Raw genomic sequence first — 72,089 nt, forward strand, 5'->3', positions numbered from 1 at the left:
CACTTGCACAATAAATTTAAATTTTTCTTTAGATTTTCAATTATTGAATCAAACATAATTGTTCATTTCGAAATAACTGTTTCCGCATTTATTAAAGCTCTGAGTTTTAAAATCTTTATTATTTTTGTTATTAAATTCAGCATATTAGCTAGGTTGTTGGCAGACCTTACGAATCTTTGCAGTTTGGTGTATGAAAATGGACGAACCTAACCCTTAGCGGTTTGGGGGCGTTACAGTTTTGGTATCAGAGCAAAGGTTATAAGGTTCTGTAGACTTTGGAGCCAGATCATTAAGATAGACTTAGTGGGGTAATGGGGAATCACATTCCGGCCTAGCAGAGTCAATCCCTTTTGTCTTGTATTCAGTGCTAGGGAATTATTCCCTATTTTTTTTAACACTAACGTTTATAACATCAATTGTCTAGATGGCACCCCACACTCGCAACCAAGGAAATCTCCCTGAGAACGAGAATAGCGGAAATGTGGGAAACCAGGCGCCGAACGGAAACCCCGAGACTTTGACCGCATTGGCTGCTCAACTGGTGGACCTACTGAAGATGGGTGCAAATGCTAACTGAGAGGTGAGACAGAATGAAGAAGAACAACGGGGTTGTACTTTCGAACAATTCAATAAGCAACACCCCCCTAGTTTTGAAGGACTTCCGGATGCGGTGGCTGCAGAGAACTGGGTATTGCAGATGGAGAAGCTAATGGAGGTTATGTGTTGTACGGATGAACAGATGGTCAACTATGCTACTTTCAAATTAACAGCTGAAGCAGAACGTTGGTGGACATCAAAGAAGGACCACTTGCAACAACAGGTAGGCGTAGGCGTACCAATCACCTGGAAGAACTTCAAAGATGCATTCCTGGAACGCTTCTTTCCTCAGTCAGTTCGACTGGCTAAGGCACAAGAATTTACAGACCTGGTGCAAGGGTCGTCGACAGTGGCGCAATATGCAGCAAGGTTCATAGAACTATCAAGGTTCGCGCCGTACTTAGTACCCACGGAAGACCTAAAGGCAAGAAAGTTCGAAAGGGGTTTACAGCCAAGGATCATGAACCAGGTGGTTGCATTCGAAATTGGAAATCTAACGGAACTTGTCAACAAAGCGGCGGTGGTGGAGCGGACACTGAATATCAATGCAGAGCACTTCAACCATAGAAAGAGGAGTGCTCCACAAGGGAGTCGTTATGGTGGAAATTCCCATGATCACAACAAAAGAAGATTCAACCCAACGGGTGGAAGAAACACGGCCCATCAGCAGCCTCATCATCAGGGAGGAGGTGGACAACACCCTATGTGCCAGACTTGTGGGAAAATGCATTATGGGAGATGCCGACTCGGACAGCCGGGTTGTTATCGGTGTGGTGGACCAGGACACCTCGCTAAGGATTGCAGGGCCCCTGCCAATAATCCAACCAATCAGAATCGCCCAGGGGAACAACGGAATACTGCGCCTGCACGTGTATATGCCCTGACTCCAGGTGATGCAGCAGCGTCAAACGAAATAGTGACAGGTACACTTTTGATTTCATCCCACCAGGCTACTGTGCTCTTTGACTTTGGTGCAACGCATTCATTTGTGTCATACTCTTTTTCCCGAGACTGTAACTTGATGTCTGAATAGTTAGATATAAACCTAGCAGTAGCTACCCCTGTAGGGAAAACTGTAGTATGTACCTCCGTAGTTAGAAACTGCCCTATTTCCATACAAGGTCATGTCATGCCGGCTAACCTTGTTATTTTTGAGATGAGCGGGTTTGACGTGATCCTAGGTATGGATTGGTTATCCATGTACCATGCTTGTGTCGATTGTTTTTGCAAGGAAGTAGTGTTCAGACCACCAAGAGCAGCAGAATTCAAAGTTCAGGGGAATAGAAGTTTCAACTTACCCAAGCTAGTATCAGCAATGCAAGCGACTCGGCTTTTGAAGCAAGGGTGTTCGGGATTCTTGGCGTGTGTGACAAAAGAAGCACCAGAAGCAATGCTCGAGGAGATTCCTATCGTGCGGGATTTTGTGGATGTGTTTCCGGAGGAACTACCTGGGTTACCTCCCGACAGAGAGATCGAGTTTACCATAGACTTATTACCGGGCACAGGACTTATATCCAAGGCACCGTACCGGATGGCACCACTCGAACTGAGAGAGTTGAAAGAGCAATTGCAAGAACTCCTAGACAGAGGATTCATTCGCCCAAGTGTATCTCCTTGGGGAGCGCCCGTTTTATTTGTAAAGAAAAAGGATGGATCGATGAGGTTGTGTATCGACTATAGGGAATTGAACAAGGTAACCATCAAGAACAAATACCCACTACCAAGAATTGATGACCTTTTTGATCAATTACACGGTTCCCAAGTATTCTCTAAGATCGACCTAAGGTCCGGATACCATCAACTCAAGATTAAGGAAGAAGATATCCAAAAGACAGCATTTAGAACACGTTATGGGCACTACGAGTTCCTAGTGATGCCGTTCGGACTAACCAATGCGCCGGCCGCATTCATGGGCATGATGAATCGAACCTTTCGAGAACTCGTTGATAGGTGTGTGGTGGTATTTATTGATGATATATTAATTTATTCGAAGAGTCGAGAAGAGCACGAGGAGCATTTGTCTATGGTATTGAGTATCTTGAGGAAACATAAACTTTTTGCAAAATTCAAGAAGTGTGAATTCTGGTTGGGAGAAGTAACATTCTTGGGGCATGTTATATCAAAGGAAGGAATTTCGGTGGATCCCAATAAGGTGGAGGCCGTGGTTAATTGGGCAAGGCCTACGAGTGTCCATGAGATACGAAGCTTCTTGGGCCTCGCAAGTTATTATAGAAGATTCGTTGAAGGGTTTTCCAAGCTAGCTGCACCCTTAACCAAACTTACCAAGAAGAATGAGGCGTTCATTTGGTCAGAGGATTGTGAAAGGAGTTTTCAAGAGCTGAAACACCGATTGGTCACAGCACCTGTTCTCACTCTCCCATCTGGGACTGGTGGATTCGTAATTTACAACGACGCTTCCTACAAGGGATTAGGTTGTGTTTTGATGCAAAACGGGAAAGTGATTGCCTATGCCTCAAGGCAACTAAAAGTGCATGAACGTAATTATCCGACTCATGATCTTGAGCTTGCTGCAGTGGTTTTCGCCTTGAAGATTTGGCGACACTATCTTTACGGGGAGCATTGCGAAATTTACACAGATCACAAGAGCTTAAAGTATTTCTTTACCCAGAAGGAACTCAACATGCGCCAAAGACGGTGGCTAGAACTCCTCAATGATTATGATTGCTCCATCAACTATCACCCTGGGAAAGCAAACGTGGTGGCCGACGCCCTCAGCAGGAAGACTACAGTGGGAAGGGTAGCAGCAATGTTTACAACTCAAAAGGAGTTACTTCTGGATATGGATAGAGCGGGCATTGAACTGGCAGTGGAAGAAGTGCAATCTTACCTCGGAAAGTTAACTTTGGAACCAACTTTACTAGAACAGATTAGAGTGGCCCAGCTAGCAGATGATGAACTAGTGAAAATCCGGGCGGAAGTCGGTAAAAGTGGACGAGAAGATTTTAGTATTTCTGAAGACGGGGCGCTAAGATACCGAAACCGTTTATGTGTACCGAAGGAAGACAATCTAAAAAGGGTGATCTTAGCAGAAGCTCACCAATCACTGTATACAGTGCATCCGGGAAGCACTAAAATGTATCGGGACTTAAATGAGCACTATTGGTGGAACGGCATGAAGAGGGAAGTTGCACAGTTTGTAGAACGTTGCCTTACCTGTCAGCGGATCAAAGCAGAACATCAGAAACCAGCAGGGATGCTCAAACCATTAACCATTCCAGAATGGAAGTGGGAACATATAGCCATGGACTTCGTCACAAGTTTACCGAAGACGGTGACTGGACTGGATGCAGTATGGGTAGTGGTCGATCGTTTGACGAAGTCGGCACATTTTCTGGCCATTAAAACAACATATGACATGAGTCGTTTGGCGAAGGAGTATGTGAGTGAGATTGTACGACTACACGGTGTGCTAGTGTCAATCATTTCAGATCGTGACCCACGCTTTACTTCTCTATTTTGGCAGAGCCTACAAGCCGCAATGGGAACGAAGCTAAACTTTAGTACCGCATTCCACCCTCAAACGGACGGGCAATCGGAAAGAACAATCCAGACATTGGAAGACATGTTGAGAGCGTGTGTTCTGGATTTCAAAGGTAGCTGGAGTCAGTATATTCCTTTAATAGAATTTGCATACAATAATAGCTACCAAGCAAGCATCAAGATGGCACCATATGAAGCCCTCTACGGAAGAAGGTGCCGATCACCACTCTATTGGGACGAGGTTGGAGAACGACAATTGACGGGACCAGAACTAATCCAAGAAACAACAGAGAAGGTTACACTAATCCAGCAGAGATTGACTGAGGCTCAAAACCGGCAAAAGAGCTACGCGGATCACCGACGGAGAGATCTGGAGTTCGCAAATGGAGATAAAGTATTTCTTAAGGTAGCACCGATGAAAGGAGTGACCCGTTTTGGGAAGTTCTGGTATGGGGAGCCAAAAGCGGACAATATTGTGTCATTGGGGGTGGGTCGTTACATACCATCTCCGTCTTTAACCATAACCAATGTACTATCTATGATATGAAATGCACCATTAGGAGCATAAAATAAAATTGTTAAACCACAGTAGGGTCAGACGTATTTAACCCTAATATATATATTTGCAACGGACCTATCTTGGTCCATTCTTTATTTGTATACCTCCATAAAGCCTCTTATCCTTGTTAATGCCACAAGGAGGAAATTTGCAGCTTGATCATTTACGCTGACTTGAATTGGTATTATATATGTAATGTATTTATCGTTTTTCAGTTGCTAGAATTCTTTTTTGACATGTCCACACAAGAAGGTGGAAGGGAGCAGATTCGAATTTGTGACTTCTGCTTTATGAGGCGTGGTTTCCAACCGATTGAACTACCCCTTGGGGACCAGTTGCTGGAATTCTGGTGACGAAAGTTGAATACTGTTTTGGTTCAGAAAAGATGTAAATTAAAGCTGGTGGGGCTTTCTCTTATATTAATATTATTATTATTATTTTCAATTATAAGAATCAAATGGATTAGTTAGAAATATTATTTTAGTAAAAAGTGAAGATATATCTATATCCTTAATCTTGGAATTATGGTGATAATTTTGAAGAACTTTTGATTTTTAAGATAAAATCTTCTATCATTTTTAAGGCCCTTGACTTTTATCATTTTTGCACACGATGCCTTTGAATTTCCAATTCCTCTTTTTCGATCATGTAAGGGCTTAAGGTTCGTCCTCTGCCATAAATTGTAAGCATGAGAAAGATTGATTATGGATGATTGAATAAGATAAATGCTACATACACTTTCAATGTCTTCCTGATATGGCAATGCAAATTATTATTGAATTTTATCATTAAATTTTTGATTTAATGGTAATTTTTATTGTCACGTCAGGAAACGTACCATTGAGAATGTATGTAGGATTTGTTATTGAATAAACTTGGTATATTATAGATCAAACAATTTTTATGTTTGGGTGTCATTGATATGGTCATATTACTAGGGCTTACGTGGCAATACCGTAGCCACCAAGCAACGCCAAGCTGACTAGAATAAGGAGTATAATTCTCCATATTTTATTTCCTCAAGTATTTTAACTAATAAGGAATGTATTTTTCATTAAGTTATTTCCTTCCTAGTTTATTTTCTGCATGATTTAATGACGACTAGACTTAATGAGAATGTCTTATGACCTAGCCGTTTTCTATATAAGTGTAAACCTTATTCAATAAAGAGCATGCTGAATTAATATCAAACCTAGACCTTTTGGTTGTTTTAGAGATCAAGGTTTTATCGAAGTAGTCATTGGAGATCACGGCTTTCTAGAAGTAGCCTTTATCCCTTTGCCTTTGTTCTTTTACTATTTGATTGCATTCAGTGGTATCAGAGCTAGGGTTCCTCTCTTTTTAATAACAACCTTGAGGCCTGGTTTCCCTCAAAAGAAGCCAGAAAAATATATATATATTAGAAGAAGCAGGTTATTCACCATAGGTTGTTCCCGAAACAAGAGCAGGGCCTACCAAGACTTTTCAGTGGAAGCAAGGCCTGTTACACGTTCATTCACTTGGCAAAACCAGCAGCAAGCCATGGAAGGACGTTGGGGTAGCTAGGAGCAACCGGTGCAAGGCTTGATAGCGGAAAACCAGCAGCTTATGGCTCGGATTACTGAAGCTTTCGAGATGATGGCAGCCCGTGACCAATGTGACGCAAGGGGAGAACTGGCATAGGAGACCACGTGGGGGAGATGAAGAAGATTTCTAGGGAGGAGAAAGGCCTCATGCCTTCGATCACCGCCACGTCAAGTTCGATTTCCCTCGGTTCAATGGGGAAGAAGACCCGACCAACTGGGTTTGCTGGGGTAAGCAGTTTTTCAGGTTCATGAAGAGGACAAGGCTCAGTTGGCTTCTTTCCATCGAAAAGGTGATGCCCAATTTTGGTTCCAAATTCTGCTACGGGAAGGGAGGGAGATAGGCTGGCCAGAATTCAAAGGGGGGGGGGGGTATTTGCACGTTTCGGGCCTACCCAATTCTATGATTCCTTTGGAGAGAGCTAACCAAACTGCAGCAAGAATGAAGTAAAAGGGATTACCAAGCCCAATTCGAATCCCTACTCTCAAAAATAGGAAATTTATCACAAAGCCAGCAGGTTAGTTGTTTTGTAAGTGGCCTAAAGGAGGAAATCAAGGTGGACGTCACTGCTAGACGACCTTTTACTCTCACTTCAATAATTGGCCTAGCAAGAGTCTATGAGGCCTGTAACATGGCTCTTGGAAAAAAGTTCATCCGGACGCGCGGAGACCACCATTAATCCCCTGGAGTACCATGGGCCAGCCATCGCTTCCCATCAAGAGGTTAACACCTGAAGAACTTAAGGAGAGGCATGAGAATGATCTTTGTTTCAAGTGCAATGACAAGTTTGGTCCTGGGCATCATTGCAAGAAGTTGTTCATGATTGAGGCATACTTGAGAGAAGATACAGATGGGGATGGGATAGCACAAGATGTAGAGGAGGAGGACACTCCAGAGATTTCCTTGCATGCCAATACTGGTAAGGACCCCACCGAAACCATGAAGACTTATGGGAAGATTGGGTTGTCAAAGTTTTTAGTACTCATTGATTCGGGCAGCACTCATAATTTCATGAGTTTATTATCCCTTGCTCGCGTGTTAAACTTACAACTTGTAGAGGAGGGAGGGATGGACGTGACCATCGCCTCAGGGGAAAAGATCCACAGTCCCGGTAAGTGTGTTCAAGTTCCCGTAAAATTGCAAGGCATGACTTTTACCATAGATTTTTATATTTTGCAATTGGAAGATTATGAAGTTGTGTTAGGCACTCAATGGTTGTGAATTTTGGGGCCCATTCCCTAGAATTAATTTTGAGACCTTAGAGATGATGCAGCTTGTGTGGGATAAGGTGCCAATAATATTACATGGCATTAAGGGTGATTCGGGAAGGTCAAAAGAATTCGTGTTCCTCTATCCAGAAGCAGCTGAAAACAGCAAGGAGAGGCTGGAGCAGAATGTGAAGGAGAAAGAAGAAGAGAGGAAGCACGGGTTGGAAAAGCAGGGAGTGACTTTTACAAAACTAGAACTGAACCCAAATAGGAAGAAAATGGAAGAAGAGATGAAACCAAGGTTGGGTGGGTAGGGAGTGAATTGTGCAAAATTGGAGCTCTTCCTTGAGGATAAGGAAGTTGTTAGGGGGGAGGGATGATACAGTCATATTACTAGGGCTTATATGGTAATACTGTAGCCACCAAGTAACCCCAAGCTGACTGGAATAAGGAGTATAATTCTCCATATTTTATTTCCTCAAGTATTTTAACTAATAAGGAATGTATTTTTCCTTAGGTTATTTCCTTCCTAGTTTATTTTCTACATGACGTAATGACGGCTAGACCTAATAGTTATGTCTTATGACCTAGCCGTCTTCTATATAAGTGTAAACCTTATTCAATAAAGAGCATGCTGATTTATTATCAAACCTAGACCTTTTGGTTGTTTTGGAGATCAAGGCTCTCTCGAAGTAGCCATTGGAGATTATGACTCTCTGAAATAATGAAATAACCTTTATCCCTTTGCCTTTATTTTTTTACTATTTGATTGCATCAATCCTTAAGTGACACAACAAATTAAAAGCAACTATTTAGGGGAAATTAAGTCAACTTCTTGTGTTTTTCGTCATACTTTAAAACCCCAGTTCCCAATTTAATAGATTTAAAACTTGAGTTTATTATCATTCTAAATTCAAGACCTCTATTAGATTATTTGTCAAATATGTATGAAAATACTATCATGCGCCCCCCTCCCCCCCCCAAAAAAAAAAAAACCAATGCAAGGTGGCTCGTGGCCAGCCCCAAACTCAGGGGTGGCTGCGAGCAACCTGCTTATTGAAGGGTGGCTCCTAGTCACCCCCAAAATTGGGCGTGGCTCGTGGCTACGTAGCCCCAAACTCAGCACTTGTTGCTAGCCCCCCAACCATGTGCTATTTTTTTTAGGAAAAAAAAATTATTAGATGGGTATAATTGTAATTTTACACATTTTGTGTCACTTATTTGATTAAAAACCAAACATAGGTCATGAATTTAAATAATGGCTTCACAATGTTCACATTCAATTTAGAGTTGATTTTACTCTAAATTTAGAAATCTCTATGCATGGATATGAGTAATGATTACTATAGCTGATTCAGAACTTTAATTTCATCTTTGATTCCAATTAATTAGGTGTTGGATGTTGTTTCCACATGAAAAAATTACCTTTAATTATTTGTGCAGATTAGACTTGAGCATTTGTTTTCAAGATTCTAATTTCTTCTTCCACTCTCATAGATTATGGGTGAATCTAATTGCTAAGATCATCAAAATCTACAATGTTTTTGTTTTGTATGATAAAACAATTAAATCGAAGCAATCATGTGAAATTTTCTAAATTGACATGCAAATTCTACGCAGTGCAGATATTCAAGCATAAAATGCTGAAGATCAATGTCAAAACTCAAAAGATAACAGAATTAAGAGGATATAAAGCTGATTTGTCCCCAAAGAAAAGAAAATAAAGCTGAGAAAGGAAAAGGCAGGAGCTTGTCACAATGTCCAGCAGAAACACCTAAGGCCCTCAATACCTAAGAGAGAACATATCATATCATCAGAAAAAAATAAAAGACCCAATTATATAAATAATACGAATGGACAAGGGCATGATATTTGTAGAATTGGATGATACAAAAGAAATTCAATTGCCAAGGAAAACTACAATAAATAATACAGAAGAAATTCAATTGGATGATACACAAGAAACATATATAACAGGTCGCACTAAAAAAAAACATGCAATTAGCCATGTAGCTACAGTACCCGTTAGCAGCCACGTGGCCAGCTAACCACGTGTATTTATTACATGTGGCTAGATGTAAGAGAAAATATAAAAAAGTCAATTAGCCACGTGTATTAATTTCACGTGGCCAATTGGCGACGTGTAAATAATACACGTTGCGAATTGGCCAATTAGCCACGTGTTTATAACACGCACGTGATTACCGATAACCTTTTTGATATGTAGCATGTTGTTACCTATAATATCATGTTAGAATAGTAATCCCAAAAGGTTTCTCACTTTTACGTACATTTCAATAATAATAAAAATACTAGGGATTGACGCCGTCGATATGGCTATAGAAAGAGTATGCGAGTTCTCTCCTAAGCTCTAATAGCAAGCCTTTCAATCTGAAAGGAATGGATCTCACAGTTTCCGGGTGAAAGACAGGAAATTAATTTCAACTGTTAAACATTAAGCGATCTAAATGGGGGGAACCTTTACCCAATATTCATAATATGAATACTACGAATATTATTTTTTAAATTTGAGCTTTCCTTCTTAAAGCGCTGGAGTTCGCTAGACCCCACCAAACCTTTGCTAGAAGTCATAGACCATTTTTCGCCGTACTAGCCAATTCTTGCACTAGCCAAACACCGAAAAATATCTGACGAAAAACATTTTATGCGTCGAAACAACTGACCGACTCCAAAGTAGAGCCATTATAAAGAAAAAGACATGCATGCATTATGCATATATATTATTATTCCAGGACTAAGCTTGGCGCTTAATCCACAGAAAAGTACATATATATACATACTCTGGTATATTGTCTACCTAAATCATATAACTTTCAACCGGTTAGAGGGCATTTTTTTTTTCCTAAATCATTCTACTGTATGGAAAGAATTTATAGCAGGAATGTAGGCTGAAATCCAGGAAATTTTAATATTATTCATAATCATATATATATATATATATATATATATATATATTATGCATACAAATTCAGGAATCATAAGATCGAATTAGAATGTGGAAGTACCTGCTTTTCTCTAGCTACGTACCAGCAGACGAATTACGTACGTACCGTCGCCCCGGAAATCGGTCAGCTACATTGAGTAGAACAAGGCTCTCCACAAAAGTATCCAAATAAATCTCCACAACTGGTCCGAAAGAAAACAAGCTTTGAGCCTTTTGCTCATAACAAGAAAAAAGTTAGTATAAAATATTGTAAAAAAATGGGTAAATCGGTTTCGATATTGACATAACTAGATTAATTACAAAAATAAAAAATAAAAAATAAAGGCAAAAGAAAGAAATTGTGAGGGAAGGCATTGAAGGCATGTTATGTTATAACTTTTATATATATATATATATATATATATATATACACGAGTAGTACTGTTAATAAGCACGTCAAGTCTTAGATCGATCCTTATTTTATATATATATATATATATATATATATATATATATATATATATATATATATATATTCAATGGTTAGTTGAAACTGTCGTATCATTATTGTGGAATAAAAATATACATGTAGCATTACTTCTCAACTTTTTTCTTTATACTTATATCTCTTGAAATTTTTAGAAATTAATTTTTATATTTTTATATTAAATATAAAAACTAACACCAAAACGACGCAAAGACTAAATATATATATTAAGGGTAGTAGCAAACATTTTTTATCTTTCAGGTTAATTATTTTCGAAGAACTAATTATTATTATAAGATCTTTTTATACCCAAGATTAATTATCTCTGCTTCCAGTCTTCTACTATATCATTATCTGTTGTTAAAATTTTGTTCAGATTTGTTGTCTTGTTCGTCACTCCGTAGCAAATAGATAAAAAGTCCAACACACCCATCCGAAATATTGAATATCTCCTTGAATTCTACCTGTTACAGATTGCATAATTTGTTTGAATTCTTGAGATTTTTTTTCTTAAAATAAAACCATAATTATTTAAATTGGCCCAAAACTCACATTAAAAAAGCGGGATTCAAACAGCCGGTTATATATAGGTTTTATAATTGCTAACCGGCGGTTATAAAAATAACTGCTAACCACGTAAAAGGAGCGATTACGGTTGTTAAAATCCAATAACTACTTTAAGCGGTTGCGGTTAGCAGTTATAGCCAATTACTGCTAATCGTAATTGGCTATAACCGCTTGTACACTTCTATGCGTGGCCAAGGAAATTAGGGAATTTTCTCTTTAAAAAGGGGTAGCGGGAAGGGAAGGAGAGCCAAAAGAGTTCTATACTGATTTATTCAGCCACTGGTTTAGATTTGTCTTATTTCTTATTTTATTATATCTTTATTGCTAAGTCTAATGTTTAGCACTTTAATTATGAGTTTAATTCTCTAATTACGGCCGTAAGCGAAGTGTAGCAATTCTATTATGTGTTCTTTGAGACTATGATGAATCTTCCATATAATTAATTAATGATTGAATGTTGGAATGATTTTAATATGAGAAAAAGTTAATGTTGACATGCTTTTTTTTTTTTTTTTTTAGAGATGCTACACTTACGCATACTCTCCGGTCCCATCTTCTTACTTCCTTAGGTGGCATCAACCACATCAGATTTTAACTACCTTTTTTTTTTTTTTTTCTAAAGGCATAAATGTTATTTTACCCATTTTGTCGTTTGAACGATTAAGGGGATAAAATTGAAAGTTTTTAAACTTTGGAAAGTAGTTTCAAATAGAGTGGAATTTCAAGGAGATTTTGCGAAGTTTCCCCTCTTTTTATTTTTTATTTTATTTTTTTACTATGTTTTATGAGTTGAGTTGAAAAAACTTGTTGTTGGCTAAAAAAAACATTTGAGTTGGTTAAAAAAAATGAGTTGGGTTGAAATAACACCCAATCATATTCTAAAAAAAGTAGTAAAAAAATAAAATGGAACCAAAACTGTCTTGGGATTACATGCTGGCAGAGCCAATCCCCTTCCAGCAGTTTTTAGTTTTTAGTTTTTTATTTTTTATTTTTTATCTTTTTTAAATTTTTTCTAACTTTTTTTTGTAGCATGCTTGCTAGGCTTAGGGCTGAAAATACGGGTGGTTATTAATTGTCCGTTATCCACTAATCATCTATAACTGTTAACCAAATTTAAAAGCAATTGGAAAAAATCGCTAACCGCTTGCCGTCTTTATATTTATATAATTTTTGATATATATATTTTTATACATAAAAACGAAGTCGTGTGTACAGAATCTGCAAACAAGAGATGTAATGTAACCCTTTTTGTACTTTTAAAATAAATTAATAATAATTTATAAAAAAAAAAAAAAAAAAAAAAAAAGAAAAAGAAAAAAGAAAAAAGAAAAAGGGAAATGGGCGAACATGTCCCTTGTTCAGAATGTGCTAGCCGGTTGGCTTGTCGAAAAGGCAACAGCAAATTGGGAACTGATTACTGCACTACAAGAGTGCACACTAAGTACACAGTGGGCTCCACCCTCATGTGAGGGTGAGGAGTGCACAAGTTATGCGCATGTCGTAAAAGTATCATTACCTTAGCAAATTTCACCATGAGTTATCTATAAAAGGGCATGCACGTAAGTGTGTAGATGCAAAGTATTGCACTCTCTATCTTTTAGCGTAAATGGTTAATAAATTTTTAAGTCGATGCCTAGTTTGAAATCAGTAATTTATTTAAAAAAAATTAATTTTTACTCTATCATTTTTTTCAGATTTTTTTTTTTTAGAACAAAAAAAAAAAAAATTATTTCGTTTGTTCGTGGGTTTTTCGTTCAAATTTTTGACATTTGTTATTGCTACATCAACTTTTTTGTCATATATCTTAACATATTATATTTTTAATAATGTTATTTAAAAACAAAAAACAAAATATTATATTTTGTCCAAAGGTGGGGCCGCGCCACCTCTGGCCCTCAATTTATATCAGCCCCACCAACTTTCAATCCAAATGGTATAACTAAAATGGAGTATGAATTTTTTAATGCCGTATAAATTAGTAGAGTTGACAATTTTTAACACGATCTGTAAACTCGACATAAATTCAACAAGAAATTAAAGGGTTAAAGTTGAAGAGTCTAACTCGTTTAATTAAATAGGTCGGGTTAGAATTGACCTATATAGTCTTATACCCATGTTTTTATACGACCCGAACACGGCCAACACGCGACATCATGACAGATAATTTTTGACATGACCCATAAACCCAACACGAACAAAATACAAAATTAGAAAGTTAGAATTAAGGGAATAATTAAATTGATTGGGTTTGGGATGATTTATATATAGTCAAGGGCGGATCTATTCAGGGGCTAGAGAGCCTAGGCCCCACCAAGCCCCAGATTTTTCACACAAAAAAAAAAATTTCTTAAAAAAAAAAAATTCTTTAAAATTCTTTAAAAAAAATTCTTAAAAAAATAAAATAAAATTAAAATTGTACCCCTAATTTTATTTTATTTTTTTTATATTTTTAGTTTTGCCCCTCCGATTTTTTTTTTTTTCAATTTGGCCCCCCCAAATTGTCAATGCTGGCTCCGTTAGTGTATATAGTCTCATACTTATACCTCGACACGAGAACACGAATTATCACCGTTAAAATTAGAATGAGCTAAATTTGTTTTCTAACACAAAATTCTATGTAATATATTATGGAATTCAAGAAAATCTTGAAACTAGTTTATACTAATGAAAATTAGTAACAAATGAAAACCTCATATTTTTATTGGTGATTCAAATTGATCATTTCAAACCGCATATGGCTGCATTTATGAAATGCTAAGCTTCCCACAATCAAAATCAGCCATCTTCATCCTTGAAACTCTCTCGAACTCTCTAGAAGAATTTCTTCTCTACTACCTTTACAGTGCTGCCCGCCATGGGAGAGGAGCTCCCCTCCCTCTTCCCCCCCACCCCCCTGCCCCCTCCCTTTCTGTTCTCATTTCCTCCTCTTTCCCTCCATTTACTTACTTCTCACGCCTCTTTTAAGGCATCTCTCCAACTAGAGTTTTCTCTAGCTTTATCACCATCTTGTTGCAATATTATTGTAGGCGGTTTCCCTACAATCGGACCGGACTCCTCTTCCTCCTACCGCTCATGGCCATGGATCCACCAATATCTTGAAGTTCTTAGATCTGATTTTTTACAAATTAGATCTACTAACTTCAGGAGGCCTCTTCATCATAGGCTCCGTTCCATCGGATTCCCGGCTCTCTCCCCTTCGATCCACCGTCAACCGCTTCACCGTTCGGTCCTCACGCGCCGTAGCGTGCACTACACACGCCAGAGCGTGCACTGCACGTGTCGACGAGTGGTAAGCCTGACGCCATGCGAGCTACTCTTCACCACCATCCTCCATCTTCGCCGGTCTCCAGCAGTGATCCTGTCGCCACTGATGATTTGTAATAAGTTTTATACTTTCTGTATTTATGTTTTCTGCGGTTGGGTTTTGGTCTTTGTAGGAGACACATTCTCTAGAGATTTTGGTCTGATATTGGTTGTGTATGTTCTTTTTCAACCCCTGCAAAGGGATTGTTTTTTCCTTTTTCAACTCAGTGCCCACCTCTCAACCCCTGCACAGGGGTTGTTATTTTGGACGGGGTTGAAGACTCTTACATATGAACACGTGGTGGGCAGACGCTACCTTTGGGGTGGCTCACCACCTTCCCCATGGGCCGAGGGTGGCTGCGCGCCACCTCTGGCCCTAATACAAATTATAATGAGCTAAATTTGTTTTCTGACACAATTCTATGTAATATATTATGGGATTCAAGAAAATCTTGAAACTAGTTTATACTATGAAAATTAGTAACAAAGGAAAACCTCATATTTTAATTGGTGATTCAAATTGATCATTTCTATCTTTTGACTTAAAATCTTGACCAGGTGAATGCATGTCTTCTACACTTGAATTCCATTGCTTTAAAACATATGGGCAACAACCCATCACACCCATTATTATAAACAAAAATTACTTTATCTTTAGTACATATATATGCATATGGCTGCATTTATGAAATGCTAAGCTTCCTGCAATCAAAATCAGCCATCTTCATCCTTGAAACTCTCCCGAACTCTTCCGAAGAATTTATTCTTTTCTACCTTTACTTCTCATTTCCTCATTTCCTCCATTTTTCTTCTCATTTCCTCTTTTTTCCCTCTATTTACTTACTGCTCATGCCTCTTTTGAGGCCTCTATCCAGCTAGAGTTTTCTCAAGCTTTATCACCATCTTGTTGCTATATTATTGTAGGCGGTTTCTCTTCAGTCGAACCAGACTCTTGTTTTTTCCTACCGCTCATGGCCGTGGATCCACCGGTATCTTAAAATTCTTAGATCTGATTTTTATAAATTAGATCTACTAACTTCAGGAGGCCTCTTCATCATACGCTTCGCTCCATCAGATTCCTGGCTCTCTCCCTTTCGATCCACTGTCAGCCGCTTCACCATCAAGTCCTCACGCGCCAGAGCGTGCATTGCACATGTCGACAAGTGGTAAGCCGGACGCCATGCGAGCTGCTCTTCACCACCATCCTCCATCTTCGACAGTCTCTAGCAATGGTCTTGCCGCCACCGATGATTTGTAATAAGTTTTATACTTTTTGTATTTATGTTTTCTGCGGTTGAGTTTTGATCTCTGTAGGAGACCCATTCTCTAGAGATTTTGGTCTGATACTGGTTGTGCATGTTCCTCTTCAACCCCTGCAAAGGGGTTGTTTTTTCCTTTTCCAAATCAGTGCTTGGCTCTCAACCCCTGCATAGGAGTTGTTATTTTGGACATGGTTAAAGGCTCTTACACGGGTTATGCCCATGTTCTTCGCTAGTTTGGTCTTTAATCCGCCTTGTACGGACAAATCTTTGGCTTTGCCCAAGGTTGATAGGGCCGAGACATTTTTGGTTCCTTTGGAATTGAAAAAACATCCATTCCCTGCTTGGTTACCAATTTGGCATTGCTATATCAGATTTGAGTTTATTGTTGGGGTGCCCACACATCTGCTTTTATCTTTGTAACGCTGCTTTTGTGGAATGAAAGTTGTATTTACAACCTCCTAAAAAAAAAAAAAAAAACAGCCATCTTCAACTTCAACTTACAACAAATGCATTAGTATTAGAGTAATGTTTATTGTACAACTTTTACACAACTCTAACAACTTTTTTATAAGATCAACCATTGGATATTTAGGGTTCATATGTAGGAAAACAGATCCAATGATTGATCATAAAAAAAAAGGGTAATTACCTTTTCCCCCCATCAACTACCAGCCATTGTCAACATGCCCCCATGAACTGACACCTCGACCAAAAGAGAGCATCCAACTACCAACTTTACATACTTTGCCCCTCTCCGTTAGAGAATCCCGTTAACTTGGACGGAATATTCTATTTTTTGGCATTATTTTTAGTTTAAAGACCAAAATGCCCTTCAACAGTAATTAATAAAAAAAAATATTAAAATTAATATGTTTAAAAAAGTTGAGGGCATTTATGCCATTTTTGAATTTGAGTTAGGGTATTTAAGTCTTTTTACGAATTAAATTGACGGAAGGGGGCAAAGTATGTAAAGTTGGTAGTTGGATGCTCTCTTTTGGTCGATGTGTCAGTTCATGAGGCCATGTGACAATGACTGGTAATTAATGGGGGAAAAAAGGTAATTACCCATAAAAAAAAAGTAGTTAGAGTTGTGTAAAAATTATGCAAAAGTTGTGCAAAAAATATTACTCTTATGCTCCGTTTGTTTCGACATAAAATGATTTTTTGTCGTAAAAATCCTCAGTGGCAAAAAACGGAATCTGGCAACGTCTGGTCGGCATCACCAGATTTCGGCCAAATTCGCTAGAATTTGGCCTTATTAGGCCAAATTCTGGCTATACTGGCCGGAATCCGGTCGGAATTTGTTCGGTTGTATGCCCAGATCCGGTCGGTTTGGCTAGATTCCGGCCAGTGCCGGAATCTGGCTTGTTGGAATCTAGCAATGGTTGCCGGATTCCGACGATGGTTGATTACTTGAGCGTGAAGGTTGACTGCGTTGTTTAAAAGATGATCAACTATGTCTGTCTTCTAGGGAAAATGATTTACGCTTTTAAAATGCGTAAATCATTTTCCGGTTGATTATTATTTTCGCCCCCACTAAACACAGAAAAATGTCAAAATCATTTTTCAGAAACCATTTTATGTCGAAACGAATAGAGCATTAGTATTAATCTTAAATGACTATTACATAACATAATTCTTATGGTTGATATCGTGACAAAATACAGCTAGGAGGACGATCTACTTAAAATTCTAGATAGTGACGTGTTACCTAGGTTGGTTTATGTATTATGTGGAAACAAAGGACATTGATTATAACATTATAGATGATTAAAAATTAATTAATTTAACGAAAATGAAGATAAAAAGCTTACTTTGAAACTTTCTTTTAAAAGTGTTTGTGATGTTGTAACAAGTTAATGATCAACTGTTGAAATGGGCGTGCCTGGTTATTGGTCCCATTGGGAAATTGGTCTTTCAAGAGTTCCAACTTTATTATTTAATTTTTCTTTTTAAATAAAATTATTAAAAATATAATATTTTAAGGTGATGTGGCACTAACGGATGTCAAAAATTTGAACTACAAAAACAAGGAATGACCCATTTCAAATCCGCAAAAAAATGAAGAAGTAAAAATTGATTTTTAAAAAGTAAATGACTGATTTCAAATTGTGCGTTGATTCAAGGATTTATTAGATATTTATCCTTCAAATAATGAAGTAATATTCTAATTTATTTCATTAGATTTTTTACTTAACCGAGTTTAAAATCTTAATTAGTTCAAATATTTAGACAAGCTGGGCTTAGTTTTTAATGCTTGTCATAGGTTCAAAAATAGGCTCGAGAAGGCTCTATTTTTTTTTATTTATTTTTTTTTTTTTTGGGTTGATGCAATTGAAACATTCATACCAGGATTACAAATTCATGTCAACTTCATGAGGGTAAATTGTAGTTACGGTTAGCAATTTACTGCTAACCGTAAATGCCTTTTCACCCCTAACCAAGCCCATGACTTGTATTCATTTTTGCACATGATGCATACAATATTGACGGACTGAATAACACAAATACTATATGCACTCTCAACTTTCGGTGCATACTTCTACACAAATACTGTATGCACTCTCAAGTTTCTTAAGTGCATACTTCTTGATATGGTAGGTAAAATTACTTTTGAATTTTGGATCAAATGATGATTTTCAATATCACATCTGGGAGTGTGCCTTTAAGAGTGTATGCAACATTTCTCATTGAATTTGAGAGTGCATGTAGCATTTCTTACTAAATAAATTGAGTATATTATAGATCAAACAAGTTTAATGTTTGGATGTCCTTAAGTGACACGACAAAAGCAACTATTTAGGAAAAATTATGTCAACTTATTGTGTTTTTCGTCAAACTTAAAACCTCAGTTTTCAATTTAATAGATTTAAAATTTGAGCTTATTATCGTTCTAAATTCGAAACCTCTATTAGATTGTTTTCTGTCAAATAGGAAATAGAAATAGGTATGAAAATACTACTATGCCACTTTAATTATAATAATAATAATAAATAAAACAAAACCACTGCAGGGTGGCTCGCGGCCAACCCCAAACTCAGGGTGGCTGCAAGCAACCCCCTAATTGAAGGGTATAATTGTAATTTTACAGATATTGCGTCACTTGTTCAATGAAAAACCAAACATAGATCATGAATTTAAATAATAGCTAGCTTCACACATTCAAGTTAGACTTGATTTTACTCTAAATTTAGAAATTTCTGTGCATGGATAATGGATACTATAGTTGATTCAGAAATTTAATTTCATCTTTGATTCCAATTAATTAGGTGTTGGATGTTGTTTCCACATGAAAAAATTACCTTTAATTATTTGTGCAGATTAGACTTCAGCATTTGTTTTCAAGATTCTAATTTCTTCTTCCACTCTCATAGATTATGGGTGACTCTAATTGCTAAGATCATCAAAATCTACAAGGTTTTTGTTTTATATGATAAAATAAAATCAAAGCAATCATGTGAAATTTTCTAAATTGACTTGCAAATTCTACGCATAGCAGATATTCAAGCATAAAATGCTGAAGATCAATGTCAAAAGATAGCACATTTAAGTGGATATAAAGCTGAGAAAACCTCTTTTCATAATGTCCAGCAAAATCACCTAAGCCCTGGATACCTAGGAGGGAACATATCATATCATCAGAAAAAAAATAAATAAATAAGAGACCCAATTATATAAAAATGCTAGGGGTGTACATGTGGGTGGATAGTGACCACCCGCATTTACTATCCGCAACTATGGTACATGCAGGCGGATGCTACGAATGGACAAGTGCATGATATTTGTAGAATTGGATGACAGAAGAAATTCAATTGCAAATAGAGAAAATGTAAAGATAATTATTGTTTCTTAAGCATATATGATGATTTTGTGGTAGTGTGACAGCTCAGAGATGACAAATATGAGAAGCGCATAGAAAGAACCAAAACTAAATGCATGCTCCTCTGCCAGGGAAAACTACAATAAATAATTGTTAATGGGAATAAAGCTCAGGGTGAAGAAATCTGAATTATTAGGCCAAAACCCAAGACTTTTATATTGCCTTTTGATCTATTTCTCAAGACATTTGATGGCAAACACTGAGGATTCATGAGGGAATGAAAAAATTACATATTTGTTAAAACAAGCATCAAATTCCAAGTAAATAAAAGTAATCAGAATTAGAAACACAGTCCGTAAAAACAAACCATGACACATATATTGAACAAATTGGATATAACAAGTTTTTGCCACGGATCCGAGCAGAACACACAAACCACAACAGTCTCACCAGCAAGTATAAACAAAAAAACATATTGAATCTCTGTCTGGTAACAACAAAACATAACCCAAAAACACAAAAGCCTGAGCTTTTAGCTCATAAAAACAACAACCATTAGCTGAGTTTCTCATTACCCAAAAACCAAAATCAACTTAAAACACAATCTATACTCTCTACCTCAGTATTCTCAGATACCAAATACTAGATAAACAGTAAATAAGAACACCATATAAATTAACATGATTATAATTCAAAAAGCTTATATCAAAGACACAAATATTACATTACCAAAAATACACAAAGATAAACCAAAACAGGGGAAGTCACCTAAAAAAAACATTAAGCGATCTGAATGGGCAACTTATGGTAAACCAGGAAATTTTAATATGATTCATAGTCCTATATTATGCACACAAATTCAGGAATCGTAACAATTAGAATGTGGAAATAGCATCAAGCACCTGCTTTTCTCTGTGCGCTAACTACCACCAGACGACTTCCCCTGTCACCACGGAACTCGGTCAGCTGCATTCAGTAGAACAAGGCTCTCCACATAAGTATCCAAATAAATATCCTCTGTGACATGAATGGGAAGATCCAAATATTCTCGGCTAATTGGTCCGAAAGAAAACAACCTTTGAGCCTTTTGCACTAGAACATCATCACTACTTGTCTTTGTAAAGCCTATCACCCTCTCAAATCCCCCAATGCGAATATCAAACAGCTTACTCCAAGATTCCTCTGTTCCATACTCTTTCATCACCCACACGGCCTGAGACGCCTCGTTGCCACATGAGTTACGAGGGACAAGCGCAAGCAATCCATCAACTAGAGCCACACTAACGTTCAAGTCTTCCAGCCCTTGTAAACTCTTAGGCATACCCACTTCCCCAAAGGCTTCATCCTTCATATTAAACCACACAATCACATTGCGAAAGGCGCCCTGCCACAATGGAGTATTTGCGGGCCAGTGGAGTGCCCCATTCACGAAAACCGATGAGGACCAATCCCTTATGAAGTAGGGAGGACCGGGGGCAGTAATACAGCGCCATATGCCGGTTCGAAGCGTATAAATCTCAACCAGAGGTGGAACACACTCATTGTCTGGATACACAAGCCTCACCAATTTGTAATCATCGGTCATGGGCTCATACCCAAAGCCAACAGATTGGATTAACATACTGTCAAATCCAAGATTAGGCTTGGGAAGGGATGTGGCTTTTTGAATAGAAGGGTTCTAGAGAACACATAACCCACTCTCGTTATGGAAAACCATATTGGCAAGACAGAGGAGGCCGTTAGATGAACCAACTAAGTGCAAGAAATATTCATCGTTGGATGGATCATACAATTCTATGCGATCTGATGGGTTTGCAAAGAAATCCCCCTTGTGTTCTACTTGTGGATCTGATGGATACAGCAGGAGGGTGTGCATGGGGTCTCCATTGTTGTCGTCGAAATGGCTGAGGAAAAGGCAGGGCTGGTGTTGGGTGTTGGAAAGAGAGCGATTGAGGTGGGTGGCGATGAAGCTGGGGCTGGAGATAAGAGAGCACCATTCCTTTGAAACACACCTGAATCTGATCAGAGACTTCACCGGCAGTCGTGAGAGGATGTCGGTGATAACCTCGTTTGGGAGCCAGTCTGACATGGAAGAGAGTGGCGCTCTCACAGTGCTGAAGAGAGGAAATTAAAAGTTTGTGAGGAGAAATTGGGAAGGAAGTAAATCAGCTGCATGCGAAAGAAAAGCTAGCAGAAAATCAAAGAGATGAAAATAAAAATAAAAAATAATAAAAATAAATAAATAAAGAAAGAAAGAAAGAAAGAGAGAGAGAAAGGGCTAGCAAGGCACATACCACGTGAACACTGAACACTGAACAGAGAAGGACGAAATTGCATCAGAAATAGAGCTGCATTGCAGGCTGCAGCAACGTACGTTGGAAGATGTACAGTAAATGTATCATTTAATGGTATTACAAATATCATTTTTTTTTGAAAAATGCTTGTTACACAACAGATTGTGCACAACAAGTGCACAACCTGTTGTGTAAGTAACAAAGCTCTTTTTTTTTTCAAGTAAATGCACATAAAAACTTTTATTTATTTTGAATAAATCTAACGGAAGTAGAGAATTTTCTCTTTAAAAAGGGGAAGCACAGTGACTGTCAGTGAGGAGAGGAGATTATGGCTGTTTATGGTTTATTTGTTTCATGGGTTTTTCGAGAATGAAAGCCAGCGCACCAACTGTTTGATTAAATTTCTAAGCGAAACTTTTGAAAGGGAAATCAGTAACACCTGAGAAGGTATCCTGCTCAATTGACCATCTTTTACGCAGCTGCCGTGCATGTCTATGAAGAAGGTATCTCTCTCTCACGCATGCACACCCACACCCACACCCACACCCACACCCACACCTCACTCACAGAACGAGAATACTTCAAAAAGTGTTTCACCCCAGGCCCATGGGGAGGCGGCGAGCCACCCCTTCAGCAAGGGGGTCTGTCAACTCCCCCTTTTCTTTTTTCTTTTTTACCTTTTTTTTTTAATTTATTTTTTAAAATAAAAGTAATAAAAAAAAATATTTTAAGATGATGTGGCGAAAATGAACATGTGGCATTAACAAAAGTTACAAAATTGGACTAAAAAGTGACGGAATGGCCTAATTCAAAATCGCAATAAACTTAAAAATTGAGGGACTATTATACATTTACCCTTGCATTTATCCCTACATTTTTTTAAAAAATAAAAAAAGTCTTTTTTCTACTAATTAATAAATACAAAGGGAAATTTTGATTTTTCAATGATTAAAATAAGAGTATTTTAAAACATTTTGGTCAATTTGATTTTCCATCCAACATAACAGCTAACACTAACGGATGTTGCTAAATAATAACAAATTAATAGTATGAATGGTCAAATTATGACATTTGTTAGTAACCCTTTATTTTATCTTAATTGCTAAGTCTAATGTTTGACACATTAATTATGAGTGACTAATTTTCTGTTAGGGCTCTAGATTTGTATGACTCATAGTATCTCACACATGAACCCCACAGATCTAATATGATTTTAAAAAGTTGAATGATTGGAGAATGACAAAAAAATAATGTATAAAGAGCACTCACAGTAGATTATCTATTTCCTACTTTTAACTAGTTTAGCTCAACAAAATGGAAAAAACACACTATTAGATTATGTATCTAAATTTAAAATAGATTTTTCATCCATTTTCTTCTTCCCTCTTCCTTCTCTTATTTTCTCCCCTATCTTTTCTTCTTCTTTCTCATTCTTTTCTTCCCTTTTCGTTCGTTCGAACACCAAGAGAGAGACTAAGAGAGAGAGCTTGAGAGTGAGACCTAGCCGAGAGAGAGAATCAGAGAGCTTGAGGGAGATGTGCGGTGGGCTAGCCACCGTTTGGGGCAGACGACGGCGCCTAGGCCGGTGCCCGGTGAGTCACAGGTTGACACCGGTGAAGTCAGGGAGTTGGGATTTCCAGCGTTTTCTCGGTACCTAAACAAGAAGAAATTCATTTTTGGGTAGGTAGAATTCTTAGGCTTTGATTTCAGTTGATGGGTTTTGTTAGAACAGATTCTGGTATGGTAGTTGATGAACGAAAGAGGCTACTTCGAAGATCCTGTAAAAGAGAAAAACTTCGTCGCGGGGAATCCGACAATCCCACTCCAATGCTTTTGTCAGTATTATCTCAAGTGTATCTTACTCTTAATCACAGTGAGCAATCCAAAAAAAATACCTGTCTAGGTGTGAGGTATTTATAAATGGAACGTTGAGAGCACTCCGGCTTTTCCATTGGACCACGTGTCAGATCCGGAGTGCTTGTCGACTACTCGGATCGTGGGATTGAAGTGTACTCTCCACGATCGCTGCCAAGTTGGTCTTTAACCGACTTGAGATCATGGAGTCGTGGTTCGAACTCTGCGATCATTGCGGAGTCAGCCCTTAACCGGCTTGAGATCGTGGGGTTGCCTCCCTTTTGTGCGGACCATGGGACTGAGGTATATTCTATTCTCCACGATCGTTGCCAAGTCGGTCATTAACCGACTTGAGATCGTGGGTGCACCTCCCCTTTGTGCGGATCATGGGATTGAGGTATATTCTCCACGATCGTTGCCAAGTCGGTCTTTAAACGACTTGAGATCGTGGGTGCACCTCCCTTTTGTGCGGATCATGGGACTGAGGTATATTCTCCACGATCGTTGCCAAGTCGGTCTTTAACCGACTTGAGATCGTGGAAGCGTGGGACTTTCTTCAGGGTCGTCATGAGGCCGGCTTTTAACCCTCCTTGATCTTTATGTAGTGACGGGAAATTACCGAGTCTGTTGGATATGACAGTCTTGGCAAGTCTTAATGGGCCACGATCCTGGCCCATTTGGCAGAATCAGGATTATTCCCTAACAGTTACCCCCCAATTCCTTCACATGAAATAGTTTCAGGGAAAGGAATTTTCTTGCGCGGTTCTGCTGAGCTTTGGACGCAAATTATATTGGCTCGCTCTTTTGGAAAGAACTGGGAAATCTTGTATCGCGAAATTTTTTGAAATTCAAAATGTTTGAATTTAAGCGCCCTTGGAAACGGAAACGCCCGAAATAATGACATTGGCCATGATGAGATTTGGAATTTTTTGCCAGGTTGGTTTGCATTCTCGAGGGGTGCGGACCATATTAGGTTGATTCAAGCTTCTCGTATCACGTGTAGTCACGCTTGATAGCCTTTTGGCTGTGGAGTCTGTATCACGCGCTGAAACGCGTGCTTGGCTTGCCTTTCGAGGACAGTTGTATGCCCGACGGTTGCACAACTTTCTAGCTCGGCGCTTTCAATGAACGTCTTTTCAGCTTCCTGCGGAAGCATTATATAAACCCTCGACCCTCATTTTTACTTTTCACCATTCACTGTTCAGTGAAAACCCTCTGAGTTTTCCGGCGAGAATTCCCTTTTCCGGCCAATATTTTCCTATTTCCCGATCCTCTTCAAACTGTTGTCCGACTTCCTTCAAATAGTTGACCGACTTCCTTCAAACAGTTGATCGACTTCCTTCAAACTTCCTTCAAACAGTTGACTGACTTCTATGGCTTCTGATTCTGATTCTGATGGTGCTCCCGTTGGTGGTGGCCCGAATATTATTCGTCATGAGAATAGGTTTAGATCTCTGATTACGGCCTCTGAGGAAAGTCTCCTCCGCCAAAGCTATAACATCTCGGACTCTGTGACTCTACACTTTCAGGAGCTCGGTCAACTTTTCATTTTATTTTATTTTATTTTATTTCTTTTTCTTTTTCTTTTGAGGAGTGCCGAATGGCCCTCCTTTTCTTCACGTGGGGCGCAGGTGCGCCCCACCTGAATCCAAAATGAAGGGCCGTACGCCCCTTCATTCCTTTTTTTTTTTAATATATTTTTTCATATTTTTTTTAATTTTCTTATTATATTCTATTTCTATTTTCTTTGAATAACATTAAATTAACGTCTATCAATTATTTACCTAAATTTTATATTTTAATTACTGCAAAATATCTCGAACGTTACAAGTATACTTTGATCTCTTTCACCCTTTTTATATTTATTTTTAACCTTTTCCTTGCTCCCCAGCAATTGGTGGACACCCTTGCCTTGTTTGACCAGCACAGGAGTTTCCACCGGGACCAGGTTCCGGTCATAGCCGGACTTCAGCACCGGAATTCTGAGCTTGAGCTCGAGTTGGCTCGGAGACAATCCCTTGATTCGGAGGTGGCCAGGCTGAATAAGCTTCTTGCCGAGTGAGAGTCAGAATTGGCCAGACATGATGAGTTAGTTGCTGACGCCGAGCTCAGGCAAAATATGGCCGAGGAAACCAGCCGAGGATTATCTGCCCAGCTGGATGCGAGGACTCGCGAGATGTTCGCACTTAAGACTCACACTGACAATGTTGAGGCGAAGTATTCGGCTACATCATGCAGTAATACAACTCTGCGGGCTGATCTGAGCGCTGTGACAGCACAAAGGAAAGTCGCCGAACAAGCTCATCGGAGTGCCGAAGAAGCTCAAAAAGCTGCTGAGGAGAAGCTAAAAGAGGTTGAATCGGGTTTACAAATAGCTCGGGCAGATTTACAAGAGGTGAAATCCAAGTGTCACGAGCTTCGGAAGAAGTCCAAGCACTATAAATAGAAGGCTACTTGCTACAATGCGAGGGCAGATCGGTTTCATAGTTAGATTCTGGCATTTACCAAGGTTCGAGACCAAACCTGGGTTAACGGATTTAGGTGGGGTTTTGATTCCCTTAAAGAATTTGCGCTTAACCTTTCGACGCCTTCTCCAAATTTTGCCAAGCTGAACTATACCGACTTTATGGATGTTCTCGAGCAAGCTATCTTAGAGCTGAGAGGAATAGGCCGAGACTTGATTCCCGATGTCTTGGATTGGGTTGGTGATGATGCTGAACTTGTTGGTGAGGTTACTGAGCCGGCGAATTTAAACGCTTCGACTGAGGCCGTTGATATTGAAGCTTCTGTTGCTCAAGTTTCCGGAGACCCGAATACCTAGAAACCTTAGCTAGTTTTTTTTTTTAGCTTCGCCATCTTAGCTTCGGCGTTTTTGTAAGACTTGCATTTTCTATTTTATATACAGGCCATTAGGCATTTTTGTACAAAATTTATGCTGGTGTTATACCTTTTTTTTTTTTTTTTTTTGATATACGTGATACTAGCACCGTCTAAGTTTTACACTTAGCCAATTTTGGCTAAGTGTAGATTTTGGTATATCTAGTATCGTCTAAGTTTTACACTTAGAATTTTTCCGATCTGAACCCTCTCAACGTGGCTCATGTCTCGGCATTTTTCCGACTTGAATCCTCTCAGCGTGATTCAAGTCTCGGCTCGAATCCCCTCAACGTGATTCGAGTCATATAATTTTTCCGACTTGAATCCCCTCAACGTGATTCAAGTCTCGGTTCGAATCCCTTCAACGTGATTCGAGTCATATAATTTTTCCGACTTGAATCCCCTCAACGTGATTCAAGTCTCGGCTCATGTAATTTGCGAATGTTGTCTATGGATGTAACATGCTGTCTGAATCTGCATTTCATTGATAAACGAAAAAGTTAAAAAACAAGCAGATTACATATAATATTTCCGGAGATGCTCGGCATTCCATGGTCGTTGCAGCTTTTTCCCATTTGTGTCTTCAAGATGGTATGCTTCCTTTGGGTTTATTTTGATAACTCGGAATGGTCCTTCCCAGACTAGCCCCAATTTCCCTTCTGTGGGGTCTTTAGCTGCCGAAGTTATCCTCCGAAGCACCCAATCACCGGTATTGAACGATCAGAACTTTACTTTTTTGTTATAATACCGAGCTGCTTTTGCTTTATAAGCAGAAGTTCTGACTCTTGCTTCTTCTTGCTTTTCTTCCAAAAGATCAAGGTTCAGCTTTAATCCATCACTGTTGAATCCGGGATTATAATGCTAAATGCGAAAGCTCGAGGAACCTATTTCGACAGGGATCACTGCTTCGACTCCGAATGCTAGCGAGTAGGGAGTTTCGGAAGTTGCCGAGCTGGTTGTTATTCGATACGACCACATGACTTCTGGCAAATATTCTACCCATCCTCCCTTACGCTTTGGGAGTTTCTTCTTTAATATCTTCACCAAAGTTTTGTTTGTTGCTTCGACCTGCCCATTCGAATGAGGGTGATATACCGATGAGAAAAAATTTCAGATTTTGAGCTCGGCGCACCAGTCTTGGAATGGTTTGCAGTCAAACTGCGTTCCATTGTCAGTTACTAAGGCGTAAGGTATCCCGAATCTACATTCGATCGCCTTCCAAAGGAAATTTTTGATTGCGTCGGTTGTGATAGTCATTAAAGGCCCCGCTTCTGCGCATTTGGTGAAGTAATCTACTGCGACCACTAGAAATCTGCAATTCCCTTTTCCTGTAGGCATGGGTCCTACAATGTCAACCCCCCATTAGGCAAACGACAATGGTGAGGAGACCGAGCTGAGTTCTGCTGGGGGGTTGGTGTGTAACTTTGCAAACCTTTGGCACTTGTCACATCTTCGGACCATCTCCAATGATTCTCAATTCATTGTTGGCCAATAGTAGCCAGCTCGTACAGCCTTGTGTGCTAACATTCTACCACCCGAGTGACTGCCGTAGACTCCCTCGTGAATCTCTTTTAATACATACTCAGCCTCAGTCGTTAAGAGGCATTTTAGGAGTGGGAGTGTATAGCCTTGGCGATATAGGATTTCACCAATTAGAGTATACCGCGCTGACTGCATCCTAATTTTTCGAGCTTCTCTTTTATCATCCGGCAGTTGCCCGACTTTCAGATATTCAACCACACTTCTTGCCCACTGGGGAATTACATCGGCATCATCGATCTGCATCACCGATCCAGGGTCATCCACAGAAGGCTTGTCCAGGACGATTACCCAATGTTTTGAGGCTGAAATCTTTTCATCCGTTGCCGACCCTAGCCGAGCTAGTGCATCAGCTTGTTCATTTTCGGTTCTTGGGATTTGAGTGACCACCACCCGCTCGAAGCGGTCCCAAAAACTCAAAACCTTGGTAAGGTATTTTATCATTTTTTTCTCCTTTGGCTTTAGATTCACCTTGGATGTGGCCGACCACCACCTGCGAGTCGCTTCGTACTTCAAGGTTTTTTGCCCCAAGATTTTCTGCCAGGCTGAGACCTGCTATTACTACTTCGTACTCTGCCTCATTGTTTGTGGTATGAAAATCTAACTTTAATGCCACTGCAATTTCCTTCTTATCCGGTGTTATCAAGGCTACCCCGGCTCTGCTCCGAGACTTCATGGATGACCCATCGACATATGCCACCCACGCTTCTTTGTCGGGTATTTATTGATTTTTGGGAAGATTGCTAAATTCTGCAATAAAGTCTGCCAGAACTTGAGCCTTGATGGTGGTTTTCGGATAGAATTCTAGGTCAAATTCTCCGAGTTCAATGGTCCAATTCACCAACCTACCCCAGAGGTCGGGCTTTTGCAGTACTTTCTTCAAAGGATACTCGTAAGCACCCTTATAGCATGTGCTTGGAAGTATGGTCTCAACCTCCGAGCTGAAGTGATGAGGGCGAAGGCCAACTTCTCAATCCGGGGATATCTTCCTTCGGCTCCGTGTAAAGCCCTGCTAGTGAAATATACTGGTTTTTCCACTCCGGACTCTTCTCGGACTAGAACCGAGCTGATAGCTGATGGCGACATTGCCAGGTATAGGTAGAGAATTTCCCCTTCTTCTGGCAAGCTTGGGAGTGGTGGGTTAGCTAGGTATTCTTTTAGCTAGCAGAAAGCATCTTACCACTCGTTGCTCTAAACAAACGTCTTCCGAAGTATCTTGAAGAAAGGTAAACATTTGTCCGTTGATCGAGAAATGAACCAGTTCAAGGTTGCAATCCTCCCGGTCAATTGCTGCAGTTGTTTTGTTGTACGGGGAGCTTGCATTTCCAGAACAACTCAAATTTTCTCTGGATTTGCTTCGATCCCTCTACTCGAGACCATGAACCCCAGGAACTTTCCTGATGAGATGCCGAAGGCACATTTCACCGTGTTCAACTTCATCTGATATCTTCTTAGTGTGTTGAAAGTTTCTTCGAGATCAGCCAGATGGCTGATTGCTTCCCGACTCTTCACCAGCATGTCATCCACATATACTTCTACATTTCTCCCGATCTGGTCACTGAACATTCTATTGACCAACCTTTGGTAGGTTGCCCCGGCATTCTTCAAAGCAAAGGGCATCATGTTGTAACAATATAACTCTCGATTAGTGATGAAAGAAGTTTTCTCTTCATCGAGCTCGCTCATGTGGATCTAGTTATACCCTGAGATGGCATCCATAAAACTTAGGAGCTCATGCCCCGAGGTGGAGTCGATTAGAACATCCATCCGGGGGAGAGGGAAACTATCTTTTGGGCACGCCTTGATGAGGTCGGTGAAATCCAAGCATATTCTCCATTTCCCGGTTGACTTTTTCACTAAGACAACATTGGCTAGCCATTGAGGGTAGTCCACCTCTCGGATGAAACCGGCTTTCAATAGTCTCTCCACTGCTTCATGTATGGCTTGGTTTCTTTCTGGAGCAAAGCTTCTTCTTTTTTGCTTGACGGGTCGGTAGTTTGGGTCGACATTTTGCCTGTGCGAAATTACCGAAGGATCAATTCCTGGCATTTCGTCATGGCACTAGGCGAACACGTCAGTATTACTTCGAAGGAAAGCCACCAAGGATTCTTTGATCTTCGGAGATAACAGAGATTCGACCCTTACTCTTCTCTCTTTAACTCCTACTTCAAATTCTTCCATCTCCTTGGTTGGTTCTTCGGGTTGTAATTGCTATTGCTCGCTTTTCTCCCCGCAACTACCTTGTGAAGGGGTTCCTTTCATCGTTATGTTGTAGCACTGGCGTGCCACGCCCTGCTCTCCCCTTACTTCCCCAACCCTTCTCTAGGTCGGGAATTTGATCTTCAAATGTGATGTGGAAGTAATTGCCTTCAGATCATTGAGGGCTGTCCTTCCAAGGATCGCATTGTAGGCCGAGGGTCTATCGATCAACAGAAACTTGACCATGATAGTTTTTGTGACCGGATAATCTCCCGCTGTTACAGGGAGTTCGATAGAACCGACCGGCTGGACTTGCTCCCCGGCAAACCCCACCAAAGGACAGGTAGCCGGGATCACCTTCTTCGGGCTAATCTCCATGTGTTGAAAGGTCGACCAATATAGGATATCAGCCGAGCTCCCGTTATTGATGAACATTTGGTGGATTTGGTGGTTAGCTACCTGCAACGTGACCACGATCGCATCGGTATGAGGAAGTGAAACTCCCGCATAATCTTCATCTTAAAACCCCACCACCATGGACTCCCTTCGGTGGGATTTGTGGGGTCTTTCTATAGTCATCACCTCCCGATGTTTCTGGTACCGAGCGTAGGCTTTTCAATCTGCGCTCGTCTCTCCTCCTCCGCCAAAGCCTCCGAATATGGTTCAAATGTCAGCGATAACCGGTTCGTTACATGGGTCACGAACTCGTGTGCTTCTGCTGCTGCTTCTGCTTCTATTTCATCGAGGTTCTTCTCGACGGGGCTCCTCCCTTCTTCTGTCTCGATGATTTTCTTAGTGCTTCTGAGGGGAGCGATCTCGGTGTCTCGGCTCTTGGTCTTGATGCCTCGGAGACTCTTGATTCTGCCGAGGCTAGCCTTGATTATCCACTATGAAACGAAGTAGTTTCCCGTTTTTAATGAACTTCTCGATCAAGATTCTGAGGTTTCTGCACTCCTCGGTAATGTGGCCTCGTGCATTATGGAACGCGCAGAATTTTTTTCTGTTTTCTTCTTTCACGTACTTGTTGTGAAGTGGATAAGGCTTCTCGTACTGCGGGTCCCTCTTGATTTCCATCAACACCTCGTTAATGGGAGAATTCAAAGGTGTCCACTCATCTATGGAAAACTGGTAATACTTCGCAGGCTCTTTTTTGGTGTCGGTCTGCTTTTCTTCCTCCCGGGCTTTTTCTTTCTTCCTGGGGTTGCTTGACTCCTCGATATTTTGTTTCTGAGATTCCCTCAGGGCCGCGAGGATTTCTTCCTAGTTTACATATTTCTCAATCACATCCGTGAGATCGGCCAGACTCTCAGGATGATTGAGAGCTATCTCGGACATGAGGGGCCCTTCTACCCGTAATCCTTGGTACAGAGCAGCATAAACCATCTCCTCAGTTGGGTTATCAACCGTGAGCTTTGCTTGATTGAATCGGGTCACATAATCCTTTAGAGACTCGTCTCTAGGGGTGTAAACGAGCTGAGCTACTCGTGAGCTTACTCGAGATCGGCTCGAATAAACTCGACTCGTGCTCGAATCGATTATTAAATGAGCTACTCGTGAACACGAAAATCAAACTCGATTATTAAACGATACAAACTCGTATAAACTCGGCTCGACTCGACTAAAGCTCGTGAACTCGCTCGTATAAGGATCGACTCGTTTATTAAGGCTCGACTCGTATATATATATATATATATATATATATATTAATGAATAATATATTGTGTGTATTATGTAAGCATAAATTAAGTAATAAATAACAATAGTTATTAGTCAATATATATTAATTGGTCATATGTATATAAAATAGTAAAAGTGAATAATGTCAATAATTAATTGTTAGTCATATAATATAATGACAATCCAGATATTTAATCAAATTATTCATGTAATATAATAGAATTATAATTTATAAGACTATATAATAATATAACATTGTACCATACTACCATATGACATGTAAATATAAAATATGCAATCATTTTACTATATGTTATGAGTATTGTCGTTAAATATTTAATAATCATTACATACGGATTGTTAGATCATGTTAACATGTTAAATATACTATCATATGATAATACTTAGATCATATGATCATATAATATTAGTATTATTAGTAGGTAGTTATGAATTATGATAAATTTGATAATTATGATTTATGACTCGTAAATTTATAATGATCATACTTAATTACTTGTTATAGATTCATTGATAATCTCATAAATCAAGTGATATGATATGATATGATTCATAATTCATAATCATAAATATATATACATATTAGTAACATATATAATTATAGCTACATATATAGTGTCATATATGATATAGACTATAGTATACAAATTCATACTAATATAATGATTTAGTATTTAGATACTTAGTTCGATACACTCATACACTTAATAAGTATAATTTATGATTTTAAGTATTTAATAATTATTAGCAATATTGAGATGCAATGACTATGTATATAGATTACATACGTAAGTTACAGTAAGTATGAATTCACATTATTCATATGATATAATGACACTTATGAAACTTAATCATATTATTCATATATAATAATAATGTAATTCATACAATCCCAAATTAAGTTATTAGGATTAGAATTACTTACATATTAATTATAATCACAATTCACAAGTTATGAATTATCTTTATAATTTAGATCATATGATTTAACATTGTGCTATATAACCATTAGTAGTTAGATATGATCTAATTAGTATTATCAAACGACTTTAAAAAAAAGTATAATCATTATAAAAAAAAAAAAAAAAGAATAAAAAAAAGAATAAAGTTAAAAATAGATAATCGGATCTATGGTGCCTTTAAAAGTTATTAGTTAAACTAGATAAAGTGAAATTTAATTAGCTATTTTAAATTGAGATTTAGTTAGCTATTTTATATAAAAATTTACATAAAACTTTGAAAATGCTCTTAGTCATTTAGACAAGTCCCACCTACCCATAATTTCTTATGCTTATTCTAAGTTTTAGTCAGTTAAGACTTTTTTAAAAATAAAAAATAAAAAAAAAGAAAAAGAAAAAAAAAGAGGTGTCTAGTACTACATTTCTCATTGTCTTGTGTAAAGGGAGTTTTATATTAGGTAAATGATCGAAAAAACCACTCAGTTAGAGACCATGCACATACCACTCCTTCAAACACTCCCCTTCATATATATAATACTCCTCTTTATATTAATATGACCGTATACACTATAACATCATATCTCATTTTTGACTTGTCTGACTCAAGACCCATCTTTCAACCAATATATATAAAAACAAGAAAACAATTCACATCCGAACTCTTGATTTAAAGGAAAATGCATTTCTCCCATTTTTTTTTCCTAAATGGTAAAAAGCTTTGTCCTTTGTTAAGTCAAACAAGGTGTTTTGGCTTTGACACAATTGTCCGCGTGTCAGGAAATGTTTTGAGCAGTGCGCCTATCACTTGCAATAATGACGCCTATTCGCCTAATGTAAACATTTTCTTCCAAAAAATATCAGCCACTTTTATTCCAAATTTATCCTCAACAAATATCGTATCTTCTCTCTATTAACTCTTCACATCGGTGACGGAGTCAGAATTTTGATTTAAGAGGGTCAAGATTAAAAAATAGATTAAAAATACTTAAAAAATATAATAAATTAGTAATTTAAAAAATTAAATAGAATTATTGTTGTTTTTCATAATCTCAGGTAACTACAATTATATATTTCATAAAATAAAAATTTATAATAAAAACTTAAAAAAAGAAAGAATAAAAACTATATATATTCTTAAACAAGAAATTTAAAAGAGTAATCTAAATATAAAAGCTTAATTAATGAAAAAGTTTGATTAAATATCTAAAAATTTTCAAGAAAGAAAAATTGTAAAAAAACAAAAAAAATTGCTCTTTTTTGAATACAAACTCTCCGGCTCTCAAAAAAATAACTAAAAAATTTATAGAATAATTATTAAATGGCTAGAAGAAGACAAATTTGATGGCAAAAAAAGACTACTAAAAGAAGAGTCGCAATTATTTGATGGCCATGATATACTTGACAGTTTAAAAGTTGCAACTTTGCAAGTTGTTGCTTCAGACCTGACAATTTCACAAAAACGCACTAAAACATTGCTCCCAAACGCAGTCGTTTAGCACTAAAGGAGTTGAACCCAGCTGGCTCACATTATCTCCAAGGCTCCACATGTTTGCTGCCACGTACCCCTATCCTCTAAGCCTTATCTCCCTCTTCTCCAGGCTTCCACGACTTCACCACTTCAGTTCCAAGCTTCCATCCTTCTGTTTCATTCCCAAAGCTCCACCAGCAAGCTTCAGGAAAATACCTGTGATAGTGGCTAAGGATAGCACATAATCTGGAATTTTTTACAAGGGATAAGGAAACTTTTGGAAGGTGAGGGGGGGGGGGGGGGGGGGGGGGGTGCTTGACCCCTCTCGACCCCCCCTCCCTCCGCCCCTGCTTCACATTTACCCCTCAAGGAAAATTTTTATCGTGGTTGACACTGTCTCGTCCTTCCTTCAAGTTCAAGGTGCATCTTCTTCAACCTCCTTTGCTTGATTTTTTTGCTTTCAAATTTTAATGGTTTGACGAAATCACCTGAAAAACTAACCAAATCTCGGTATGACTTATGAATCTCAGCCACAACAGTCCACAACTCTTAAAATGGACTTGCTTCAAAATCATTTCTTTCCAAGCTTTCAAGATTGAGAATGACGCTTCTGGCTTCAGCTCCGTTCCATCTGGTTTGTTTTCTACTTTCCTGTCCTTTGATTTTCTGGATTTTGTGTATGAGATTTGTTGTTTGATTTTTATTTTTTTTTTTAAGTCGGATTTGTTGGTTGATTGGTTTTGATTTTAGGGTTCTCGATCTACTTGTTTGTGTTAGGATTTTTTTCACTCCAGTCGAGCTCGAGCCGAGTACTCGAGCTCGGGATCGACCAAAATGATCGAGCTCGAGCTCGAGCTCGATCAGCAATTCTTTCTTAGCGAGCCGATCTCGCACACCAAAGTTAGGCTCGTGTCGAGCTCGAGCTCGAGCTCGAGCTTCACTGTTACATAAACGAGCCGATCCCGAACAGCCAATACCCGCTCAGGATCGGCTCGTTTACACCCCTACTCGTCTCCCTTCTGGCGCATCGCCATCAGTTGACCGGACGGCTTCTTTCATTTACACCCAACTAGGAATTGGGTTATAAATTTTCGTCTGAGGTCTTCAAAACTCGTGATGGAACTCGGTAGGAGTTTTCGGAACTAGTCTTGGGTAGAACCGGACAAGGTAAGTGGGAAGGCTCGGCAGGCCAGTTCCTGCGGAGTCCCCTGCAGATCCATGTGCGTTTTGTAGTTGTCCAGGTGCTCGATAGGATCCTCAACCCCGGTATAAGTTTGGTTAGCTAGAATGTTGAATTTTTCCGGCAGTTGGACCGCCATGATACGCTCTGTGACGACCCTTTTTTTTTATACAAAACATTTCATAATCATTATTCCTTTAAAATATAAACGGATCTTCACAGTGGCATGGCGATATGTCACAAAGCCAACATATGTACCCCATAATATGTACCTGATAATCAGAGTATAACATCTATCCATCGATGCAGCGGAAAACATAAACCTAAATAGCAGAAATCATAACATAAACCTCTATTACAAATAATCATAAACAAAGAGCCATATTACATCTATCTGTTTAAGTCTTTTCTCATAATAAATACATAACATAAATGGCTTTATACAATAACAAGTGACACAAACGTCACAAGCCATAAACAAACCTATAGAATAGTGGACAACCCATGGTTTGACAATTACAACCGTCGCGGCGAGCTTCAGTCATAATATCTCAAGTACACTTCTACAACATCATCAACTACGACCAGAATACCTGTAGCCAAAGAAACTACATCTATACGGTTGTGGGGGTTTGTCACATCCGTATAGGTGGAATTATGAGCCCACCGCCTTAGCATAAATAATACACTAAGAGCTCAGAGGTATACTATTCACTGAGTTTTCACAAAGAACCAACTTTTCATTTTTAGTCTCGCGTACGCTATAACAGCTACCAATTTATAAACTTTTGTTTGAAAATCCCCATAGCTGATTTAGCAAACACCGACTAATAGAAAACATTTAAAGCATACTATGTAGCTGCGAACACATATAGAAGTTCCAATCATCCCACCTTGGAATCAACTACATATCTTCTCACCTACTATAAAACTATTGTATTTTGTGGCTCAAATGTACAAAGAAACAACATTGCCAGATGTAGGTAATTTCATGTCAAAGGACACTTACATTACCCAATCCAGTAGCGTACAATCTTGGTACATCAAGCATAAAACAATGGTGGCTCAAATGTACAAAGAAACAGCATTGCCAGATGTAGGTAACTTCGTGTCAAAGACACTTACATTACCCAATCCAGTAGCGTACAATCTAGGTACATCAAGCATAAAACAATGGTGGCTCAAATGTACAAAGAAACAGCATTGCCAGATGTAGGTAACTTCGTGTCAAAGACACTTACATTACCCAATCCAGTAGCGTACAATCTAGGTACATCTAGCATAAAACAATGTCATCTTACTCAGTAATACAAAGAAACAACATTGCTAGATATAGGCAACTTCATGTCAAAAGACACTTACATTACCCAATCCAATAGTGTACAATCTAGGTATACTAAAGTTCGATGCCTTTAAATCATGCAAATAGAAATATACATATCATAAAAACAGTACTCACTGACACACTATACTATATGTATGAACATGCTTGTATCATGAGCCGAGGCTCGGGTAACATAGAGTCAAAACTCACATTAACATTGAATCATCACTTCCTTTAACATAGGGTCGTCACCCACATTATCATAGAATCTTCATCTCCATTAACATAGAGTCGTAACTCAAGACTGTGCAATTAAGCATGCAATGCATCATGTCCCCCCCTTTATAACTCACACTAAAAATCTCAATCATTTATAATGCAACCCTAGTCTACAAAAATCCCCAACCATATCCTAGAGTCACACCATTTACTCAAACTCCACATATCATATACATACTTCAACATCATCATAATTTCAAGATATTCAAAAGTACTCAAATCATCCAAAACAGTTATAATCAACATATAGGTGGTTCATATTTACAAAACTACATACATATTTTGCAAATCCATAATACATGAAAATAATAGTTTCTCAGTGAGTAGAATACTCACCTTGGCTACATTGGACACATGACTCGAACTCTACATTGGAGAACCCATTAAAGTCTCCAATCCGGACACTATCCTGCAAACATTAGTAACATTAGACTATGTTATTGAACTCTATACTCTATGACACGTACACTACCCACGTGCTCACACGTCGCGTAATCCGCTTCTAAGGCTAGTTAGGTATCCTAAACTATTATTAGGTTATCATTTAGGTTTAGGTTCTAATGATATCTTTGATTATTAATACAAAGATGTATTTACTATATTCATTAGTTTATCTTTTATTGTTATTAACTATAAATCTTATAGTTGTTTACTTACTATTATTAAGTCACATTATCATAAGGTTCCGATACTATTTGACTTTAATACTTAATCTTTATCATTTACTATCATCCAAGTAGTTTAGGTTTAGGACTTAACCTTATTTAACATTTTATAATCTTTGTGTATTCCATCCATCTCCTATACGCTTTCATTTACATTCCTCAATTTCACCAAGTACCAAGATTATGATCTATTTATCTCACTTATAACTACCATCACTACCCGAGGATCTTATTAGGACTATAACATGAGACTAATCAAAACAACCCAACTCTACAAAGGACATTATCTAAAATCTTATTATTACATAACCTAAACACCTAAATAAACTATAACAAGGAATTCAATTATTTATCATAATCAACCTTAATCAATTCAACTTCATCAACACCTAGAATATCCAACTCATAAATATAACATAGAACATATTTTAGCCTTATTCAACAAACCATGACCAAGATGTCATCACTAAAATATCATTTCACATTAACACATACATACTCAACCCATAACAACCAAACATCCAAACCCATGCCAAATTTCAACTCATTTACATAACAAGATCAATCTCCTACCACCAAACCTTTAAAATCCATAGCCTTACATCAAGATCAATCAAAACCCCTCCTTTACATACAATGAGCCATAGCCATTAAGGACTACCAAGGATCAACCACAAACATTAGACGCCACATAAAACTAAATCCATAAATCCATCACAAGCATTAACCTTAATCCTCAACAATTAATCATAAACTAACATCATCAAATTACCAATCCAAAAATCCATATTTGAATCCATTAAAACACAACATCAAATATAGCAAGGTGTTCCCTCACATCAACTCACCAAAATTCCAATAATCATAAGCCACTATCATCTACCAAATTTCTTCCAAAACTAAACCCAGTTCAATCAAACATTCTACCATCAACATAATGGAGCAATAACCATCAATTAACACAATTATCCCCAATTTACAACCACCGACCAGATCTGGATTTTCACCAAAATACCCTTCATAATCACTTTCCATTCCAACATCAAGCACTCACCACAAAGCATCATTCATAGGTTATCAAAAATCAAGAATCAAAACCCATAACAAACATCAATCGGCCATCACAAAAGAGATCATTAACAATTTCATTTACCCACCATGAATCCTACCCAAAATCAATTCATAACACAATATAAATCATAGATTAAAACCACAAAACATCAACTAAATCTACCAAAAACTGAAACCCCAAGAGGCTTGTACCATTCGGCCATCACACCCATTGAAACCCTAGATTTCTTCTATCTAAACCATATCCAAATCAAACCTCATTTTTGATAAGCATCAATCCTAAAATATAACTACAACAATTACCCAAAAAGAAAACCCTAAGATTTCAATTTATAAATCAAACCCCAAAAGAGGACCCATTCGGTCAAATCCCCAAGAACACACACAACCGGCCAAACCCACAAAAGAGCCTATAAGAAACCTATTCCGAAATCAAACAAAAAAGCTAGAGGAAGAGAATTTTACCTTGTTGATTTTCGTTGGTTTTCCCCCATGGCCGAACTACACATACTCACCATCACGGAAGTCTCTCTCACGGGTGGCTTTGTATCGGTGTGCAAGAGATGAAGGGGAAAGGAAAGGGAAGAAGGGAAGAAGGGAAAAGAAGAGGGGAAGTGGCCTGGGTGGCGTGCGTGAGCAGAGGGGAGAAAGAGGGAGAAGGAAGAAAAGAAACAAAAGAAAAAGAAGAAGAAGAAGAAGGAGAAGAGAAGTGTGCGGTGAGGGAGAGAAAATTGGGGAAAAGAAAAGAAAAGAAAAGAAAAGAAAAGAAAGAGGAAGAGAGAGGGAGAGAGAAAAGGACGTGTGGTCCAAAAGAAAAGGGAGGAAGGAAGAGAAAAGGGGAAAAAGAAGATAATGGGCCATGTGTCATCTTGAGAGTGGTTGGGAGATGATAAGACTAATCTTCTCCTACCCAATCCGGCGATGACACATGGCGGATAGGATTCTACTTTTTATTTAAAATCCCAACTATTGTGAATTATGGTAGAGCCCAAAAATATTAGAATTTTATCTTTTAATAATTAATATTTGACCCCACATTTATTTTAATTGCACTTTAATTCATGTAATTAATTATTTATTCAACTGGGACCCACTATAATAATTATTACTCTTTCTATTATTTTATCTTAGACTTATTTTATTTTGATAACACAATTATTATTACCTAGGATATAATTATAAACCCCATCTATTTAATAAATGTAATTTATTAAATTTTCAAATTCCCTATTTAATTGCTTGGTCTTTACACGCTCAGTGAAAGGGGAAGACCTGTTCAAGAGACTGTCTACTCGAGAAATTTTCCCCTTGCCCTTCTGCTGGATTTCAAGCTGCAATTGATTATACTTCTCTTCGTACTTCTCATCAAGTGTGGCAATGGCTTCATTGAGCCTTCTTTCTTCATAACGGTGATTCACCATCCCTTCGCTAGGAGGAGGGTTCACGACTCCTTCAGCTTGTCGAGATCGGTTTTCAGGTTGAGTTCTTTCCGTGAACCTTCTACTTTCCCTGTCTTCTTCCTCGTGGGTGTTGCTTTCACCTTCTTCATGTCCTCCAAGTACTTCAGGAACTCGTTCTTCCTCCAACCGACTCTGCAGACGGATGTTTTGCTGAGTTAGGACCTCCATGTCCCTAGACATTTGGGCTATTCAAGCCTCCATCTCAGCCGTATGTTGATGAGATGTACCCCCCACCTTGTTACGGGGGTTATTTGCTCCTGAAGCTGTGGCTCTTATTTGTACCATTTCAGATATACTTTTGCGTAGTAAACGACGCACACTTGCTAGTCGTTTCCAACAGACGGGCCCAATCTGTTAGAACAGATTCTGGTATGGTAGTTGTTGAACGAAATAGGCTACTTCGAAGATCCTGTAAAAGAGAAGAACTTCGTTGAGGGGAATCTGACAATCCCACTCCGATGCTTTTGTTAGTATTATCTCAAGTGTATTTTACTCTTAATCACAGTGAGCAATCTAAAAAAAATACTTGTCTAGGTGTGATGTATTTATAAATGGAACGTTAAGAGCGCTCCGGCTTTCCCATTGGACCACGTGTCAGATCCGGAGTGCTTGTCGACTACTTGGATCGTGGGATTGAAGTGTACGCTCCACGATCACTGCCAAGTCGGTCTTTAACCGACTTGAGATCATGGAGTCGTGGTTCAAACTCCACGATCATTGCGGAGTTAGCCCTCAACCAGCTTGAGATCGTGGGTTTGCCTCCCTTTTGTGCGGACCATGGGACTGAGGTATATTCTATTCTCCACGATCGTTGTCAAGTCGGTCTTTAACCGACTTGAGATCGTGGGTGCACCTCCCCTTTGTGCGGATCATGGGACTGAGGTATATTCTCCATGATCGTTGCCAAGTTGGTCTTTACCTCCTTGAGATCGTGGGTGCACCTCCCTTTTGTGCGGATCATGGGACTGAGGTATATTCTCCACGATCGCTGCCAAGTCGGTCTTTAATCGACTTGAGATCGTGGAGGCGTGGGACTTCCTTCAGGGTCGTCATGAGGCCAGCTTTTAACCCTCCTTGATCTTTATGTAGTGACGGGAAATTACCGAGTCTATTGGATATGACAGTCTTGACAAGTCTTAATGGGCCACGATCCTGACCCATTGGGCAGAATCGGGATTATTCCCTAACAAGTTTGATTTTTCAGAGGAGAAACTGAATGGGTCTTGAAAATTTTGGAGGATTTTTCTTTGTAGAAAAATTGAATAGGTGTGAAATCTATTGCAAAATTTATGGGTTGTTTTGTGAAGAATTTTTCGGTAGAACAAAATGGGTATTGATTTTTTTTTTTCTTGATTGATGGCGAAATCGATATTGTGTTTTCGAGATTTATTTTTGTGAAGGATTTTCTATAAGAGGAACCGAATGGGGGTTTAGAATTTGTGGGTTTGTCCTGTAGGAAAAACTGAATAGGTAAAAGTATTGAATTAAGTTGTTTTGTTCATTACGATTTTGAGGTTGATTTCATAGTTTGTTTGGGTTATTGATTTTGAAAGATGAGGCCAGTAGGAAATTCTAGTTTGGACTTTGGATTGGTCGATTGGAGAGTTGTTGTGTTTGTATTTTTGGAGGATTTTTTTTGTGGGAAGGCCGAATGAGTGTTGTTGTTGGGTTTTATTTCTTTGTTTAGTTGGAAAATAGTTTGCTCTTTCCTCTGAATCTGGGGTTGAGAGATTCAAAGATGACTGTTTGAAAAAAAAAAAAAAGACAGCCAAAAAATATGTTAATGAAAAAAAGTAATTAAAAAAAAATAGAGTTAATAATAGATAATCGGATGTAGGTGCATTTTAAAACTCATTAGCTATAAACTAGATAAGGTGGGTTTTAGTTAACTATTTAAGATTAAAATATACCTAATCGGATGGGAATGACAAGAAGATGATGTATAACATGTTTCTTTTTATTATGTGTTATTGGGAATATGTTGAATTTTTTCATAGATTAATTGTGCGAATTTCGAGGTTTGACTTTGTAAGATAAAATTTGAAAAAGTTGAATAAAATATAATTTGTTTTTTAAATAAGTAGAGAAAAGTAGAGAAGAATTAGAATTCGAATTCAACTCTGTTCCCAAACCGACCTTTAATGATTAAATGTTGAGAATGATTTTAATTTGAAAAAAAGTTAATGTTAACGAGGGTTTTTTTTTTTTTTTTTTTTTTTTTTTTTTTTTTTTTTGTGTGTGTTTTTTTTATCCATTGCTATACTCTTAGTGGAAAACAACAATCAACTCCTTTTAATTTTTCTACACAATAATAATTATTAAAAATAGTAAGCTTTTTTCGCAGCAAGAAGAAAGAAGATAAGTCCTGCATTAAAATAAAAAATAATAATAAAAAAAAAAGAGGAGGAGAATGATGAGTGGCTAATTTTCTAGTTAGGGATAGATGTGAAACTTACTATTTTTATTATGTGTTATTAAGCCTATTTTGTATACTCTTCACAGTTTGATGATAGAATGTTGGAAATGATTTTTAATTCGAGAAAAATTTCATGTTGGCAAGTTTTTTATTTTTTTATTTTTTTTATTATTATTTTTTTTTTATTCATTATAATTTTTGAATATGTCAAATGCTTACTAGTAGTGGTTAGCTATTGTACCTCATCGGGGCACCAGTGTTGTACTTAAAGTCTTACATGACACACAAACTTTACCGTAAGTGGGTTATGGGTATGAATAAGCTATGTGGAGGATGATTATGAAGTATGGCTTATGAAGCTCTTCACACCATGCATTCTCGGCTCAAAGGGAATAAGGGATATATGGCAATAAAATTGGACATGAGCAAGGCTTATGACCGGGTGGAGTGGAATTATCTTGAAGAAATTATGAGGAGAATGGGGTTTGCAAATCAGTGGATCCACTTGATTATGCAGTGTGTGTCCTCAGTGTCCTATAGGGTACTATTAATGGCAAACCTTATGGTCAAATCATTCCTACCTGCGGCATATGGCAGGGAGACCCCCCTCTCTCCCTATCCCTAAGTTCCCTAATGCAGGGAGTTGAACAAAATGGGAGTCTGTCAGGTATTCCAATAGCTACTCGAGGTACTAAGGTAAGTAGTCATTTTTTGCGGATGACAGTCTACTTTTTTGTAGGGCAACATTCCAAGAATGGAGTAATGTTATGCAACTTATCTAGAGGTATGAGCAAGCCTCGGGACAAAAGATCAATACCTACAAAACAATGATCTATTTTAGCTGAAAAATACAAGGGTGGAATTCAAGGATCTTGTTTGTTCATCTATGGGTATTTCCTTTTCGATAGGCTATGAGAAATATCTGGGCCTCCCCTCTCTGGTAGGCCATTCCAAAACCAAATCTTTTGCAACCATTTTGAGCAGGGTTTGGAAGAGGGTGGATGGGTGGAAGGAGAAGTTCCTGTCTCAGGCGGGTAGGGGCGTGCTAATCAAAGCCGTGCTTCAAGCTGTTCGTACCTACTGTATGGGAGTCTTCTTGCTCCTTAAATCCTTATGCCAGCAGCTTAACCAACTTATGAACTGTTTCTGGTGGGGTGCTCAGAATAAGGGGAGTTTTACTTCCTGGATGAGTTGGAATAGATTGGGATTATCCAAATTGAGAGGTAGATTAGGGTTAAGAGATGTGGAGGTGTTTAATTTGGCTATGCTGGCTAAATAAGGCTGGCGCTTTATCCAGCATCCTGAATCCTTGGTGGCAACAGTGATGAGGGAAAAATATTTCCCCAATGGTTCTTTTATGAAAGCATCTGATAAGTCCTGAAATATTCTATTCAAGACCCTTTAATTCACATTTGTTAACCTTCGTTTATATTGTAAATATAATGTTTTATTGTGTTTTAGTGTTATCTCTCTTTTTTAGGTCCTAATTGGAAACAATAACAAAATCATCAAAATTAGGCCTAAAAGATATCAAGGGTGATGAAGATCAAATGAGGACTAAAAGAACCATCACTGCCAAGGGAAAAATTGGATTTATCATCATTCAACAAAAGTCGATCGATCGACTTTAATGGTCGATTGATCGACCAAAATTTAGACATAAAAAGAAGTCGCTCGATCGACTATGCACCTTCCAAAATATCAGATATTTCGAAGTGTTGTGCGGTGGAAAGGAAAAGTAAGGCTGTGCGATGGAAAATCAAGTGATGATGCGTTTTGATTGTGCAACCAAGAATCAAGATGTTCACATCCTCTTTTGTGTGGCTTAAAATCCTTTCCCTTTGATATTTTTTGAATCTCTTTTCTCTATAAATAGAGAGTAGACATGAGAGATAATTTTCATGTATTTCTTGGGTCTTTGATTTTCCAAGGGTATCACTAGCTTAAATTTCGTGTTTTGTCTTTCCTTTGATGCACTCTCTCTGAGCCAAAATCCAGAGAGCAACTTCTTTGCATTTCTTTCTTGTGTTTCAATTCTAGCCTAGGGTTTGTCTTTTCTTTTAATTCTTTTTTGTAATCCAAATTTTACAATTTTTAATCTATTGATCTTAGTTCATTTCTAGCTTGATCTTTACTATTTTCACTAATTTCCATGCATAGATTAGTTTCAATTATGTGTAGCTAAATCCGTTCTTAGGGTTTGATCAAATCTTTTCCAAAAAACCATGGATTATTCTTGATATTCTTAGGTTTTTCTTAATTATGTATGATGATTGTGTAGACTTGAGGATTTCAAAACCCTTGTTGTTACGATTACAAACAGTTTTGTTTTTGCTATTTCAATTCATATTTGTTGATGAAAAAGATATTTTGTTGTCTATGAGATTTCTTGGATTCTCGAGTAAAACTGACGTTCCCGATTTATGTGAATGATGGAACAATGTCTATGCAATGGTACCGTTTGACATAATGCATGTTTACTTATTAGAGTCGTTTTATAGAGTATGCCAGGGGACATCGATCACTCCACACCTTTCGTAGTTAAAACGCTTTTCAATTGTAGTTTAATCTTTACGTGGAGTGATTGGTGCGAAATTGAGATATTTTATCATTATGGCCTAACTATAGTGCTCGTGTGTTGTGTATGCTTATTAGGATGTTTTATAGTCCATGCTAGGGAGTTTAGATCATTCCACAAGTAGTTGCTAGGTGGGTGATTTGGGTGTAACTTGATGGGTTATCATTACGTCTTAACTAGAGTATTCTCATGTCGAGATTGTCGTATGGTTAATACCCATTACGCGCTCATATCATGCATGTTAGGAAGATCCGTGTGAGTCATCAAGCTTTCCATTGCTATGCGGATTTGATGAGATCATTACATTAAGTTTCTTTCCTTTACTTTCATTTTCCACTTTTCACAACTTTACTTGTTTTAGTTTCAATACTAAAACTTTTCTTTTCTTTTTCAAAGTTAGATTGAATATGATTTTTAATATCCTGTTACACAAAACAACCCACCAATCCTTCTAGTTCGATAACCCATACTATAGTACAATTGATTTGTACTATTGCGAGTGGTTCAAAATATAAATTTAAAATCCACGTATATGTTAGAGTCAAATCCCAACGTGTACTAGCCTCTCTCGGAAAAAACCCTTCCTATGCATGGCAGACCATCTTTCAAGTGAGGGAGGTACTGAAAAGAGGTATGGTTTGGAAGGGGGGAATGGAGAAATGATTGATAATTGGGGGGATAGGTGGCTTTCAAATCCACCTACTAATAAGGTCCACTCTCCTGTTAGTCACTTGGACCCGGAGGGTAAAGTCTACTCTTTGATAGACCAAACTACTGGAGGGTGGGATTATTCCCTTATTCAGAATAACTTTGCGAGATATGAAGCTGATTTGATTTGCAGCTTGCCACTGAGTTCCCTTAACCAACCTGATCATTTAATATGGTTTGGGAATCAAAACGGATGCTTCACTATCCGGAGTGCATATCACCTGGATATAACTAGTTAGTCTCAAAGGCGGGGAGAGTGTTCGACTACAGGAGAACATAAAGCAGTGTGGAATATCATCTGGTGTCTAGATGCCCCGGCTGTGGTGAAGCATTTTGCTTGGAAGCTTGGGAACAATCTGCTCCCCACAAAGGAAAATTTGGTTCAGAGGCATAAAAATATTAAAATAGAAAAAATATTTCTAATTGATTCTGAATCATAACATAAAAATGAACATATCATATTCAAATTGGACAGGATCCTTACTGCCCCATTTGCTTGACTAGGACCGAATCAATTTGCCACATTCTTTGGGAGTGTCCTTCTTCGACAATATGGCAGGAGTGTAGCTGACAAGTTCAGAAATTAGCTCTGCATGTAAGTCACAGTTTTGATTTCCTTTAACAGCTTATTTTCAAACTTGAAGCTGAGGAGCTTGTGGAGGTACTCATAGTAGCATAGCTTATCTGCCTTCAAAGGAACTCATATGTGTTTCATAATGAGTTCTCCCCACCTAGTAAGATTGTCTCAATGGCAAAAGAGAAAGTAGAACTTTAAAAGCATTTTCATAGCCGGACTTCCTTGAAGGTGCTTCCCCATTACAGCCACATGCGGTATGGAGCAAACCACCACCTGAATGGTTAAAGTGCAACTGGGATGCAGCTTTGGCTAAGGAGGCTAGCCAGATGGGCGTGGGAGTGGTGGTACAGGATAGTGATGGGAGGGTGTCGGCTGCGTTGGCAACAGTCATTCCTTTTATCAATGACCTTACTACTATGGGGGCGTTGGCGGCGTGGAGAGTAGTAAGTCTTTGTAGGGAGATGGGTTCTCTCAAGTGAATTTTGAAGGTGATTCATTGTTGGTAGCCTCAGCTCTCAGGACAAAGTCCCCATGCTGGAGCTAGATTCGGCCATGTTCTTGAAGACACTCGAGTCTGGATGTGGGAGATCCCCTTAGCTGAGGTGCAGCATGTCCGAAGAGGTGCTAACCAAGCAGCCCACATTTTAGCAAAATCTGCTTTAAGGTTTATGTTAGATCTGTTTTGGATTGAGGAAACTCCCTCCCATATCCACTCTAGTAACTCTACTATCCTTGCTGAGCAAGGTTCTCAAATCTGATCAATAAAATTGACTTTGATTCAAATATAGTTATTATATTACTTTCTGACTTAAAACTGTAGCATGCTTTCTACCGATTATGCCTTAAATTGCCTTCTAAATATACTATTTTTTATACTGGCATAATTATTGTGATAATTGTTATCAAGCATAATTTGCCCTAAAACCTCATGCTAAGTAATAATGATATTGGATGACACTCCCTCGAAACATTTTTTAAAACATTCGTTTTCCTACGTTATTTCCAACTAAATCGGGTTCATTGTATGTGTTAAGTTTTGTTGGTGATTTAATTACTACGTCGTGGATTTAAGTGTTTATTTTCCTTCCACATGTAAAAGGAAAAAAAAAAATGTAAGGAGAAGGGGGGGGGGGGGGGGGGGGGGGGGGGGGTTGGGTAGTAGTAGATAACTCCAAATAAATTGGACTGAAAAATCAAAGGACTAATTTCAAATCTGCAACAAACTTAAGGTGAAAAAATTTATTTTTAAACAGTGAAGAACTGATTTCAAATCGCGCGTTGACTCAAAAATTTATTGGACATTTACCCATAATTTATTTGTGTTGGCGCGGTCTGAGTTTTTAATTAAAAAAATGCTATTTAATATTTTACTTTCTTTCTCCTATCCTTCATTTTTCTATCCTTCTCCTATCCTTCATTTTGATTTTTAATGGATTCCTTCATCTATTTATTTGGCTAACAAAAAGCATGTTTAATAGATCCCAGTTCCATTTTCCCAAAAAATAATAAGAATTTAAAGATAATGTTAGTTTTTGATTGGCAACATTCTGTTGACAAAAACACTATGTTTGTAAGGTTGCAATTTTTAACAGGGATGCCGTTTATATTCAGAGTCTTCAGGTTATATGGACAGTACCTTATATCATGACAAGTATTAGTTCACAAGCTTCAAGAAGATATCCATGAAGATTCTACACAAGATTCCACTCAGAATAGTTGAATCCCATGCAACCGTTCGGACGGGTCTTTGAAGGCGTCCGGACACTCCCAAGTGTCGAGAAGCTTCTGCCAATGAATCCGTTCGGACGACCAGTTCAACACCATCCAGACTCTAGGTCAATCATTCTGTGATCTACAAGAAGTTTGATTTCCGTTGAAGACATTGTTTGGGAAAGTATTCTTCAACCGTCCGGACGTCTCAACAACACGTTCAGACGTGACCCTATTAAGGGAAGAAATTCCCTATTTCGAAAAGGCAATCGCAGAAGACTGTCCGGACGCGCGCGCTTAGAGTCTGAATTTGTATTGAATTAGGATTTGTAAAGCCTATAAATAGGTGGCTCTAAGCGTGTATTATTTACAGAATTCGATATTGAATTCTTTTAGCTTTGAGAGGGTGTTTAGGGAGATCTGAAGATTCGCTAGCTTTCAAGCAATTGCAGGTGTGTGGTTACTTTTTTCGTGTGAAGTCCATCTTAGGGAGGAGCCATAAGGTAAATGAATCCATCAAAGACCCCTTCAAGTAGAAGACTTGGTTGGGAAGTGTTCATGATGGGCTTCCTGTTATAGTTAAAGGTATGACTACTGCATAAGGGTATGTGAGTACAAGTGCTTTGTAACTAGCTTTGTCTTTGGATAGTGGAGTTTCTGGGTTTGGCTGCCCCAGAGTGGTTTTTCTCTTAATTGAGTTTTTCACTTCATCAACAAAATATCTTGTCTCCTTTATTTTCCGCAATTTGATATTTTGTTACACACAAACACACACACACACGGTTAATTAGAAGTCTTATTTTATTTTCAATTGGTATCAGAGCTTGGTACACTCTATTTAGATTAAATTCTTGAGTGTGATCTATTTTTGACTTCTATTTTATTTAACTATGTCTCAATCTGTTAATACTGTTCCTACATTTGATGGCACGAATTACGGCTATTGGAAAGCTCGCATGCGTTTCTTTTTAAAATCCATTGATGTCTGGAAAATTGTTGAAACTGGTTGGATTAAACCAGAGGATGCAGCAGACAAAATCATTGAGCTAAAACAAACGCGCGACTTTCCAATGATAAAGCCCTCCATGCTCTATGTCAAGCGCTTTCACTATCTGAATTTGCAAGAATCTCAAATTGTGAATCTGCTAAAGAAGCATGGGAAATCTTAGAAACAATATATGAGGGCACAAAGCTTGTAATATTTGCCAAGCTCCAGATGTTGATTTCTAGATTTGAAGAAATTAAGATGCTTGAAGATGAGACATTCGGGGAGTTTTACACTAAGATAAACGACCTGAAAAACTCAATGGTGAGTCTCGGGAAGTCAATCTTGGATGTAAAAATCATCCGAAAAATTCTAAGATCTTTGCCTGAGCATTTCAGGATCAAGGTGACAACTATAGAAGAAAGCAAAGATCTTAAGGAGATGGAGATTGAAGAGCTGGTAGGATCTCTTCCAACGTATGAATATTCCCAGCCTCTAGTAAAAAAGGCAAAGACCATTGCCCTAAAGGCATCAAAGAAGAAGACCAGAGTCTCATCTGAGGAAGACTCTGACATTGATGAGGATATTGTGGCAATGCTAGCCAAGAATTTTGGAAGACTCATGAAGAATGAGAAGTTTAAGAAGAAGTTCACAGATAGACTGAAGAAGGCTCCCAAAGATACTGATCCCGAAGAAAAGAAGGATCCAAGGGGTCCTCAATGTTTCGAATGCTTAGGCTACGGGCGCATAAAAACTGAATATGCAAATCTGAAGAAAGTAAAAGGGAAGGCCTACAATGCCACCCTCAGTGATAAGTCTGAGAAAGAAGAAGAAACTCTTGCGGAAGAAAAATTTCTAGCCTTTGTGGCTCCGCATGAAGAACAAGAGGATCTTCAATCTTACTACTCTGAACACAGTGACGAAGATGGGGAAGAACTGAAGGAGGCTTATAAAGTCATCTATATGGAATTCTTGAAGCTAAAGGAGAAACATCAACAACAAGTGCAAGAACTAAACAGCCTGAAGACTGAAAAGAGCACGATGCTGATAAAGATCCAAGAATTAGAGGAGAAGCTGTTGGAGACACAGCTACAGCTAGAGAGAGTCACCAATGAGAAGCTGACTCACATGCTATCCATTCAGAAGTGCCCAACTGGCAAGACTGAACTCGGGTATGTTGCTCCTTCTACTTCTAATACTCATTCTACCTCCAAGGCTATCTTTGTCAAGCCAGTTATTCCCGAGCCTCCACCCTTATGTGTGGATAAGGGAAAAGCTGTAATGGAAGGAGAAGTTCTAGCAATTACTCATCCTCCTCCAAGGTCTCCTGTCAGAAGAAAGCCTTCCACCTGCCACCACTGTGGTGAGATCGGTCATATTAGACCTAGGTGCCCCCATCATCAGGCTCAGAGGAAACAATCATGGCATGCTCCACCAAGGCCTAAACCTCCTATATGTCATCAATGTGGAGTAAGTCGTCATGTCAGACCCAGGGTTCCTCAGCATCAAAAGAATCGGCCCAGATATTCTGGACCTTCTCCAAGATATCCTGCCCCATGGCATCAGCGGCAGCAGCAGAGGTTTGCTCCTGCAAAACAGCCATGGGTGCCGAAGAAGAACAAACCAAATAGACGCCCAAGCAAGATATATCTTATGAAGAGTCTCCCGCCTTCAATAGCTTTATGAATAACTTGATAAGATGGATGGAGAAGCAGAACGGGGTCAAAAAGGATAAGGACACCCACCCCTCAATGAGGAGCGGACCCACCTAGTTGGTGAGGTCACACATGCCAAGGATTGTGGTTCCTAAATCCTAGTGCATGTCAGGTACACTTGCATTGCTTCATTTATATTGTCATAACTTGTTTATGCATTGCTTGCTGTTTGTGAAACCATATTTTCTATCCCCATATTTTCTCTTGGCTGTTTGAGATCTGCAGGTACTTTCTGGGGATGACAGAGAAATCACGTCATTGCTTTTCTGTCTTAGTATTTCTAAACACTCTCCCTGAGAACATGTTTGATTTTACCTTATATGCTAGGACTAGATATTGTTTCTTTTTCTCATAGCATGTTTTTGTTGTTTTTTTGTCTTATTTTTTTCAACATAAAAAAAAAAAAAATTTGAGAGAGAAGATGCAAAAATTTGTTTTATTTTTCTTTTGATAGCTTTTTAGATATCGTATGTATTTTTGCCTGATATCTCAGTTCATTGTGCATTGATTGAATATGCTTATATATGATTGAGAGTTTATGCCTAATATCTGCTAAAGTGCTAAGTTTTCATGTTGCATATTAATGCTAGATAGTTGCTTTTCTTATGCGATGAAAAATATACACTATACAAAGCTCCACTAAGGTACATATTTTTTTTACTCTTTGATTTCAAACTTCTGAAAATTTTGTCTTGAGAGGGATGTTTTTGCTAATATGGTCAGATTGACCAACTCGCTAGTTGATCCTAGAACCCATAAACTCTGGCATTCTCTCCAGGTTGCAGCACCAAGTGATAAAAAAACATTTATAATTCTATGAGTATGGATAAAAAAAAGATCCGCTGCTTATTGTGCTATAAATCTGTTTTTGAACTTGTCCCTATAGAAACAGTTAGTGACCAAATCATTGCGGAAATAGATGGTCACTAAAGGACTAAGTAAAAGAAAAGTGTTGCATCTTAGGGGGAGTGTATCAGATGAGGGTGGCTAGGCCCTAGTATGATAAGGTTTAACTTTTGACTGATCTAACATTGATTTTCTCTCTTGTTTAGAAAATTCAGTTGTTTTAAATCATATCAGCAAACATCATACCTTATTGAGAAAGCTTTCACGCATGCGCACACACACACACACGCATAGCATGAGTTAAGTCATTTATTTAAAATTTCTATTTGTAGGGAAATTTATGCTTATTGATTACTTGACTCTCAATTATATATTTGCATATTTTTGAAATGCTATTTGACTGTCTTATTAGTTATTTATACATGCATGTTCTGAAGCTAACTTTAGGAAAAATTATTATTTTTGCATATTTTGCTCTATTTTCAGCTTTCCGTGTGAAGCGTCCGGACGGACTTGTTCTTGAGTCCGAATGCGCACGGCTTTGTTGATCTCTTGATCTAACAGTATGCCGTCTGGATGAGTATGTACCACGTCCAGACGCGAGCTCTTTGCTTTCTTTGCCAGCCGCACACTACTTTTTGCTTGTTCTATCATGTTGTGTTGTGTGCATTTTCTCTCAGTTTTCTCCTGAGATATTTGTATTTTCTGCACATCTTTATTCATTCCCAGGTAGTTTCTTTGACTTTCCTTATTCTTTTAAGTTTTTGTTCTTTTTAGAATACTGGAATTTTTGTTGATTGGAATGTTGTTTTGAGATATTATGCATGATTATCCTTTTCTGTCTTTATGCTGGATTGATATTAATATATCTGGTTCTTTTGGATTGCTATATCTACTTTTGTATTTCTTTGTGCATCAAATTGACAACCGTCATAATATCACATTTATTTTGGAGCTAACAGGATCTAATATTTCTTTGTGGTGGTCTTTTTGGAAATGTTTATGTTTAAAACTTGTTTTGAGGAATATGTTTTTCAGCGGCTCCTAGCACAGTGTTCGATAGATGGACCTTTTGGATATCTGACTATGTACAGTCATATCTAAAGGTTTCAGGATTTAGATGAGCTCATCCCCCCAGCTCATGCAGAGACTTCTGTAACCTCTTCCTTTAGATCTGCACCAGTTAGAGATTCGGTGGTGAATCTTCTTTATCGTCTTGCAGACTAGTTGATAAGAGGATTTCATTTTGCGGATGATCGGTTTTGGGCTAGAAAACTCAAGTGACTGAATATTTTCAGTCTATAGATTCCCGACTTCAGGAGCAAGAAGCCGAATTGGCTTATATTCAAATCAATGTGCGGAACACTCTTCGTCACTTGATGCCAGAGGACCAGTGAGATTTGGTGCCTTGAGGTTTTGTTTTCCTCCGATGGTTATTTGAGCTTCATTGAGACACTTTACTATTATTCTTGTTGTTTTGGATTTTAGTACTTGTGTAATTGTGGTTTTTCTATACTTTATTTTATCCCTTGTCCTTTTGAGACAAAAATGGGGAGTATTTTTATTTTGGACTGGGATTGTATTTTTAAACTGGTCAAGTGTATTTTGTCCCAGAATGGCCAAATGGGGAGTTTGTTAGTTTTTTATTTGCGACATTCTGTTGACAAAAACACTATGTTTGTAAGGTTGCAATTTTCAACAGGGATGTCGTTTATATTCAAAGTCTTCAGGTGATATGGGCAGTTCCTTATATCATGACAAGTATCAGTTCACAAGCTTTAAGAAGATGTTCATGAAGATTCTACACAAGATTCCACTCAGAATAGTCGGATCCCATGCAACGGTCCGTACGGGCCTTTGAAGGCGTCCAGACGTTCCCAAGTATCGAGAAGCTTCTGCCAGTGAATACGTCCGGACAACCGGTTCAACACTGTCAGGATGCTAGGTTAAGCATTCTGTGATCTACAAGAAGATGGATTTCCGTTGAAGACACTGTTTGGGAAAGTATTCTGCAACCGTCCGGACGCCTCGGCAACACGTCCGGATGTGACCCTATTAAAGGAAGAAATTCCCTGTTTCGGAAAGGCGGTCGCAGAAGACCGTCCCGACGCCACTTTGTCTCCGTCCGAACATGCGTGCTCAGAGTCCGAATTTGTATTGAATTAGGATTTGTAAAGCCTATAAATTGGTGGCTCTAGGCATGTATATTTACAGAATTTGGTATTGAATTCTTTTAGCTTTGAAAGGGTGTTTAGGGAGATCTGAAAATTCGCTAGCTCTCAAGCAGTTTCCGATGTGGTTACTTTGTTCGTGTGAAGTCTATCTTAGGGAGGAGCTCTAAGGTAAATGAATCCATCAAAGATCCCTTCAAGTAGGAGACTTGCTTGGGAAACGTTCACGATGGGTTCGTATTATAATTAAAGGTATAACTACTACATTAGGGTATGTGAGTACGAGTGCTTTGTAACTAGCTTTGTCTTTGGATAATGGAATTCTTGGGTTTGGTTGCCCCGAAGTGGTTTTTCTCTTAATTGAGTTTTCACTTCGTCAACAAAATATCATGTTTTTTTTTTTTTGTTTTTTTTTCCTGTAATTTGATATTTTGTTGCACACAAACACACATACGGTTAATTAGAAGTCTTATTTTATTTTCAGATAATAATAACAAGGGGTAATTACCTTTTCCCCCCATCAGCTACAAAAAAATGTGTGATGCCACCATGAACTACCAACTCGATAAAAAAAGAGCATTTAACTACCACAATTACATATTTTGCCACTTTTTGTCAGCCTAACTCGCGAAAAGACTTAAATATCTTAACTCAATTTAAAAAAAAAATGACCTAAATGCCCTAAACTTAAACAAAAAATAAAAAAGAAATAAAAAAACTAAAGGAAAATGGGGTGGCTGCCGGAGGGGGTGGCCTGCGAGCCACCCCACAATCTGGGGGCCCGTGCGGCCACCCTAATTTTTCTCTGGCAGCCACCCTAAAAAACCTAGGGTGGCCGGAGCGACCTTTGGGAGTGTCTCACGCGCCACCCTCTTTCCTTTTTTTTTTTTTTTTTTTTTTTTTTTTTTTTAATTTATTAAATATATTAGTTTTAATATTTTTTATTAATAAATTTAAACAAAATTAATAAACCAAATTTTTTATTTTTTATTTTTAATCAATTGAGGGCATTTTTGTCTTTTAATCAAAATTAATGTCCAAAACCGGCATATTCCGTCCATGTTAATGGGTCTAACTGACGGAAGGGGGGAAAAATGTATAATGTTGGTAGTTGGATACTCTATTTTGGTCGAATTGCCCTCAATTGATAAAAAAAAAAACCAAAACTAGTTCCTCCAACAGTAAACAAAGTCTAATTTGTCAGATCATAAATAACATTATATTCTAAATGGAGGGCTCTGCAAATCTTCCCATCTCCAGCCACAAAATCTTTCATACCTCCAACATCTTTTTTTTTTTTTTTTTTTTTTTTATTTTATTTTATTATTTTTATCACGAGAACCCTTCCAAGGCATGGTTACTTCCTGTATCCACCTCTGTCAGGTAAATCTCAGATCCGTATAAAGCAAGCCCTTCACACACGGATACCTCCAACAACATCTAACTAGAAGGAGCCATCAAGCTATCTGAACATGTTAATACAATTCTAATAAGTTTTACCCCAATAAGCAGAAATGGTTAATTCTGGGTGTAAAGTCGAGTCATTTTTGACAGTTTACCTTTCCTGTACAAAATCAATTAAACTTTTTTTTTTTTTTTTTAAAAAGAAAAAAAAAGAAAAAGAAGAGAGAATAACAACCATAGTCAAAGCAACTCCTCTACGGTGGCTAACAACCAATGACTTTCAGTTTTACCCAAGAAAATGGATCGAACATTACCCCTGCATCTTTCAAGAATCCGAACCCCGAAACATTATGGATGCCATTTAATAGAAAACATTATGGATGCAAGTCGAAAATAGTCTGAATACACTCCAGAGAAGCAAGCATGAAGAAAAGCATAATGAGAAGAACCCAAAATTTCAGGAATACTAGAAAGCCTTGGATAAAGTTTCCATCAAGCATCAGAAAATACATACTCCATATTCAATTTCACAATCGGTTAATTATATTTTATCTTTAAAGGAAAATCCAAATTTAAATGATGTGATTTATGCTATCTATCCGGCATCTAAAGAGGATTTCCCACACTGAAGGATGCAATTCCATGATGAAGGAGCGTTGAACCTTTATGCTCGCATTCTGCGTTGAATATTGTATATTGCGAGAGAGATATAGGAAACATTATGATACTACAAAATTACAAAAACAATGCAATTTTAAGGTTTCAAGCAGCTTCTCAACAAGAAGACGCCATCTATCTGCCCATGATTATTTCTCACCATTCATTGCCAAACTTTTCCATATGTGAACATCTAGAGTTCGAAGCAAAGTTTTTCAGTCTAAAAGGAATGAATCTCATAGTTTTTCAACAAACTTTTCCATATATATGTGAAAGACTGGAAATTTCAACTGTTAAACATTAACCTATCTGAATGAACTTATAGTAAACCAGGAAATTTTAATATGATTCATAATCCTATATTATGCACACAAATTCAGGAATCGTAACAATTAGAATGGATCATACCCAAAGCCAAAAGAATGGATCAACGAACCATATGGAAGATTAGGCTTTGGAAGGGATATGACTTTTTGAATAGAAGGGTTCAGAGAACACATAGCCCTATTGAATTGTTCACTATTGAATTCTTTTTTTTTTTAATTAAAATTGACCTAAAGGGGTGGATAAACAATGCCACAGCAACAAAAAAAAAACTAGAGAATGACATATAACACATCTCATTATATAAACCAAGTATTTGGCATTCAAGAAACAAGAGAGAGACATGGGATATTATTGGGCACCGTCAATTTTGTGAGAGAGCCGCACTGCAACAAGAAATATGTAGAGAAGCTTCTGAGTCAATTGGGTTAAGGGGACTAGAGAAAATTCTCTCTTTTTTATAAGTTCTTTCTTTATCCTGTGATAGTGGAACAGGTCAATTATATAATGTAGGTTATTTGGTGAATTTAATGGAAGGAACTGACAAGATCAGTAATGGAAGTAGGCTTCTGATAATATCATTAATGGGGAGGGGTGAAATAAAGGAATAACAGTAATGGCCGATTCGAGGAAGCCAACCTCCATTGTAGCTGCAATCAATACCAAGAGAGAAACCCTTCTAACAACCCTAGAGACAATATATATGCCCTCCCCTTACAAGACAGCCCAAATAAAACATAACATAAAAGGGACAAAGCCCAACTACCCCTTAACTTGGCCCATAAAACCGGCCTTCATTTACTTAGCCCGGCTAGCCCAGGAATACCCACGCACCGTTTAGAACCAGCTGGAACGCACCCTTGAGCCTTCACTTCTCCAACTGCCACGTGCTTCTCGAACAACTCACTTCCATTCTATCTTCTTCTCAATTCCTCTGTTTCAAAATCCCATCTTTACCTTAGCCCATTTCTGGTCTATGACAATACCTCTCTGATCAGAACACCTTGCCCACAAGGTGTGGGTAAGCGTCCCTCAGCCGGTGGAACTCCTCCCAGGTGGCTTCTTCGGTTGATTGGCCTTCCCACCGAACCAAGATTTCGATGAGAGGACGATTATCCTTCGGTTGAGAGTGGCGGCCCAACACTTCGACGGGTTTCGGTTGGAGAACCCCTTTGGCGTTGACTAGGGGTAGCTTGGGCAACGCTATAGCAGAAGATCCCAGTTTAGGCTTTAGTTGGGAGACATGGAAATACCTGGTGGATGCGGGCTTCCGGTGGCAGATCGAGATCGTACGCCAATTGTCCTACTCGGCGGAGCACGCGGAACGGCCCATAAAACCTCGGTGAGAGCTTCAAGGAGCGGCAGTGAGCCACTGTGGTTTGTCGGTAGGGCTGGAGTCTCAGGTAAACTTCTTGACCGACTTCAAATTCTCGCTCTGATCTATGTAAATCTGCATACTTTTTCATCCTTTGTTGGGCTTGCTTGATGTTGTACTGGAAAACGCTGATGATTTGCTCTTTGTTGCGGAGCACTTCGTCCACCGCTTCCACCCGAGTAGTTCCGGAAACATAGCTGAGAAGTCTCGGTGGAGGAACTCCGTAGACTGCCTCATAGGGTGTCATCCTAATGGCCGAGTGCCACGTGGTGTTATACCAGTACTCTGCCCATGGTAACCAATGAATCCAGTCTTTGGGGGTGTCTTGTGTGAAACAACGTAGGTAATTTTCTAGGCTCTTGTTAACCACCTCAGTCTGCTCATCGGTCTTTGGGTGATAATTGGTGCTAAGCTTTAGGGAAGTACCCTGCAACCTGAACAATTCCCTCCAAAATTGGCTGGTAAAGGTGGGGTCCCGGTCCGATACAATAGACTGGGGCATCCCATGTAGCTTGAAAACATGCTGTATGAATACCTGAGCTACCTTGGCTGCCGTATAGGGATGAGATAGGGCCGTGAAGCGACTGTACTTGGACAGCCTATCAACCACTACAAGGATTACTGACTGGCCTTGTGAGAGGGGTAGACCTTCTATGAAATCCATAGTTATGTTTGTCCATATTCTGTTGGGCACTGGGAGGGGCTGGAGAAGCCCTGCTGGCCGAGTGTTTTCATGTTTGTTCTGCTGGCACACATCGCACTCTCGGATGAATCTTTTTATCTCCTTCCTCATACCCTTCCAGTAAAAATCATGCCTTGCCCTTTGAAGGGTTTTGTTGTACCCAGAGTGCCCTGCCATAGGGTCACTGTGGACAAATTGCAGTACCTGAGCCTTGATCCTAGGGGATTGCCCTAGCACAATCTTCTGTTTGTAAAGTAAAATGCCATCCCGGACTGAGAACTTCCGAGCATCACGCTCATTATTTTGCCATTTCTCCCAGAGCTGCTGGAGTTCTGTATCAATAGTGTACTGTTGCTTCAGTTCTTCCACCCATTCGGCTATGGGAATAGATAAGAGAGTTAGTGAGTCGTCTTCCTCCCAACCCTCTTTCCGAGATAGGGCATCGGCTACTCTATTCTCTATCCCCCTTTTGTATTCGACCACAAAGTTATACCCCAGTAGTTTGGCTATCCATTTTTGTTGAAATGGAGTGCCGATCTTCTGTTCTAGCAGGAACTTTAAGCTCTGCTGATCTGTCCTTACCACAAAGGGTTTCCCAAGCAAGTAGGGTCTCCATTTCTGTATTGCTGTCACCAAGGCGAAAAGCTCCTTTTCATAAACTGACATGTGCAGTGCCTTCCCTTTTAATGCCTTACTCAAGAAGGCTATAGGCCGGTTGCCTTGCATTAAGACCGCCCCGATGCCAATCCCGCTGGCATCACACTCGATTAGAAATGACTGAGAGAAATTTAGTAGAGCTAGTACTGGAGTTTGGGATACGGCCCTCTTAAGAGTTTGAAAAGCTTCATGGGCCAAGTATGTCCATGTGAAGGAATTGTGCTGCAATAAAGCTATCAGGGGTGCAACTATAGACCCGTAGCTCTTAATGAACTTCTGGTAATAACCGGTAAGCCCTAGGAACCCTCGAAGGGCCTTGGTAGTTTTGGGAAGGGGCCACTCGAGCATAAGTTGTATTTTCCCGGGATCTGCGCGAACCCCTTGGGCTGAGATGATGTGGCCCAAGTATTCTACCTCAGGGCAACCAAAAATACACTTAGACATTTTGGCAAAAAGGTAATGCTGCTTGAGAAGGGTCAAGGCCTTAGTGAGGTGTACTAAGTGGGATGCCATGTCCTTACTATAAATGAGGATATCGTCAAAAAAAACTAGGACGAATTTTCTCAAATATGGTTTAAATATGTGGTTCATCAAGCTTTGGAATGTGGAGGGTGAATTGGTTAGGCTGAATGGCATAACCAGAAATTCGTAGTGTTCGGAATGGGTACGAAAGGCTGTTTTGGGAATGTCAGTTTCCACTACCTTGATATGATGATACCCAGACTGTAGGTCCAATTTAGAGAAAACCCTTGATCCTCATAACTCATCCAGTAGCTCATCAACTAAAGGAATGGGAAACTTATCTTTTACGGTCACTTTGTTGAGAGCCTGGTAGTCCATGCACATCCTCCAAGTGTCGTCGGCCTTCCTTACGAGTAAGACCGGAGAGGAGAAGGGGCTGTGACTGGGTCGGATCACCCCTGAGTCAAGTAGCTCCTGGACTATCCTCTCAATTTCCTCTTTCTAAAAATACGGGTATCTATAAGGCCTTACTAAGACGGGCTGAGCTCCCACTTGCAAGGGGATAGCATGATCGTGGGCCCGAGGAGGGGGAAGTCCCTTGGGCTCACAAAATACATTCTCAAATTCTTTGAGAATCTCCGCTATAGGGCTAGGGGGACGGGCCTGGATACTAGTGCCCAACTGGGCTTTAGACAGGGAGTGGCTCATCAATCGGAGAAGCAACCCCTTTTTTTCATGCTTGGGAAGCTTAAAAGACTCTTCACCCTCCAAAACCACACTAGGCCCTTGCTTCAGGCCTTGTAACACGCAAGGTGAGCCGGCCCACGTAAACTTCATAGTGAGAGCTGAGAAGTGCCAGAGGATGGGCCCCAGGGTTCGGAGCCACTGAATACCCAGCACTGCGTCACAACCCGCCAAGGGCAGGATGAAGAGATCCGTTCTGAAAACGATCCCCGGGAGTTTAACCTCCACCTCCCGGCTACGACAGGGGCTGGCCACCTCCTGGTCATTGGCAATTTGAACCTTGATTCCATCGTGGGGCTGAGGATGGATACCCAAGGAGGCCGCTAATTTGGAGTCCACAAAATTGTGGGTGCTCCTGGAGTCAATAAGGACAACAACCCAATGGAACCGAATAAAGCCGACGATCCTCATGGTCTTCGAGTTCGGTGTCAAAGAAGAATTCGCCTGGGTCATCCTCGGTTGGGACGGCCTGGGTGTCGTCACCTTCCTCCTCCTTCTGAACAACCTCGATGAGGAACAATTTGGGCACCGCGTAAACATGGTCGCGGGTCCATTTTGCGTCGCAAGAATAGCAGAGGCCCCTTTTGCGGCGGTCCTCCATCTATGCTTGGGAGATTTTTTGAACCTGAACCAGAGCTTGGTTCGGATTAGGACCCTTGGTTGGGATGGACCCATGTCTCCCCAGGGCAGGTGCAGTCGGCCGAGTATGACCCATGGGGTTAGCTTGGAATGGAGGGCCCTTACCCTCTCCAATCAGGAAGTCGGAACTCATGCTACAATTGGACGAAGAGAATGGCGCCGAACTCCATGGTGGTCTGAGGCCCTTAGTAAGGTTAGACAGACATTCCTCTTGAATGCGAGCTAGGGAATAAACCTCCACCAAGGTTTTGGGATTGAACATCCAGACCGGCAGTTGGATTTCGTTCTTGAGTCCACCCAAGAAACAACTGAGCTTGTGCTCTTCGGGTAGGCGTTGAACCTTGAGTGCCAGGATGTCGAATTGGTTCTTATAATCGTCCAAAGAACCGTCCTGTTTTAGCTTGGAGAGTGTCTCCATGGGGTCGTCGTAGGGACCCTGGCCAAACCAGATTTGAATGGCCCGAACAAAATCTGCCCAGGACGTGACCTCATTGCTGGCCTTGAGTTCTTGGAACCACACCAAGGCTTTTCCATCCATGTGAAAGGCTGAGATGGAGAGGCGCTGGGTGTCCGGGGTGTTGTACATGTCAAAGAATTGCTCGGTGCGGCAACACCATGTCTCTGGATCATCCCTTTCGAAACGGGAAAATTCTAGCCTCACAGTTTTGGGTTTGATGCCCTCCCCAGAGCTGGAGTTGCTCGAAAAGGAGGATGTCTCCCCGTCAAAAGAATTGGGAGGGGGATTAGGAGGTGGTTGGGAGTTGCGAGGGGGTGCTGTTTGAGGAGGAGGGGTATCGGTGAGGGGTTGTTTTTCGGGGTTTCTGGAACGGTCATCCATCAGAAATTGGACCATCTGGATATAAAATTGAGAAACAAAAGGAATCTGAGGAGGAGGAGGGGGGAATATAGAAAGTTAGAAAGGAACCTGGAACAGCGAAAGAGCAAAACGACACCGAAGAGCTAATGATGGTAATATTTTCAAAAGTATTCATGAAACCATCTTTCACCACATGAAACCATCAACTAACATTAAGTTATACTCTGTATTACTCAGGTACAAAGACATTCAACAAGCATGGTTTTGAGAATTCAGCACCAACAGGTACTGGCCGTTGGAACATAGACTATCATAGTTATAGAAGCATGCCCACATGCACATAATGCATTCAGCAAGCATGCGATTACAGAAATAAGAATATAAGATAACTCTCAAGTATCAAAACAATCAAAACAACCATAAAACACAGAAATATCAGACTAAACCTACCTGCTGCTGCAACAAACTTAGCATCACCTTCATCCCATCGCCCAAAAGACAAAACAAAAAACCCCACTCTACCCCCCATTACCCAAGTAAACAAACAATAAGCAGTATCAACCATTAGACGGAAGTAGAACAACATTATAGTACATGTGACTCCTCTAGTACGTGGAACTTCTTTTTGTCAGAGGATCGACACACATGATTAACTTGAGCGCAGAACCAAAGTGAATAAAAAGTGGCATTGGAAAGAAATAAATGTACTTTCAGCACAATATCCAAAGCACTATATTAATCACAAGTATCTCTCCCTTTACTTGCTATTCTTTATGCGCTAACTACCAGCAGACGAGTTCCCCTGTCTGCCCGGATCTCCGTCTGCTACATTCAGTAGAACAAGGCTCTCCACATAAGTATCCAAAGCAAAGAACACTATTTCGCCACTAATGTGAAGATCCAAGGTTCGTTGGCCACTAGGTTCGTAAGAAAACATCTTTTCATCCTTGGTCAGTAGAACTTCACCATTCTTTGTAAAGCCTATGACCCTCTCAAATCCTTCCCCAGTCTCAATATGAAACAGCTTGATGTAGGACGGAATTTAATAGTATTTTGAGTGCAAACGAAAATTGAAGAGATGCCAAAAATAATATTGAAGCAGAGCCGTTTGATTAGAAGTTTACATGTTCGCAGACAATGGAAGTACAAAAGGAAAGAGTTGATCGTCAAGCCAAGAGTTTATTTTATTTTTATTTCCTTATTAGAATTAAGACTTTATTTCCTTTACTTATTAGGACTAGATTTGTTTTATTTATTTCTTTTCCTTTTAGAATAAGTTTTACTTTTACTACTAGAATAAGGTTTACCATTGTTACTAGAATAAGGTTTACTATTACTATTAGGATTATGATTACTTTCTCTACAAGTATTTCTCTTTTATAAATAGGCTTACTTATTATGTAAAACTGAGAATCAATTGAATTGTTATAAAATTAGAGAATTCTCTCTCAAATACTCTGCGGAGTTTTATCTTTCTTTTAGCCTGCGGGCTTGTTTTATCTTTTGGGGTAGAAGACGAAGGCGCTTCTCCTTGCAGAATCGAAGACGCTGTTCTTTGATTAGTTACCTTAGTCTTCCGCTACGTCACAGCTTGGTCCAAGATTCCAGTACTCCATACTTTTTCATCACCCACAAGGAGTGAAACTCGCTGGCTCCGCCATGAGGGAGAAACGCAAGCAACCCATCAACTAATGTAACAAAAAAGTCCAAATTATCCACCCCTTCCAAACTCTTAGGCATACCCATTTCACCAAATGCCTCATCCTCCATACCAAACGTCACGATCACATTGCGGCGAATCGCACCCTGGTGTTGTGGAGTGACTACGAACCAGTGGACTGATGAAGTAGAGAGGAGCAGGGGCCGTAACCTGACGGATAATCAAAGAAACCCGCTTCTGCTTCCTCTTCCTCTTCCTCACGAGATTGTTTCTGAGGGAATGGGTCATCCGAAGAATGGAGGGTGAAGCGCTCTTTCTGGAGTTGATCATCGGAATACCGGAAAAGAATGAAGGGTGGGTATTGGGGATTGGAAAGAGCGAGATTGAGATGGTTGGCGATGAGGAAGGGGCTGGAGATTAGAGAGCGCCATGTCTTGGAAACGCATCTGAATTTGATGAGCGACTTCACCGGCAATCTTGAGAGAATTTCGATGATCGCCTCGTCTGGGAGAAAGTATGACATATTGTTCGTGTGGCAAAATATTTTTTTTGAGTTTGATTTCTCCTTTTCAAATTGCCGGATGTCACTGGAAGTTGCCAAAAGTCTTCGGCCGTTTTTCACCGTCGCTCATTTTCTGTAGAAGCTAAATGCCGAAAAATATTTCAAAAAACATCATTTGAATGAAACGTTTTTAGTCAGCTGAAACTATTTTCGGACGAAAAGCATTATTATCCTTATATGGTCAAAACACACTGAGCCTAAGTTTATACTATGTATTTCTAAGGTAAATCCCCCAAAAGAAATAAATTATGTACTTCGAGCACAATATCCATAGCATTATAACAAGCACACTCCTTGAAAAGCCTGAAACCCCATAATGAGTGAGTTCGGACTCTTGGGAGGATGTTGTTGCGGCCAACAATCAGGGTCCGTTTGGGTTTACGATTTTAAAAAGTGAGATTTAAAATCACGATTTTAAAATGTGCGATTTGAAAAAAGTGATTTTTAAAAACGCAATTTAGCGTTTAAAATCGTAAATTAGCCTTTAAAATTATGCGTTTTCAAAAAAACATCATCTTAACTGAGATTTGAAAAAGCAGATTTTCTGCTTTTTCAAATCGCAATTTTTAAAAACGCAGTTCCCAAACGATTTATGTTCTGCGATTTGGTTTAAAATCGCACTTATTGTCTACGAAATCGTAATTCCAAACGCACCCTCAGCTCTAGAAGCTTCTATCAGATTTTCTAAAGCTTCTTCCGATGGCGACAAAATATCTCGTGGAAGAGGTAACCCCTCCTCCGACAAAATCCATTGCCAAAACAGAGTCTTTCGGTGAATAACTAAGCAAGATTTTGGACAGGACGGAGCCAGACATTTTAAAGGGGAGGGTTCAATTATTAAAAAATAAATAAATAAATAAATAAATGAGTATATATAAAGTCATATTTTAATTAGTAAATTAAACATAATCCAATTTTTATGATATTTTCATTATGCACAAAAACGTCAAAACGCAAGACATACACACCGCAAGTAAGTCTGTAACACACATAAAATGATAAAACATACGAAGTAAATTACTAAATTGACTAATTTTATTGTTTTATTGTTTTAGTTTTCATCCAATTTCAACGTTTCGTCACTTTTTAACACTTTTCAGCTTGCATTTTACAAGCCTAGCTTGCATCTCAAAACGGCTGTAGCCTGTTGCTAGAGCCTGCTATGCACACGTTGACGTCGCACAATAACACCTATCAAATATCAACTAGTCTGAAACTTGAGCCTTGTTTCACGCACGTCACAACAGTCTCCTAGTCGAGACTCTTCTCCTTTACACTTTCATTTCAAGCCTTTGTCTTTGTTCTTTCTTAGTTTATGACTCTTCAGTCTTCTCCTTTACACTTTCATCTTTTGTAGTTTTTTCTTGCAAAATGCAACAAAACTCAGAATTCAACCACAAAAAAAAAAAAAAAAAAAGGTCGCAACTCGCAAGGAAACTCTCCCTCTCTTGCCGTGACTTGGTACTTATGTGGGACCGTATGTGTCTTTGACTGTTTGTCTAGGCAAGTTAAAAATTGTGATACTCAAGGTACATTATATATTTCTCAACTTGTTATCCTTCTCTCTTAAATATGTCCGTTGTTACATGTGACATATTAAAGGATAAAGTTTTGACAATGATGAGTACGAAAATTACTATTATGCCTCTTTAATTAAAATGTACGTTGATACTGACGAGTACAAAAATTACGTTTAATTAATTATTTGTGAAGATTAGATTTCAGCATTTGTTTTCAAGATTCTAATTTCTTCTTCCACTGTCATAGATTATGGGTGAATCTAATTGCTAAGATCATCAAAATCTACAATGTTTTTGTTTTGTATGATAAAACAAATCAAAGCAATCGTGTGAAATTTTCTAAATTGAGATGCAAATTCTACGCATTGCAGATATTCAAGCATAAAATGCTGAAGATCAATGTCAAAACTCAAAAGATAACAGCTGATTTAAGAGGATATAAAGCTGATTCGTCCCCAAAAAAAAGAAAATAAAATAAAGCTGAGAAAGGAAAAGGCAGGAGCTTGTCACAATGTCCAGCAAAAACACCTAAGGTCCTGGATACCTAAGAAAAAAATAAAAAAGACCCAATTATATAAATAATACGAATGGACAAGGGCATGATATTTGCAGAATTGGATGATGCAGAAGAAATTCAATTGCCATGGAAAACTACAATAAATAATACAGAAGAAACATATATAGCAGGTCGTTACCAATAACCTTTTTGATATATATGTAGCATGTTAGAAGTCACCGACCATATCTCATTTTTTGTATGAGCCAAACACCAAAAATTTTCAGACGAAAAACATTTTACGCGTCAAAACAAACTGACTGACTCCAAAGTAGAGCCATTGTAAAGAAAAAAGCCATGCATGCATTATGCATATTATTGTTCCAGGACTAAGCTTGGCGCTTAATCCATAGAAAAGTATATATATATATATACTCTGGTATATTGTCTACCAGAGGGCCTAGATAAGGGAAAACGAAAAGGAAATCTACGTAAATCATATAACTTTCAACCGGTCAGAGGGCATTTTTTTTTTCCTAAATCATTCAACTGTATGCAAAGAATTTATAGCAGGAATGTAGGCTGAAATCCAGGAAATTTTAATATTATTCATAATCATATATATATATATATATATATATATATATATATATATTATGCATACAAATTCAGGAATCATAAGATCGAACTAGAATGTGGAAGTACCTGCTTTTCTCTAGCTACCAGCAGACGAATTACCGTCGCCCCGGAAATCGGTCAGCTACATTGAGTAGAACAAGGCTCTCCACATAAGTATCCAAATAAATCTCCACTACTGGGCCACGAATGGGAAGATCCACATATCCTCGGCTACTTGGTCCGAAAGAAAACAAGCTTTTAGCCTTTTGCACTAGAACTTCACCACTCTTTGTAAAGCCTATCACCCTCTCAAATCCCCCAATGCGAACATCAAACAGCTTACTCCAAGATTCCTCTGCTCCGTACTCTTTCATCACCCACACCGCCTGAGACGCTTCGTTTCCAAACATGCTACGAGGGACAAGCGCGAGCAAGCCATCAACTAGCGCCACACTAACGTTCAAGTCTTTCAGCCCTTGTAAACTCTTAGGCATACCCACTTCACCAAAGGCCTCATCCTTCATATTAAACCACACAATCACATTGCGGAAGGCGCCTTGGCCCCGTGGAGTATTTGCGGGCCAGTGGAGTGCCCCATTCACGAAAACCGATGAGGAGCACATCTTCATGAGGTAGGGAGGACCGGGGGCCGTAATAGAGCGCCATATGCCGGTTCGAAGTGTATAAATCTCAACCAGAGGTGGAACATTGTTGAAAAGAATCTTATCATCAATGCCTCGGGGATACACGAGCCTCACCAATTTGTAATCATCGGTCGTGGGCTCATACCCAAAGCCAACAGATTGGATTAACATACTGTCAAATCCAAGATTAGGCTTGGGAAGGGATATGGCTTTTTGAATCGAAGGGTTCCAGAGAACACATAACCCTCTCTTGTAATTGAGAATCATATTGGAAAGACAAAGTAGGCCATTAGATGAACCAACTAAGTGCAATGAATATTCATCGTTGGATGGACCAGGACCATACAATTGTATGCGATCTGATGGGTTTGCAAAGAAATCCCCGTTGTGTTCTACTTGTGGATCTGATGGATACAGTAGGACCGTGTGTATGGTGTAGTCATGGCTGAGGAAAAGGCTGGGCTGGTGTTGGGAGTTGGAAAGAGAGCGACTGAGGTGGGTGGCGATGAAGTGGGGGCTGGAGATAAGAGAGCACCATTCCTTCGAAACGCTCCTGAATCTGATCAGCGACTTCACCGGCAGTCGTGAGAGGATGTCGGTGATAACCCCGTTTGGGAGCCGGTCTGACATGGAAGAAGAGAGCGGCTACTTACAGTCACAGTGCTGAAGAGAGGACGTTGCAGGCAGCTTTATCACGTGGGTTCGTTTGCGATGAAAAGGAAGGAAATCAGCTGAGAAAGAAAAAGTAGCAGAAAATCAAAGAGACGAAAGACGAATTTCCATCAGAAATGGAGCTCCAACGGACGTGGAACAAGATTACAGTTTTAAGGGTAGGGGTAGGCGGTTAATAACCGCTAAACACCTACCCATATATATATATATATTAAATATAAAAAATAACACCAAAACAACGTAAAGAAGAAGAAACAGACGGAAGGGCAAAAGATTTACAGTTTTTGTACTCTTCTTGATTATTTTTTCACTGTTTGTTTTTTGACAGCAAGATCTTGAATAACTTTTTTACTGGAGGCCCCATCAGGTAGTAGCAAACATTTTTTATCTTTCAGGTTAATTATTTTCGAAGAACTAATTATTATTATAAGAGCTTTATACCCAAGATTAATTATCTCTGCTTCCAGCCTTCTACTAGATCATTATCTGTTGTAAAAATTCTGTTCAGATTTGTTGTCTTGTTCATCACTCCGCAGCAAATGGATAAAAAGTCCAACACACCCATCAGAAATATTGAATATCTCCTTGAATTCTACCTGTTACAGATTGCATAATTTGTTTGATTTTGATACTGTCATCATGAGATTTTTTTCTTAAAATAAAACCATGATTATTTAAATCGGCCCAAAACTCACATTAAAAAAGTGGGATTCAAACAGCTGGTTATAAGTTTTATAATTGTTAACCGGCGGTTATAAAAATAATTGCTAACCACGTAAAATGAGAAATTGCGGTTGTTAAAATTCATTAACTACCTTAAGCGGTTGTGGTTGTGGTTAGTAGTTCTAGCCAATTACTGCAAATTGTAATTGGCTATAACCGCTTGTACACTCCTATAACCACTTCTGCAATCAAAATCAGCCATCTTCATCCTTGAAACTCTCCCGAAGAATTTCTTCCCTGCTACCTTCATTGTGCTGCCCGCCATGGGAGAGAAGGAGCTCCCCTCCCTCCCCCCTCCCTTTTTCTTCTCATTTCCCCCTCTTTTCCCTCCATTTACTTACTGCTCACGCCTTTTTTGAGGCCTATATCCAGTTAGAGTTTTCTCTAGCTTTATCACCATCTTGTTGCTATATTATTGTAGGCGGTTCTCTACAACCGGACCAGACTCTTGTTCCTCCTACCGCTCATGGCCGTGGATCCACCGATATCTTAAAATTCTTAGATCTGATTTTTTATAAATTAGATCTACTAACTTCATAAGTCCTCTTCATCATACGCTTCGCTTCATCGGATTCTCGGCTCTCTCCCTTTCGATCCACTGTCAGCCGTTTCACCATCCAGTCCTCAGGAACTAGAGCGTACATTGCACATGTCGACAAGTGGTAAGCTGGACGCCATGCGAGCTGCTCTTCACCACCATCCTCCATCTTCGCCAGTCTCCAGCAGTGGTCTTGCTGCCACTGATGATTTGTAATAAGTTTTATACTTTCTGTATTTATGTTTTCTGCGGTTGAGTTTTGATCTCTGTAGGAGACCCATTCTCTAGAGATTTTGGTCTGATACTGGTTGTGCATGTTCCTCTTCAACCCCTGCAAAGGGGTTGTTGTTTCCTTTTCCAACTCAGTGCCCGCCTCTCAACCCCTGCATAGGAGTTGTTATTTTGGACATGGTTGAAGGCTCTTACACGGGTCATGCCCCTGTTCTTCACTGGTTTGGTCTTTAATCCGCCTTGTGCGGACAAATCCTTGGCTTTGCCCAAGGTTGACAGGGCCGAGACATTTTTGGTTCCTTTGGAATTGAAAAAACATCCATTCCCTGCTTGGTTACCAATTTGTCATTGCTATATTAGATTTGAGTTTATTGTTGAGGTGCCCACACATCTGCTTTTATCTTTGTAACCCTGCTCTTGTGGAATGAAAGTTGTATTTACAAAAAAAAAAACAGTCATCTTCAACTTCAACTTACAAATGCATTAGTATTAGAGTAATGTTTATTGTACAACTTTTACACAACTCTAACAACTTTTTTTTAAGATCAACCATTGGATATTTAAGGCCCACATGTAGGAAAACAGATCCAATGATTGATCATAAAATAAAATTAAAAAAAAAAAAAAAAAAAAAAGTAGTTAGAGTTGTGCAAAAATTATGCAAAAGTTGTACAACAAACATTACTCTTATGTTCCATTTGTTTCGACATAAAATGATTTTTCTCGTAAAAATTCCCAGCGGCAAGAAACGGAATCCGGCAACGTCTGGTCGCCGTCACCAGATTTCGGCCAAATTCACCAGAATATGGCCTAATACGGCCAGATTCTGGCTGTACTGGCCGGAATCCGGCCAAAATGGTTAGATTCTGGCCGGAATTTGTCCGGCTATATGGCCAGAATTTGGCCAGATCCGGTCGATTTGGCTAGATTCCGCACCGACCAGTGCCGTAATCTAGCTTGTCGGAGTCTAGCTATGATTGCCGGATTCCAGAGATGGTTGATTGCTTAAGCGTGAAGGTTGACTGTGTCATTTAAAAGTGGATCGACTATGTCTGTCGTCTAGGAAAAATAATTTATGCTTTTAAAATGCGTAAATCATTTTTCGAAATTAACTAAGCATTTTTTATCAAACGAAAATCATTTTCCAGTTAACTATTATTTTCACTTCCACCAAACACTGAAAAATGTCAAAATCATTTTTCAAAAACCATTTTACGTCAAATTAAATGGAGCATTAGTGTTAATCTTAAATGACTATTACATAACATAATTCTTATGGTCGATATCGTGACAAAATACAACTGGTAAGACGATCTACTTAAAATTCTAGATAGTGACGTGTTACCTAGGTTGGTTTATGTATTATGCGGAAACAAAGGACATTGATTATAACATTATAGATGATTAAAAATTAATTAATTTAACGAAAATGAAGATAAAAAGCTTACTTTGAAACTTTCTTTTAAAAGCGTTTGTGATGTTGTAACAAGTTAATGATCAACCGTTGAAATGGGTACGCCTGGTTATTGGTCCCATCGGGAAATTGGTCCTTCAAGAGTTCCAATTTTATTATTTAATTTTTCTTTTTAAATAAAATTATTAAAAATATAATATTTTAAGGTGATGTGGCACTAACGGATGTCAAAAATTTGAACGAAAAAAATCGAGGAATGACCCATTTCAAATCCGCAAAAAAATGAAGAAGTAAAAATTGATTTTAAAAAGCAAATGACTGATTTCAAATCACGCATTGATTCAATGATTTAATAGACATTTATCCTTCAAATAATAAAGTAATATTCTAATTTATTTCACTAGATTTTTTACTTAACCGAGTTTAAAATCTTAATTAGTTCAAATATTTAGACAAGCCAGGCTTAGTTTTTAATGCTTGTCATAGGTTCAAAAATAGGCTCGAGAAGGCTCTATTTTTTTTTTTTTTTGGATTGACGCAATCGAATCATTGATACCAGGATTACAAATTCATATCAACTTCGTGGGGGTAAATTATAGTTACGGTTAGCAATTTACTGCTAACCATAAATGCCTTTTCACCCCTAACCAAGCCCATGACTTGTATTCATTTTTGCACATGATGCATACAATATTGACGGATTGAATAACACAAATACAATATGCACTCTCAACTTTCAGTGCATACTTCTACACAAATACTGTATGCACTCTCAAGTTTCTTAAGTGCATACTTCTTGATATGGTAGGTAAAATTACTTTTGAATTTTGGATCGAATGATGATTTTCAATATCATATCTGAGAGT

General features: G+C 38.8%; 3 protein-coding genes and 1 long non-coding RNA gene across 4 annotated transcripts; all 4 read right to left on the reverse strand.

Annotated features, from left to right (window-relative positions):
- Positions 1-19,470: 19,470 nt before the first annotated feature.
- LOC133861485 (F-box/kelch-repeat protein At3g06240-like) lies at positions 19,471-21,479 on the reverse strand. Its single transcript, XM_062297277.1, has 2 exons — positions 20,714-21,479; positions 19,471-19,606 (listed from the first exon to the last, which is right to left on the reverse strand). Exon 1 carries the CDS (start codon positions 21,430-21,432, stop codon positions 20,758-20,760), a length of 675 nt encoding a protein of 224 aa, XP_062153261.1. The 5' UTR covers positions 21,433-21,479; the 3' UTR covers positions 19,471-19,606; positions 20,714-20,757.
- A 14,740-nt stretch (positions 21,480-36,219) lies between these two features.
- Positions 36,220-39,946, reverse strand: LOC133861486 (uncharacterized). The gene is made up of 3 exons (XR_009899022.1): positions 39,684-39,946; positions 37,819-37,891; positions 36,220-36,493 (listed from the first exon to the last, which is right to left on the reverse strand). It is a non-coding gene; the product is annotated as an uncharacterized LOC133861486 (long non-coding RNA).
- A 23,783-nt stretch (positions 39,947-63,729) lies between these two features.
- On the reverse strand, positions 63,730-64,328 carry LOC133860280 (putative F-box protein At1g47790). Its single transcript, XM_062295916.1, has 2 exons — positions 64,016-64,328; positions 63,730-63,968 (listed from the first exon to the last, which is right to left on the reverse strand). Exons 1-2 carry the CDS (start codon positions 64,326-64,328, stop codon positions 63,730-63,732), a joined length of 552 nt encoding a protein of 183 aa, XP_062151900.1.
- Positions 64,329-67,117: 2,789 nt separating this feature from the next.
- Positions 67,118-68,275, reverse strand: LOC133860281 (F-box/kelch-repeat protein At3g06240-like). Its single transcript, XM_062295917.1, has one exon. The coding sequence runs from the start codon at positions 68,273-68,275 to the stop codon at positions 67,118-67,120; it is 1,158 nt and encodes a 385-aa protein (XP_062151901.1).
- Between the last annotated feature and the right edge of the window lie 3,814 nt (positions 68,276-72,089).

The sequence above is a fragment of the Alnus glutinosa genome, chromosome 2 (genome assembly GCF_958979055.1).
Source record: "Alnus glutinosa chromosome 2, dhAlnGlut1.1, whole genome shotgun sequence".
NCBI lineage: Eukaryota > Viridiplantae > Streptophyta > Magnoliopsida > Fagales > Betulaceae > Alnus > Alnus glutinosa.

Excerpts from the sequence above, each read along its gene's own strand:
- LOC133861485 (XM_062297277.1), bottom strand. The coding sequence starts at position 21,432 with ATGTTAATCCAATCTGTTGGCTTTGGGTATGAGCCCATGACCGATGAT.
- LOC133860280 (XM_062295916.1), bottom strand. The coding sequence starts at position 64,328 with ATGTCATACTTTCTCCCAGACGAGGCGATCATCGAAATTCTCTCAAGA. Across the intron at positions 63,969-64,015 it reads TTTCTTTGATTATCCGTCAG|TCACTCCACAACACCAGGGT; the intron begins GTTACGGCCCCT and ends ACTGGTTCGTAG.
- LOC133860281 (XM_062295917.1), bottom strand. The coding sequence starts at position 68,275 with ATGTCAGACCGGCTCCCAAACGGGGTTATCACCGACATCCTCTCACGA.